Raw genomic sequence first — 72089 nt, forward strand, 5'->3', positions numbered from 1 at the left:
AGGCAATCAAACCAAAAAGGAGTCAAGAACTGTCCCGGTGTCTGTGTGTCTCTGTGTGTTTTTGTGTGAGTGTGTATGTTAATGTGTGTGTGTGTGTGTGTGACGAAAGGACAGTGAGGGCAAGGATAAAAGGAATACAGCCTAAAAGCTAAACAGAGCTGTGGAATAACACTTAACAATATTCAACTTCGCTTAGAACTTCTATTAAGCTTCACAAATTAGCAAAAGAACAACTCTTAGCAGCATTTAACTTTGCTTACAGCTTGTGACTTTGTCGCTATAAGACACGTGAAAGCACGACGCGAGCCACCTGCTATTTGCAAGGTAAAGCTAAAAGTTTATTCTCTGACTCCAACTTTTATACTTTCCCAAAGGTGACATTGGATTGGAGAGTGAATGGACCACCTCTCCAAAGACATTGGACAAACCACTAGTACATCAAGTTTGTCCACCCCCATAAAAGATTGTAAACAATATGTTGTTGACAGAAATTGTGTGGGAAGGTTCTCCAACAGAATGGAAACTCAGAAGGCTTTAGAAAATCTTAAGAATCAGGGTGACATGACTTAACCTTACTTCCAGGCCTGACTGGCTCAGCTATCCAAGGCATCCAAAGCCCTCAGGGAGCAGCATATCTGCCACATTTCCATGAGCACAGGCACTCCTGTGTGCACACAGACACAAAGAGTCACTACAAGGCACCTGTGCGAAATTCCCCTGAGCAAAGGGAAATGTTCCCTGTGGAGGCTTTGGCATCTCCCCAGGGGATGAAGGGTTGAGCCTGGAGCAGACAGTGTCTGTGATGAGCTCCAGAAGAGCTGAGCCCAGGGGCTGCTGGCCAAGGCCCAGGCCCAGTGAGCATTTCTCAGCTGGCAGGGCGGCCTGAGAAGGGGAGAGGGGAATGCACCAGACCAGGAACCATGGAACCAAGGGACCATTGTTACACTGTGGGGCCATGTGAGAAGAAGTGACCATTGGGACACTGTGGGGCCTTGTGAGACCAAGGGGCCATTGGGACACTGTGGGACCATGTGAGATCAAGAGACCATTGGGACACTGTGAGTCCTCATGGATTCATGGACACCACTGTGACATTGCTGGGCCTCATGGAAGCAAGGGGACCCTAGTGACGCCGTGTGCCTCAGTGGAATGTAGGCATCATTGTGACACTGTGAGGCCCCATCCAACCAAGGCTCCATTGGGACACTGTGAGACCCCACGGAAACAAAGCTCCAGGGTAACACAGAGAGGCTGCCTGTAATCAGTGCTCCATTGTGACCCTGTGGAGCCAAAGGAGAGCGTTGTGACACTGCAAAGCCCCATGGTCCATTGGTCCAAAGGTCCATTGTGACATTGCAGGACTCATGGAACAGAGGAGTCACATGACACTGTGGGGCCTGTGGAACCATGGAGAACATTGTGACACTGCAAGGCCTCAAGGAATCATTAGGACTGTTATATGTCTATAGGATAATTCGTGCAAATAAAATTGTCATCTATTTTATGGTTATGTGCTGTTAAATTATACTCTTATAAGAAGTTTTTAAATTGCACAAGCCAGCAACAGTGATTGCAACACCATGTGAAAGCCACCTGGACAAGAGAGGGAGGACTTTATTTACAAGTGAAGGAAAGTGGCCAGCCCAGAGAGGGATCGTGCATCAAGGTTGTCCGAGAAACACCTGGACGATAAATACACGATAAATATCCGAGACCGAGATAGTCAGAGCCATCAGGGAGGTACATCTCAAATCCGAATTCCGGGACTGCAAACACAGGTGTTCATCACTCTCCGGACACGTATTGTTCAACTTGCCACAGAGAAAAGAACTCCACATGAATACATGCACTCCAAAAAGGAAGAAAAGGGACTCTGGCTCAGGCATGGAAAATGGTATAAAAATGGGTCAGACAGGACGGTCGGTGTGAAGCATAGAGGACCCTCTGCTGCAGCTGTCAAACCTGTGTCTCACCTGGTGGCAATCCTGGGCTCCACACTGACTTTTTATTATAGTGGCTTTTTTCCATTTTTCTCAAAACTTATATTTGGTACACTTAATAACTTTTATTAAATTAATAACTAATAACTTGGAGCCTTTCATTTCTAACATGTTTATCACATTCGGTTTCTCATGATAAGCCTATCTACTTCTGCTAATTCTGAGGTGGGGAAAATGAACTGTCATGATTCCCGCTTGCACTAGAGGATTGTGACACGGGCTGACTTTGTGATGCCAGAGTCTTCTGTGCCATCACAGCGCAACTGTATGACATCCCAGAGTGCTAGAGCAGCACTGGCTCTGTGGCATCACAAGGGGGATTTGTGAGATCCCAGGGTGGGCTGTGACATCCCAGGAGGCAGAGTGACATCTCAGGGGCTCTGTGACCTTACTGGGGAGGTCACTTCAAGCCAGCTCCCACTCACAGTTCCTCCCAGAGAAGTCCAAAGCTGCTGGTACACAGTGGCATCCCGTGTCCCTCTGGGTCCCCCTGCCCCTGGCGCTGCAGCCTCCTCCTGAGGATGTTCGAGGAGATCAAGCCCAGAGCCTGACACGGGGACAGGGGCTCAGGGCCCTGAAAGTTGTAACAGGGAGACTGGGACCCCCTAGCAGCATCCCTGTGCCCCCAGGGCCAGAGCTTGGCCAGGGCTCCTTCACCCTCTTATGAAGGAGGGCTTGAGAGCACTTATAAAAATCCCCAGCAGGGGAGTAGCATAAAACAGCTTTAATATTTAGTGACAGCACCACAGAGTTCCTTGGCAAGAGTCACTCTGCTCCTGACTGGAAACTTCAGGCACAGCAAGGAAACAAAGCAACAACAAAACCAAACAAAATCCAGGCAATCAAACCAAAAAGGAGTCAAGAACTGTCCCGGTGTCTGTGTGTCTCTGTGTGTTTGTGTGTGTGTGTGTGTGTGTGGGTGTGTGTGTGTGTGTGTGTGTGTGTGACGAAAGGACAGTGAGGGCAAGGATAAAAGGAATACAGCCTAAAAGCTAAACAGAGCTGTGGAATAACACTTAACAATATTCAACTTCGCTTATAACTTCTATTAAGCTTCACAAATTAGCAAAAGAACAACTCTTAGCAGCATTTAACTTTGCTTACAGCTTGTGACTTTGTCGCTATAAGACACGTGAAAGCACGACGCGAGCCACCTGCTATTTTCAAGGTAAAGAGAAAAGTTTATTCTCTGACTCCAACTTTTATACTTTCCCAAAGGTGACATTGGATTGGAGAGTGAATGGACCACCTGTCCAAAGACATTGGACAAAGCACTAGTACATCAAGTTTGTCCAGCCCCATAAAAGATTGTAAACAATATGTTGTTGACAGAAATTGTGTGGGAAGGTTCTCCAACAGAATGGAAACTCAGAAGGCTTTAGAAAATCTTAAGAATCGGGGTGACATGACTTAACCTTACTTCCAGGCCTGACTGGCTCAGCTATCCAAGGCAATCAAAGCCCTCAGAGAGCAGCATTTCTGCCACATTTCCCTGAGCACAGGCACTCCTGTGTGCACACAGACACAAAGAGTCACTACAAGGCACCTGTGAGAAATTCCCCTGAGCAAAGGGAAATGTTCCCTGTGGAGGCTTTGGCATCTCCCCAGGGGATGAAGGGTTGAGCCTGGAGCAGACAGTGTCTGTGATGAGCTCCAGAGGAGCTGAGCCCAGGGGCTGCTGGCCAAGGCCCTGGCCCAGTGAGCATTTCTCAGCTGGCAGGGTGGCCTGAGAAGGGGAGAGGGGAATGCACCAGACCAGGAACCATGGAACCAAGGGACCATTGTTACACTGTGGGGCCATGTGAGAAGAAGTGACCATTGGGACACTGTGGGGCCTTGTGAGACCAAGGGACCATTGGGACACTGTGGGACCATGTGAGATCAAGAGACCATTGGGATACTGTGAGTCCTCATGGATTCATGGACACCACTGTGACATTGCTGGGCCTCATGGAAGCAAGGGGACCCTAGTGACGCCGTGTGCCTCAGTGGAATGTAGGCATCATTGTGACACTGTGAGGCCCCATCCAACCAAGGCTCCATTGGGACACTGCGAGACCCCACGGAAACAAAGCTCCAGGGTAACACAGAGAGGCTGCCTGTAATCAGTGCTCCATTGTGACCCTGTGGAGCCAAAGGAGAGCGTTGTGACACTGCAAAGCCCCATGGTCCATTGGTCCAAAGGTCCATTGTGACATTGCAGGACTCATGGAACAGAGGAGTCACATGACACTGTGGGGCCTGTGGAACCATGGAGAACATTGTGACACTGCAAGGCCTCAAGGAATCATTAGGACTGTTATATGTCTATAGGATAATTCGTGCAAATAAAATTGTCGTCTCTTTTATAGTTATGTGCTGTTAAATTATACTCTTATAGGAAGTTTTTAAATCGCACAAGCCAGCAACAGCGATTGCAACACCATGTCAAAGCCACCTGGACGAGAGAGGGAGGACTTTATTTACAAGCGAACGAAAGTGGCCAGCCCAGAGAGGGATCATGCATCAAGGTTGTCCGAGAAACACCCGGACGATAAATACACGATAAATATCCGAGACCGAGATAGTCAGAGCCATCAGGGAGGTACATCTCAAATCCGAATTCCGGGACTGCAAACACAGGTGTTCATCACTCTCCGGACACGTATTGTTCAACTTGCCACAGAGAAAAGAACTCCACATGAATACATGCACTTTGAAAAGGAAGAAAGGGGACTCTGGCTCAGGCAAGGAAAATCGTATAAAAATGGGTCAGACAGGACGGTCGGTGTGAAGCATAGAGGACCCTCTGCTGCAGCTGTCAAACCTGTGTCTCACCCGGTGGCAATCCCGGGCTCCACATTGACTTTTTTTTATAGTGTCTTTTTTTCATTTTTCTCAAAGTTTATATTTGGTACACTTAATAACTTTTATTAAATTAAAAATTAATAACTTGGAGCCTTGCATTTCTAACATGTTCATCACATTCGGTTTCTCATGATAAGCCTATCTACTTCTGCTAATTCTGAGATGGGGAAAATGAACTGTCATGATTCCCGCTTGCACTAGAGGATTGTGACACGGGCTGACTTTGTGATGCCAGAGTCTTCTGTGCCATCACAGCGCAACTGTATGACATCCCAGAGTGCTAGAGCAGCACTGGCTCTGTGACATCACAAGGGGGATTTGTGAGATCTCAGGGTGGGCTGTGACATCCCAGGAGGCAGTGTGACATCTCAGGGGCTCTGTGACCTTACTGGGGAGGTCACTTCAAGCCAGCTCCCACTCACAGTTCCTCCCAGAGAAGTCCAAAGCTGCTCGTGCCCGGTGGCATCCCGTGTCCCTCTGGGTCCCCCTGCCCCTGGCGCTGCAGCCCCCTGCTGAGGATGTTCGAGGAGATCAAGCCCAGAGCCTGACACGGGGACAGGGACTCAGGGCCGTCACAGTTGGAACAGGGAGACAGGGACCCCCTAGCAGCATCCCTGTGCCCCCAGGGCCAGAGCTTGGCCAGGGCTCCTTCACCCTCTTATGAAGGAGGGCTTGAGAGCACTTTAAAAATCCCCAGCAGGGGAGTAGCATAAAACAGCTTTAATATTAAGTGACAGCACCACAGAGTTCCTTGGCAAGAGTCACTCTGCTCCTGACTGGACACTTCAGGCACACCAAGGAAACAAAGCAACAACAAAACCAAACAAAATCCAGGCAATCAAACCAAAAAGGAGTCAAGAACTGTCCCGGTGTCTGTGTGTCTCTGTGTGTTTGTGTGTGAGTGTGTATGTTAATGTGTGTGTGTGTGTGTGTGTGTGACGAAAGGACAGTGAGGGCAAGGATAAAAGGAATACAGCCTAAAAGCTAAACAGAGCTGTGGAATAACACTTAACAATATTCAACTTCGCTTAGAACTTCTATTAAGCTTCACAAATTAGCAAAAGAACAACTCTTAGCAGCATTTAACTTTGCTTACAGCTTGTGACTTTGTCGCTATAAGACACGTGAAAGCACGACGCGAGCCACCTGCTATTTTCAAGGTAAAGAGAAAAGTTTATTCTCTGACTCCAACTTTTATACTTTCCCAAAGGTGACATTGGATTGGAGAGTGAATGGACCACCTGTCCAAAGACATTGGACAAAGCACTAGTACATCAAGTTTGTCCAGCCCCATAAAAGATTGTAAACAATATGTTGTTGACAGAAATTGTGTGGGAAGGTTTTCCAACAGAATGGAAACTCAGAAGGCTTTAGAAAATCTTAAGAATCAGGGTGACATGACTTAACCTTACTTCCAGGCCTGACTGGCTCAGCTATCCAAGGCAATCAAAGCCCTCAGAGAGCAGCATTTCTGCCACATTTCCCTGAGCACAGGCACTCCTGTGTGCACACAGACACAAAGAGTCACTACAAGGCACCTGTGAGAAATTCCCCTGAGCAAAGGGAAATGTTCCCTGTGGAGGCTTTGGCATCTCCCCAGGGGATGAAGGGTTGAGCCTGGAGCAGACAGTGTCTGTGATGAGCTCCAGAGGAGCTGAGCCCAGGGGCTGCTGGCCAAGGCCCTGGCCCAGTGAGCATTTCTCAGCTGGCAGGGTGGCCTGAGAAGGGGAGAGGGGAATGCACCAGACCAGGAACCATGGAACCAAGGGACCATTGTTACACTGTGGGGCCATGTGAGAAGAAGTGACCATTGGGACACTGTGGGGCCTTGTGAGACCAAGGGGCCTTTGGGACACTGTGGGACCATGTGAGATCAAGAGACCATTGGGACACTGTGAGTCCTCATGGATTCATGGACACCACTGTGACATTGCTGGGCCTCATGGAAGCAAGGGGACCCTAGTGACGCCGTGTGCCTCAGTGGAATGTAGGCATCATTGTGACACTGTGAGGCCCCATCCAGCCAAGGCTCCATTGGGACACTGCGAGACCCCACGGAAACAAAGCTCCAGGGTAACACAGAGAGGCTGCCTGTAATCAGTGCTCCATTGTGACCCTGTGGAGCCAAAGGAGAGTGTTGTGACACTGCAAAGCCCCATGGTCCATTGGTCCAAAGGTCCATTGTGACATTGCAGGACTCATGGAACAGAGGAGTCACATGACACTGTGGGGCCTGTGGAACCATGGAGAACATTGTGACACTGCAAGGCCTCAAGGAATCATTAGGACTGTTATATGTCTATAGGATAATTCGTGCAAATAAAATTGTCGTCTCTTTTATAGTTATGTGCTGTTAAATTATACTCTTATAGGAAGTTTTTAAATCGCACAAGCCAGCAACAGCGATTGCAACACCATGTCAAAGCCACCTGGACGAGAGAGGGAGGACTTTATTTACAAGCGAACGAAAGTGGCCAGCCCAGAGAGGGATCATGCATCAAGGTTGTCCGAGAAACACCCGGACGATAAATACACGATAAATATCCGAGACCGAGATAGTCAGAGCCATCAGGGAGGTACATCTCAAATCCGAATTCCGGGACTGCAAACACAGGTGTTCATCACTCTCCGGACACGTATTGTTCAACTTGCCACAGAGAAAAGAACTCCACATGAATACATGCACTTTGAAAAGGAAGAAAGGGGACTCTGGCTCAGGCAAGGAAAATCGTATAAAAATGGGTCAGACAGGACGGTCGGTGTGAAGCATAGAGGACCCTCTGCTGCAGCTGTCCAACCTGTGTCTCACCCGGTGGCAATCCCGGGCTCCACATTGACTTTTTTTTATAGTGTCTTTTTTTCATTTTTCTCAAAGTTTATATTTGGTACACTTAATAACTTTTATTAAATTAAAAATTAATAACTTGGAGCCTTGCATTTCTAACATGTTCATCACATTCAGTTTCTCATGATAAGCCTATCTACTTCTGCTAATTCTGAGATGGGGAAAATGAACTGTCATGATTCCCGCTTGCACTAGAGGATTGTGACACGGGCTGACTTTGTGATGCCAGAGTCTTCTGTGCCATCACAGCGCAACTGTATGACATCCCAGAGTGCTAGAGCAGCACTGGCTCTGTGACATCACAAGGGGGATTTGTGAGATCTCAGGGTGGGCTGTGACATCCCAGGAGGCAGTGTGACATCTCAGGGGCTCTGTGACCTTACTGGGGAGGTCACTTCAAGCCAGCTCCCACTCACAGTTCCTCCCAGAGAAGTCCAAAGCTGCTCGTGCCCGGTGGCATCCCGTGTCCCTCTGGGTCCCCCTGCTCCTGGCGCTGCAGCCCCCTGCTGAGGATGTTCGAGGAGATCAAGCCCAGAGCCTGACACGGGGACAGGGGCTCAGGGCCGTCACAGTTGGAACAGGGAGACAGGGACCCCCTAGCAGCATCCCTGTGCCCCCAGGGCCAGAGCTTGGCCAGGGCTCCTTCACCCTCTTATGAAGGAGGGCTTGAGAGCACTTTAAAAATCCCCAGCAGGGGAGTAGCATAAAACAGCTTTAATATTAAGTGACAGCACCACAGAGTTCCTTGGCAAGAGTCACTCTGCTCCTGACTGGACACTTCAGGCACACCAAGGAAACAAAGCAACAACAAAACCAAACAAAATCCAGGCAATCAAACCAAAAAGGAGTCAAGAACTGTCCCGGTGTCTGTGTGTCTCTGTGTGTTTGTGTGTGTGTGTGTGTGTGGGTGTGTGTGTGTGTGTGTGTGTGTGTGTGACGAAAGGACAGTGAGGGCAAGGATAAAAGGAATACAGCCTAAAAGCTAAACAGAGCTGTGGAATAACACTTAACAATATTCAACTTCGCTTATAACTTCTATTAAGCTTCACAAATTAGCAAAAGAACAACTCTTAGCAGCATTTAACTTTGCTTACAGCTTGTGACTTTGTCGCTATAAGACACGTGAAAGCACGACGCGAGCCACCTGCTATTTTCAAGGTAAAGAGAAAAGTTTATTCTCTGACTCCAACTTTTATACTTTCCCAAAGGTGACATTGGATTGGAGAGTGAATGGACCACCTGTCCAAAGACATTGGACAAAGCACTAGTACATCAAGTTTGTCCAGCCCCATAAAAGATTGTAAACAATATGTTGTTGACAGAAATTGTGTGGGAAGGTTCTCCAACAGAATGGAAACTCAGAAGGCTTTAGAAAATCTTAAGAATCAGGGTGACATGACTTAACCTTACTTCCAGGCCTGACTGGCTCAGCTATCCAAGGCAATCAAAGCCCTCAGAGAGCAGCATTTCTGCCACATTTCCCTGAGCACAGGCACTCCTGTGTGCACACAGACACAAAGAGTCACTACAAGGCACCTGTGAGAAATTCCCCTGAGCAAAGGGAAATGTTCCCTGTGGAGGCTTTGGCATCTCCCCAGGGGATGAAGGGTTGAGCCTGGAGCAGACAGTGTCTGTGATGAGCTCCAGAGGAGCTGAGCCCAGGGGCTGCTGGCCAAGGCCCTGGCCCAGTGAGCATTTCTCAGCTGGCAGGGTGGCCTGAGAAGGGGAGAGGGGAATGCACCAGACCAGGAACCATGGAACCAAGGGACCATTGTTACACTGTGGGGCCATGTGAGAAGAAGTGACCATTGGGACACTGTGGGGCCTTGTGAGACCAAGGGACCATTGGGACACTGTGGGACCATGTGAGATCAAGAGACCATTGGGATACTGTGAGTCCTCATGGATTCATGGACACCACTGTGACATTGCTGGGCCTCATGGAAGCAAGGGGACCCTAGTGACGCCGTGTGCCTCAGTGGAATGTAGGCATCATTGTGACACTGTGAGGCCCCATCCAGCCAAGGCTCCATTGGGACACTGCGAGACCCCACGGAAACAAAGCTCCAGGGTAACACAGAGAGGCTGCCTGTAATCAGTGCTCCATTGTGACCCTGTGGAGCCAAAGGAGAGCGTTGTGACACTGCAAAGCCCCATGGTCCATTGGTCCAAAGGTCCATTGTGACATTGCAGGACTCATGGAACAGAGGAGTCACATGACACTGTGGGGCCTGTGGAACCATGGAGAACATTGTGACACTGCAAGGCCTCAAGGAATCATTAGGACTGTTATATGTCTATAGGATAATTCGTGCAAATAAAATTGTCGTCTCTTTTATAGTTATGTGCTGTTAAATTATACTCTTATAGGAAGTTTTTAAATCGCACAAGCCAGCAACAGCGATTGCAACACCATGTCAAAGCCACCTGGACGAGAGAGGGAGGACTTTATTTACAAGCGAACGAAAGTGGCCAGCCCAGAGAGGGATCATGCATCAAGGTTGTCCGAGAAACACCCGGACCATAAATACACGATAAATATCCGAGACCGAGATAGTCAGAGCCATCAGGGAGGTACATCTCAAATCCGAATTCCGGGACTGCAAACACAGGTGTTCATCACTCTCCGGACACGTATTGTTCAACTTGCCACAGAGAAAACAACTCCACATGAATACATGCACTTTGAAAAGGAAGAAAGGGGACTCTGGCTCAGGCAAGGAAAATCGTATAAAAATGGGTCAGACAGGACGGTCGGTGTGAAGCATAGAGGACCCTCTGCTGCAGCTGTCCAACCTGTGTCTCACCCGGTGGCAATCCCGGGCTCCACATTGACTTTTTTTTATAGTGTCTTTTTTTCATTTTTCTCAAAGTTTATATTTGGTACACTTAATAACTTTTATTAAATTAAAAATTAATAACTTGGAGCCTTGCATTTCTAACATGTTTATCACATTCGGTTTCTCATGATAAGCCTATCTACTTCTGCTAATTCTGAGATGGGGAAAATGAACTGTCATGATTCCCGCTTACACTAGAGGATTGTGACACGGGCTGACTTTGTGATGCCAGAGTCTTCTGTGCCATCACAGCGCAACTGTATGACATCCCAGAGTGCTAGAGCAGCACTGGCTCTGTGACATCACAAGGGGGATTTGTGAGATCTCAGGGTGGGCTGTGACATCCCAGGAGGCAGTGTGACATCTCAGGGGCTCTGTGACCTTACTGGGGAGGTCACTTCAAGCCAGCTCCCACTCACAGTTCCTCCCAGAGAAGTCCAAAGCTGCTCGTGCCCGGTGGCATCCCGTGTCCCTCTGGGTCCCCCTGCCCCTGGCGCTGCAGCCCCCTGCTGAGGATGTTCGAGGAGATCAAGCCCAGAGCCTGACACGGGGACAGGGGCTCAGGGCCGTCACAGTTGGAACAGGGAGACAGGGACCCCCTAGCAGCATCCCTGTGCCCCCAGGGCCAGAGCTTGGCCAGGGCTCCTTCACCCTCTTATGAAGGAGGGCTTGAGAGCACTTTAAAAATCCCCAGCAGGGGAGTAGCATAAAACAGCTTTAATATTAAGTGACAGCACCACAGAGTTCCTTGGCAAGAGTCACTCTGCTCCTGACTGGACACTTCAGGCACACCAAGGAAACAAAGCAACAACAAAACCAAACAAAATCCAGGCAATCAAACCAAAAAGGAGTCAAGAACTGTCCCGGTGTCTGTGTGTCTCTGTGTGTTTGTGTGTGAGTGTGTATGTTAATGTGTGTGTGTGTGTGTGTGTGTGACGAAAGGACAGTGAGGGCAAGGATAAAAGGAATACAGCCTAAAAGCTAAACAGAGCTGTGGAATAACACTTAACAATATTCAACTTCGCTTAGAACTTCTATTAAGCTTCACAAATTAGCAAAAGAACAACTCTTAGCAGCATTTAACTTTGCTTACAGCTTGTGACTTTGTCGCTATAAGACACGTGAAAGCACGACGCGAGCCACCTGCTATTTTCAAGGTAAAGAGAAAAGTTTATTCTCTGACTCCAACTTTTATACTTTCCCAAAGGTGACATTGGATTGGAGAGTGAATGGACCACCTGTCCAAAGACATTGGACAAACCACTAGTACATCAAGTTTGTCCACCCCCATAAAAGATTGTAAACAATATGTTGTTGACAGAAATTGTGTGGGAAGGTTTTCCAACAGAATGGAAACTCAGAAGGCTTTAGAAAATCTTAAGAATCAGGGTGACATGACTTAACCTTACTTCCAGGCCTGACTGGCTCAGCTATCCAAGGCAATCAAAGCCCTCAGAGAGCAGCATTTCTGCCACATTTCCCTGAGCACAGGCACTCCTGTGTGCACACAGACACAAAGAGTCACTACAAGGCACCTGTGAGAAATTCCCCTGAGCAAAGGGAAATGTTCCCTGTGGAGGCTTTGGCATCTCCCCAGGGGATGAAGGGTTGAGCCTGGAGCAGACAGTGTCTGTGATGAGCTCCAGAGGAGCTGAGCCCAGGGGCTGCTGGCCAAGGCCCTGGCCCAGTGAGCATTTCTCAGCTGGCAGGGTGGCCTGAGAAGGGGAGAGGGGAATGCACCAGACCAGGAACCATGGAACCAAGGGACCATTGTTACACTGTGGGGCCATGTGAGAAGAAGTGACCATTGGGACACTGTGGGGCCTTGTGAGACCAAGGGGCCTTTGGGACACTGTGGGACCATGTGAGATCAAGAGACCATTGGGACACTGTGAGTCCTCATGGATTCATGGACACCACTGTGACATTGCTGGGCCTCATGGAAGCAAGGGGACCCTAGTGACGCCGTGTGCCTCAGTGGAATGTAGGCATCATTGTGACACTGTGAGGCCCCATCCAGCCAAGGCTCCATTGGGACACTGCGAGACCCCACGGAAACAAAGCTCCAGGGTAACACAGAGAGGCTGCCTGTAATCAGTGCTCCATTGTGACCCTGTGGAGCCAAAGGAGAGTGTTGTGACACTGCAAAGCCCCATGGTCCATTGGTCCAAAGGTCCATTGTGACATTGCAGGACTCATGGAACAGAGGAGTCACATGACACTGTGGGGCCTGTGGAACCATGGAGAACATTGTGACACTGCAAGGCCTCAAGGAATCATTAGGACTGTTATATGTCTATAGGATAATTCGTGCAAATAAAATTGTCGTCTCTTTTATAGTTATGTGCTGTTAAATTATACTCTTATAGGAAGTTTTTAAATCGCACAAGCCAGCAACAGCGATTGCAACACCATGTCAAAGCCACCTGGACGAGAGAGGGAGGACTTTATTTACAAGCGAACGAAAGTGGCCAGCCCAGAGAGGGATCATGCATCAAGGTTGTCCGAGAAACACCCGGACGATAAATACACGATAAATATCCGAGACCGAGATAGTCAGAGCCATCAGGGAGGTACATCTCAAATCCGAATTCCGGGACTGCAAACACAGGTGTTCATCACTCTCCGGACACGTATTGTTCAACTTGCCACAGAGAAAAGAACTCCACATGAATACATGCACTTTGAAAAGGAAGAAAGGGGACTCTGGCTCAGGCAAGGAAAATCGTATAAAAATGGGTCAGACAGGACGGTCGGTGTGAAGCATAGAGGACCCTCTGCTGCAGCTGTCCAACCTGTGTCTCACCCGGTGGCAATCCCGGGCTCCACATTGACTTTTTTTTATAGTGTCTTTTTTTCATTTTTCTCAAAGTTTATATTTGGTACACTTAATAACTTTTATTAAATTAAAAATTAATAACTTGGAGCCTTGCATTTCTAACATGTTCATCACATTCAGTTTCTCATGATAAGCCTATCTACTTCTGCTAATTCTGAGATGGGGAAAATGAACTGTCATGATTCCCGCTTGCACTAGAGGATTGTGACACGGGCTGACTTTGTGATGCCAGAGTCTTCTGTGCCATCACAGCGCAACTGTATGACATCCCAGAGTGCTAGAGCAGCACTGGCTCTGTGACATCACAAGGGGGATTTGTGAGATCTCAGGGTGGGCTGTGACATCCCAGGAGGCAGTGTGACATCTCAGGGGCTCTGTGACCTTACTGGGGAGGTCACTTCAAGCCAGCTCCCACTCACAGTTCCTCCCAGAGAAGTCCAAAGCTGCTCGTGCCCGGTGGCATCCCGTGTCCCTCTGGGTCCCCCTGCTCCTGGCGCTGCAGCCCCCTGCTGAGGATGTTCGAGGAGATCAAGCCCAGAGCCTGACACGGGGACAGGGGCTCAGGGCCGTCACAGTTGGAACAGGGAGACAGGGACCCCCTAGCAGCATCCCTGTGCCCCCAGGGCCAGAGCTTGGCCAGGGCTCCTTCACCCTCTTATGAAGGAGGGCTTGAGAGCACTTTAAAAATCCCCAGCAGGGGAGTAGCATAAAACAGCTTTAATATTAAGTGACAGCACCACAGAGTTCCTTGGCAAGAGTCACTCTGCTCCTGACTGGACACTTCAGGCACACCAAGGAAACAAAGCAACAACAAAACCAAACAAAATCCAGGCAATCAAACCAAAAAGGAGTCAAGAACTGTCCCGGTGTCTGTGTGTCTCTGTGTGTTTGTGTGTGTGTGTGTGTGTGGGTGTGTGTGTGTGTGTGTGTGTGTGTGTGACGAAAGGACAGTGAGGGCAAGGATAAAAGGAATACAGCCTAAAAGCTAAACAGAGCTGTGGAATAACACTTAACAATATTCAACTTCGCTTATAACTTCTATTAAGCTTCACAAATTAGCAAAAGAACAACTCTTAGCAGCATTTAACTTTGCTTACAGCTTGTGACTTTGTCGCTATAAGACACGTGAAAGCACGACGCGAGCCACCTGCTATTTTCAAGGTAAAGAGAAAAGTTTATTCTCTGACTCCAACTTTTATACTTTCCCAAAGGTGACATTGGATTGGAGAGTGAATGGACCACCTGTCCAAAGACATTGGACAAAGCACTAGTACATCAAGTTTGTCCAGCCCCATAAAAGATTGTAAACAATATGTTGTTGACAGAAATTGTGTGGGAAGGTTCTCCAACAGAATGGAAACTCAGAAGGCTTTAGAAAATCTTAAGAATCAGGGTGACATGACTTAACCTTACTTCCAGGCCTGACTGGCTCAGCTATCCAAGGCAATCAAAGCCCTCAGAGAGCAGCATTTCTGCCACATTTCCCTGAGCACAGGCACTCCTGTGTGCACACAGACACAAAGAGTCACTACAAGGCACCTGTGCGAAATTCCCCTGAGCAAAGGGAAATGTTCCCTGTGGAGGCTTTGGCATCTCCCCAGGGGATGAAGGGTTGAGCCTGGAGCAGACAGTGTCTGTGATGAGCTCCAGAGGAGCTGAGCCCAGGGGCTGCTGGCCAAGGCCCTGGCCCAGTGAGCATTTCTCAGCTGGCAGGGTGGCCTGAGAAGGGGAGAGGGGAATGCACCAGACCAGGAACCATGGAACCAAGGGACCATTGTTACACTGTGGGGCCATGTGAGAAGAAGTGACCATTGGGACACTGTGGGGCCTTGTGAGACCAAGGGACCATTGGGACACTGTGGGACCATGTGAGATCAAGAGACCATTGGGATACTGTGAGTCCTCATGGATTCATGGACACCACTGTGACATTGCTGGGCCTCATGGAAGCAAGGGGACCCTAGTGACGCCGTGTGCCTCAGTGGAATGTAGGCATCATTGTGACACTGTGAGGCCCCATCCAGCCAAGGCTCCATTGGGACACTGCGAGACCCCACGGAAACAAAGCTCCAGGGTAACACAGAGAGGCTGCCTGTAATCAGTGCTCCATTGTGACCCTGTGGAGCCAAAGGAGAGCGTTGTGACACTGCAAAGCCCCATGGTCCATTGGTCCAAAGGTCCATTGTGACATTGCAGGACTCATGGAACAGAGGAGTCACATGACACTGTGGGGCCTGTGGAACCATGGAGAACATTGTGACACTGCAAGGCCTCAAGGAATCATTAGGACTGTTATATGTCTATAGGATAATTCGTGCAAATAAAATTGTCGTCTCTTTTATAGTTATGTGCTGTTAAATTATACTCTTATAGGAAGTTTTTAAATCGCACAAGCCAGCAACAGCGATTGCAACACCATGTCAAAGCCACCTGGACGAGAGAGGGAGGACTTTATTTACAAGCGAACGAAAGTGGCCAGCCCAGAGAGGGATCATGCATCAAGGTTGTCCGAGAAACACCCGGACCATAAATACACGATAAATATCCGAGACCGAGATAGTCAGAGCCATCAGGGAGGTACATCTCAAATCCGAATTCCGGGACTGCAAACACAGGTGTTCATCACTCTCCGGACACGTATTGTTCAACTTGCCACAGAGAAAACAACTCCACATGAATACATGCACTTTGAAAAGGAAGAAAGGGGACTCTGGCTCAGGCAAGGAAAATCGTATAAAAATGGGTCAGACAGGACGGTCGGTGTGAAGCATAGAGGACCCTCTGCTGCAGCTGTCCAACCTGTGTCTCACCCGGTGGCAATCCCGGGCTCCACATTGACTTTTTTTTATAGTGTCTTTTTTTCATTTTTCTCAAAGTTTATATTTGGTACACTTAATAACTTTTATTAAATTAAAAATTAATAACTTGGAGCCTTGCATTTCTAACATGTTTATCACATTCGGTTTCTCATGATAAGCCTATCTACTTCTGCTAATTCTGAGATGGGGAAAATGAACTGTCATGATTCCCGCTTGCACTAGAGGATTGTGACACGGGCTGACTTTGTGATGCCAGAGTCTTCTGTGCCATCACAGCGCAACTGTATGACATCCCAGAGTGCTAGAGCAGCACTGGCTCTGTGACATCACAAGGGGGATTTGTGAGATCTCAGGGTGGGCTGTGACATCCCAGGAGGCAGTGTGACATCTCAGGGGCTCTGTGACCTTACTGGGGAGGTCACTTCAAGCCAGCTCCCACTCACAGTTCCTCCCAGAGAAGTCCAAAGCTGCTCGTGCCCGGTGGCATCCCGTGTCCCTCTGGGTCCCCCTGCCCCTGGCGCTGCAGCCCCCTGCTGAGGATGTTCGAGGAGATCAAGCCCAGAGCCTGACACGGGGACAGGGGCTCAGGGCCGTCACAGTTGGAACAGGGAGACAGGGACCCCCTAGCAGCATCCCTGTGCCCCCAGGGCCAGAGCTTGGCCAGGGCTCCTTCACCCTCTTATGAAGGAGGGCTTGAGAGCACTTTAAAAATCCCCAGCAGGGGAGTAGCATAAAACAGCTTTAATATTAAGTGACAGCACCACAGAGTTCCTTGGCAAGAGTCACTCTGCTCCTGACTGGACACTTCAGGCACACCAAGGAAACAAAGCAACAACAAAACCAAACAAAATCCAGGCAATCAAACCAAAAAGGAGTCAAGAACTGTCCCGGTGTCTGTGTGTCTCTGTGTGTTTGTGTGTGTGTGTGTGTGTGTGTGTGTGTGTGTGTGTGTGTGTGTGTGTGTGTGACGAAAGGACAGTGAGGGCAAGGATAAAAGGAATACAGCCTAAAAGCTAAACAGAGCTGTGGAATAACACTTAACAATATTCAACTTCGCTTAGAACTTCTATTAAGCTTCACAAATTAGCAAAAGAACAACTCTTAGCAGCATTTAACTTTGCTTACAGCTTGTGACTTTGTCGCTATAAGACACGTGAAAGCACGACGCGAGCCACCTGCTATTTTCAAGGTAAAGAGAAAAGTTTATTCTCTGACTCCAACTTTTATACTTTCCCAAAGGTGACATTGGATTGGAGAGTGAATGGACCACCTGTCCAAAGACATTGGACAAAGCACTAGTACATCAAGTTTGTCCAGCCCCATAAAAGATTGTAAACAATATGTTGTTGACAGAAATTGTGTGGGAAGGTTCTCCAACAGAATGGAAACTCAGAAGGCTTTAGAAAATCTTAAGAATCAGGGTGACATGACTTAACCTTACTTCCAGGCCTGACTGGCTCAGCTATCCAAGGCAATCAAAGCCCTCAGAGAGCAGCATTTCTGCCACATTTCCCTGAGCACAGGCACTCCTGTGTGCACACAGACACAAAGAGTCACTACAAGGCACCTGTGAGAAATTCCCCTGAGCAAAGGGAAATGTTCCCTGTGGAGGCTTTGGCATCTCCCCAGGAAATGAAGGGTTGAGCCTGGAGCAGACAGTGTCTGTGATGAGCTCCAGAGGAGCTGAGCCCAGGGGCTGCTGGCCAAGGCCCTGGCCCAGTGAGCATTTCTCAGCTGGCAGGGTGGCCTGAGAAGGGGAAAGGGGAATGCACCAGACCAGGAACCATGGAACCAAGGGACCATTGTTACACTGTGGGGCCATGTGAGAAGAAGTGACCATTGGGACACTGTGGGGCCTTGTGAGACCAAGGGACCATTGGGACACTGTGGGACCATGTGAGATCAAGAGACCATTGGGATACTGTGAGTCCTCATGGATTCATGGACACCACTGTGACATTGCTGGGCCTCATGGAAGCAAGGGGACCCTAGTGACGCCGTGTGCCTCAGTGGAATGTAGGCATCATTGTGACACTGTGAGGCCCCATCCAACCAAGGCTCCATTGGGACACTGCGAGACCCCACGGAAACAAAGCTCCAGGGTAACACAGAGAGGCTGCCTGTAATCAGTGCTCCATTGTGACCCTGTGGAGCCAAAGGAGAGCGTTGTGACACTGCAAAGCCCCATGGTCCATTGGTCCAAAGGTCCATTGTGACATTGCAGGACTCATAGAACAGAGGAGTCACATGACACTGTGGGGCCTGTGGAACCATGGAGAACATTGTGACACTGCAAGGCCTCAAGGAATCATTAGGACTGTTATATGTCTATAGGATAATTCGTGCAAATAAAATTGTCGTCTCTTTTATAGTTATGTGCTGTTAAATTATACTCTTATAGGAAGTTTTTAAATCGCACAAGCCAGCAACAGCGATTGCAACACCATGTCAAAGCCACCTGGACGAGAGAGGGAGGACTTTATTTACAAGCGAACGAAAGTGGCCAGCCCAGAGAGGGATCATGCATCAAGGTTGTCCGAGAAACACCCGGACGATAAATACACGATAAATATCCGAGACCGAGATAGTCAGAGCCATCAGGGAGGTACATCTCAAATCCGAATTCCGGGACTGCAAACACAGGTGTTCATCACTCTCCGGACACGTATTGTTCAACTTGCCACAGAGAAAAGAACTCCACATGAATACATGCACTTTGAAAAGGAAGAAAGGGGACTCTGGCTCAGGCAAGGAAAATCGTATAAAAATGGGTCAGACAGGACGGTCGGTGTGAAGCATAGAGGACCCTCTGCTGCAGCTGTCCAACCTGTGTCTCACCCGGTGGCAATCCCGGGCTCCACATTGACTTTTTTTTATAGTGGCTTTTTTTCATTTTTCTCAAAGTTTATATTTGGTACACTTAATAACTTTTATTAAATTAAAAATTAATAACTTGGAGCCTTGCATTTCTAACATGTTCATCACATTCAGTTTCTCATGATAAGCCTATCTACTTCTGCTAATTCTGAGATGGGGAAAATGAACTGTCATGATTCCCGCTTGCACTAGAGGATTGTGACACGGGCTGACTTTGTGATGCCAGAGTCTTCTGTGCCATCACAGCGCAACTGTATGACATCCCAGAGTGCTAGAGCAGCACTGGCTCTGTGACATCACAAGGGGGATTTGTGAGATCTCAGGGTGGGCTGTGACATCCCAGGAGGCAGTGTGACATCTCAGGGGCTCTGTGACCTTACTGGGGAGGTCACTTCAAGCCAGCTCCCACTCACAGTTCCTCCCAGAGAAGTCCAAAGCTGCTCGTGCCCGGTGGCATCCCGTGTCCCTCTGGGTCCCCCTGCTCCTGGCGCTGCAGCCCCCTGCTGAGGATGTTTGAGGAGATCAAGCCCAGAGCCTGACACGGGGACAGGGGCTCAGGGCCGTCACAGTTGGAACAGGGAGACAGGGACCCCCTAGCAGCATCCCTGTGCCCCCAGGGCCAGAGCTTGGCCAGGGCTCCTTCACCCTCTTATGAAGGAGGGCTTGAGAGCACTTTAAAAATCCCCAGCAGGGGAGTAGCATAAAACAGCTTTAATATTAAGTGACAGCACCACAGAGTTCCTTGGCAAGAGTCACTCTGCTCCTGACTGGACACTTCAGGCACACCAAGGAAACAAAGCAACAACAAAACCAAACAAAATCCAGGCAATCAAACCAAAAAGGAGTCAAGAACTGTCCCGGTGTCTGTGTGTCTCTGTGTGTTTGTGTGTGTGTGTGTGTGTGGGTGTGTGTGTGTGTGTGTGTGTGTGTGTGACGAAAGGACAGTGAGGGCAAGGATAAAAGGAATACAGCCTAAAAGCTAAACAGAGCTGTGGAATAACACTTAACAATATTCAACTTCGCTTATAACTTCTATTAAGCTTCACAAATTAGCAAAAGAACAACTCTTAGCAGCATTTAACTTTGCTTACAGCTTGTGACTTTGTCGCTATAAGACACGTGAAAGCACGACGCGAGCCACCTGCTATTTTCAAGGTAAAGAGAAAAGTTTATTCTCTGACTCCAACTTTTATACTTTCCCAAAGGTGACATTGGATTGGAGAGTGAATGGACCACCTGTCCAAAGACATTGGACAAAGCACTAGTACATCAAGTTTGTCCAGCCCCATAAAAGATTGTAAACAATATGTTGTTGACAGAAATTGTGTGGGAAGGTTCTCCAACAGAATGGAAACTCAGAAGGCTTTAGAAAATCTTAAAAATCGGGGTGACATGACTTAACCTTACTTCCAGGCCTGACTGGCTCAGCTATCCAAGGCAATCAAAGCCCTCAGAGAGCAGCATTTCTGCCACATTTCCCTGAGCACAGGCACTCCTGTGTGCACACAGACACAAAGAGTCACTACAAGGCACCTGTGAGAAATTCCCCTGAGCAAAGGGAAATGTTCCCTGTGGAGGCTTTGGCATCTCCCCAGGAAATGAAGGGTTGAGCCTGGAGCAGACAGTGTCTGTGATGAGCTCCAGAGGAGCTGAGCCCAGGGGCTGCTGGCCAAGGCCCTGGCCCAGTGAGCATTTCTCAGCTGGCAGGGTGGCCTGAGAAGGGGAAAGGGGAATGCACCAGACCAGGAACCATGGAACCAAGGGACCATTGTTACACTGTGGGGCCATGTGAGAAGAAGTGACCATTGGGACACTGTGGGGCCTTGTGAGACCAAGGGACCATTGGGACACTGTGGGACCATGTGAGATCAAGAGACCATTGGGATACTGTGAGTCCTCATGGATTCATGGACACCACTGTGACATTGCTGGGCCTCATGGAAGCAAGGGGACCCTAGTGACGCCGTGTGCCTCAGTGGAATGTAGGCATCATTGTGACACTGTGAGGCCCCATCCAACCAAGGCTCCATTGGGACACTGCGAGACCCCACGGAAACAAAGCTCCAGGGTAACACAGAGAGGCTGCCTGTAATCAGTGCTCCATTTGACCCTGTGGAGCCAAAGGAGAGCGTTGTGACACTGCAAAGCCCCATGGTCCATTGGTCCAAAGGTCCATTGTGACATTGCAGGACTCATAGAACAGAGGAGTCACATGACACTGTGGGGCCTGTGGAACCATGGAGAACATTGTGACACTGCAAGGCCTCAAGGAATCATTAGGACTGTTATATGTCTATAGGATAATTCGTGCAAATAAAATTGTCGTCTCTTTTATAGTTATGTGCTGTTAAATTATACTCTTATAGGAAGTTTTTAAATCGCACAAGCCAGCAACAGCGATTGCAACACCATGTCAAAGCCACCTGGACGAGAGAGGGAGGACTTTATTTACAAGCGAACGAAAGTGGCCAGCCCAGAGAGGGATCATGCATCAAGGTTGTCCGAGAAACACCCGGACGATAAATACACGATAAATATCCGAGACCGAGATAGTCAGAGCCATCAGGGAGGTACATCTCAAATCCGAATTCCGGGACTGCAAACACAGGTGTTCATCACTCTCCGGACACGTATTGTTCAACTTGCCACAGAGAAAAGAACTCCACATGAATACATGCACTTTGAAAAGGAAGAAAGGGGACTCTGGCTCAGGCAAGGAAAATCGTATAAAAATGGGTCAGACAGGACGGTCGGTGTGAAGCATAGAGGACCCTCTGCTGCAGCTGTCCAACCTGTGTCTCACCCGGTGGCAATCCCGGGCTCCACATTGACTTTTTTTTATAGTGTCTTTTTTTCATTTTTCTCAAAGTTTATATTTGGTACACTTAATAACTTTTATTAAATTAAAAATTAATAACTTGGAGCCTTGCATTTCTAACATGTTCATCACATTCAGTTTCTCATGATAATCCTATCTACTTCTGCTAATTCTGAGATGGGGAAAATGAACTGTCATGATTCCCGCTTGCACTAGAGGATTGTGACACGGGCTGACTTTGTGATGCCAGAGTCTTCTGTGCCATCACAGCGCAACTGTATGACATCCCAGAGTGCTAGAGCAGCACTGGCTCTGTGACATCACAAGGGGGATTTGTGAGATCTCAGGGTGGGCTGTGACATCCCAGGAGGCAGTGTGACATCTCAGGGGCTCTGTGACCTTACTGGGGAGGTCACTTCAAGCCAGCTCCCACTCACAGTTCCTCCCAGAGAAGTCCAAAGCTGCTGGTGCACAGTGGCATCGCGTGTCCCTCTGGGTCCCCCTGCCCCTGGAGCTGCAGCCTCCTCCTGAGGATGTTCGAGGAGATCAAGCCCAGAGCCTGACACGGGGACAGGGGCTCAGGGCCCTGAAAGTTGTAACAGGGAGACAGGGACCCCCTAGCAGCATCCCTGTGCCCCCAGGGCCAGAGCTTGGCCAGGGCTCCTTCACCCTCTTATGAAGGAGGGCTTGAGAACACTTATAAAAATCCCCAGCAGGGGAGTAGCATAAAACAGCTTTAATATTAAGTGACAGCACCACAGAGTTCCTTGGCAAGAGTCACTCTGCTCCTGACTGGACACTTCAGGCACACCAAGGAAACAAAGCAACAACAAAACCAAACAAAATCCAGGCAATCAAACCAAAAAGGAGTCAAGAACTGTCCCGGTGTCTGTGTGTCTCTGTGTGTTTGTGTGTGTGTGTGTGTGTGGGTGTGTGTGTGTGTGTGTGTGTGTGTGTGACGAAAGGACAGTGAGGGCAAGGATAAAAGGAATACAGCCTAAAAGCTAAACAGAGCTGTGGAATAACACTTAACAATATTCAACTTCGCTTATAACTTCTATTAAGCTTCACAAATTAGCAAAAGAACAACTCTTAGCAGCATTTAACTTTGCTTACAGCTTGTGACTTTGTCGCTATAAGACACGTGAAAGCACGACGCGAGCCACCTGCTATTTTCAAGGTAAAGAGAAAAGTTTATTCTCTGACTCCAACTTTTATACTTTCCCAAAGGTGACATTGGATTGGAGAGTGAATGGACCACCTGTCCAAAGACATTGGACAAAGCACTAGTACATCAAGTTTGTCCAGCCCCATAAAAGATTGTAAACAATATGTTGTTGACAGAAATTGTGTGGGAAGGTTCTCCAACAGAATGGAAACTCAGAAGGCTTTAGAAAATCTTAAAAATCGGGGTGACATGACTTAACCTTACTTCCAGGCCTGACTGGCTCAGCTATCCAAGGCAATCAAAGCCCTCAGAGAGCAGCATTTCTGCCACATTTCCCTGAGCACAGGCACTCCTGTGTGCACACAGACACAAAGAGTCACTACAAGGCACCTGTGAGAAATTCCCCTGAGCAAAGGGAAATGTTCCCTGTGGAGGCTTTGGCATCTCCCCAGGAAATGAAGGGTTGAGCCTGGAGCAGACAGTGTCTGTGATGAGCTCCAGAGGAGCTGAGCCCAGGGGCTGCTGGCCAAGGCCCTGGCCCAGTGAGCATTTCTCAGCTGGCAGGGTGGCCTGAGAAGGGGAAAGGGGAATGCACCAGACCAGGAACCATGGAACCAAGGGACCATTGTTACACTGTGGGGCCATGTGAGAAGAAGTGACCATTGGGACACTGTGGGGCCTTGTGAGACCAAGGGACCATTGGGACACTGTGGGACCATGTGAGATCAAGAGACCATTGGGATACTGTGAGTCCTCATGGATTCATGGACACCACTGTGACATTGCTGGGCCTCATGGAAGCAAGGGGACCCTAGTGACGCCGTGTGCCTCAGTGGAATGTAGGCATCATTGTGACACTGTGAGGCCCCATCCAACCAAGGCTCCATTGGGACACTGCGAGACCCCACGGAAACAAAGCTCCAGGGTAACACAGAGAGGCTGCCTGTAATCAGTGCTCCATTGTGACCCTGTGGAGCCAAAGGAGAGTGTTGTGACACTGCAAAGCCCCATGGTCCATTGGTCCAAAGGTCCATTGTGACATTGCAGGACTCATAGAACAGAGGAGTCACATGACACTGTGGGGCCTGTGGAACCATGGAGAACATTGTGACACTGCAAGGCCTCAAGGAATCATTAGGACTGTTATATGTCTATAGGATAATTCGTGCAAATAAAATTGTCGTCTCTTTTATAGTTATGTGCTGTTAAATTATACTCTTATAGGAAGTTTTTAAATCGCACAAGCCAGCAACAGCGATTGCAACACCATGTCAAAGCCACCTGGACGAGAGAGGGAGGACTTTATTTACAAGCGAACGAAAGTGGCCAGCCCAGAGAGGGATCATGCATCAAGGTTGTCCGAGAAACACCCGGACGATAAATACACGATAAATATCCGAGACCGAGATAGTCAGAGCCATCAGGGAGGTACATCTCAAATCCGAATTCCGGGACTGCAAACACAGGTGTTCATCACTCTCCGGACACGTATTGTTCAACTTGCCACAGAGAAAAGAACTCCACATGAATACATGCACTTTGAAAAGGAAGAAAGGGGACTCTGGCTCAGGCAAGGAAAATCGTATAAAAATGGGTCAGACAGGACGGTCGGTGTGAAGCATAGAGGACCCTCTGCTGCAGCTGTCCAACCTGTGTCTCACCCGGTGGCAATCCCGGGCTCCACATTGACTTTTTTTTATAGTGTCTTTTTTTCATTTTTCTCAAAGTTTATATTTGGTACACTTAATAACTTTTATTAAATTAAAAATTAATAACTTGGAGCCTTGCATTTCTAACATGTTCATCACATTCAGTTTCTCATGATAATCCTATCTACTTCTGCTAATTCTGAGATGGGGAAAATGAACTGTCATGATTCCCGCTTGCACTAGAGGATTGTGACACGGGCTGACTTTGTGATGCCAGAGTCTTCTGTGCCATCACAGCGCAACTGTATGACATCCCAGAGTGCTAGAGCAGCACTGGCTCTGTGACATCACAAGGGGGATTTGTGAGATCTCAGGGTGGGCTGTGACATCCCAGGAGGCAGTGTGACATCTCAGGGGCTCTGTGACCTTACTGGGGAGGTCACTTCAAGCCAGCTCCCACTCACAGTTCCTCCCAGAGAAGTCCAAAGCTGCTGGTGCACAGTGGCATCGCGTGTCCCTCTGGGTCCCCCTGCCCCTGGAGCTGCAGCCTCCTCCTGAGGATGTTCGAGGAGATCAAGCCCAGAGCCTGACACGGGGACAGGGGCTCAGGGCCCTGAAAGTTGTAACAGGGAGACAGGGACCCCCTAGCAGCATCCCTGTGCCCCCAGGGCCAGAGCTTGGCCAGGGCTCCTTCACCCTCTTATGAAGGAGGGCTTGAGAACACTTATAAAAATCCCCAGCAGGGGAGTAGCATAAAACAGCTTTAATATTAAGTGACAGCACCACAGATTTCCTTGGCAAGAGTCACTCTGCTCCTGACTGGACACTTCAGGCACAGCAAGGAAACAAAGCAACAACAAAACCAAACAAAATCCAGGCAATCAAACCAAAAAGGAGTCAAGAACTGTCCCAGTGTCTCTGTGTCTCTGTGTGTTTTTTTGTGAGTGTGTATGTTAATGTGTGTGTGTGTGTGTGTGTGTGACGAAAGGACAGTGAGGGCAAGGATAAAAGGAATACAGCCTAAAAGCTAAACAGAGCTGTGGAATAACACTTAACAATATTCAACTTTGCTTAGAACTTCTATTAAGCTTCACAAATTAGCAAAAGAACAACTCTTAGCAGCATTTAACTTTGCTTACAGCTTGTGACTTTGTCGCTATAAGACACGTGAAAGCACGACGCGAGCCACCTGCTATTTGCAAGGTAAAGATAAAAGTTTATTCTCTGACTCCAACTTTTATACTTTCCCAAAGGTGACATTGGATTGGAGAGTGAATGGGCCACCTCTCCAAAGACATTGGACAAACCACTAGTACATCAAGTTTGTCCACCCCCATAAAAGATTGTAAACAATATGTTGTTGACAGAAATTGTGTGGGAAGGTTCTCCAACAGAATGGAAACTCAGAAGGCTTTAGAAAATCTTAAGAATCAGGGTAACATGACTTAACCTTACTTCCAGGCCTGACTGGCTCAGCTATCCAAGGCATCCAAAGTCCTCAGGGAGCAGCATTTCTGCCACATTTCCCTGAGCACAGGCACTCCTGTGTGCACACAGACACAAAGAGTCACTACAAGGCACCTGTGAGAAATTCCCCTGAGCAAAGGGAAATGTTCCCTGTGGAGGCTTTGGCATCTCCCCAGGGGATGAAGGGTTGAGCCTGGAGCAGACAGTGTCTGTGATGAGCTCCAGAGGAGCTGAGCCCAGGGGCTGCTGGCCAAGGCCCTGGCCCAGTGAGCATTTCTCAGCTGGCAGGGCGGCCTGAGAAGGGGAGAGGGGAATGCACCAGACCAGGAACCATGGAACCAAGGGACCATTGTTACACTGTGGGGCCATGTGAGAAGAAGTGACCATTGGGACACTGTGGGGCCTTGTGAGACCAAGGGGCCATTGGGACACTGTGGGACCATGTGAGATCAAGAGACCATTGGGACACTGTGAGTCCTCATGGATTCATGGACACCACTGTGACATTGCTGGGCCTCATGGAAGCAAGGGGACCCTAGTGACGCCGTGTGCCTCAGTGGAATGTAGGCATCATTGTGACACTGTGAGGCCCCATCCAACCAAGGCTCCATTGGGACACTGTGAGACCCCACGGAAACAAAGCTCCAGGGTAACACAGAGAGGCTGCCTGTAATCAGTGCTCCATTGTGACCCTGTGGAGCCAAAGGAGAGCGTTGTGACACTGCAAAGCCCCATGGTCCATTGGTCCAAAGGTCCATTGTGACATTGCAGGACTCATGGAACAGAGGAGTCACATGACACTGTGGGGCCTGTGGAACCATGGAGAACATTGTGACACTGCAAGGCCTCAAGGAATCATTAGGACTGTTATATGTCTATAGGATAATTCGTGCAAATAAAATTGTCATCTATTTTATGGTTATGTGCTGTTAAATTATACTCTTATAAGAAGTTTTTAAATTGCACAAGCCAGCAACAGTGATTGCAACACCATGTGAAAGCCACCTGGACAAGAGAGGGAGGACTTTATTTACAAGCGAACGAAAGTGGCCAGCCCGGAGAGGGATCATGCATCAAGGTTGTCCGAGAAACACCCGGACGATAAATACACTATAAATATCCGAGACCGAGATAGTCAGAGCCATCAGGGAGGTACATCTCAAATCCGAATTCCGGGACTGCAAACACAGGTGTTCATCACTCTCCGGACATGTATTGTTCAACTTGCCACAGAGAAAAGAACTCCACATGAATACATGCACTCCAAAAAGGAAGAAAAGGGACTCTGGCTCAGGCATGGAAAATGGTATAAAAATGGGTCGGACAGGACGGTCGGTGTGAAGCATAGAGGACCCTCTGCTGCAGCTGTCAAACCTGTGTCTCACCCGGTGGCAATCCCGGGCTCCACACTGACTTTTTTTTATAGTGGCTTTTTTCCATTTTTCTCAAAACTTATATTTGGTACACTTAATAACTTTTATTAAATTAATAACTAATAACTTGGAGCCTTTCATTTCTAACATGTTTATCACATTCGGTTTCTCATGATAAGCCTATCTACTTCTGCTAATTCTGAGATGGGGAAAAAAAACTGTCATGATTCCCGCTTGCACTAGAGGATTGTGACACGGGCTGACTTTGTGATGCCAGAGTCTTCTGTGCCATCACAGCGTAACTGTATGATATCCCAGAGTGATAGAGCAGCACTGGCTCTGTGACATCACAAGGGGGATTTGTGAGATCTCAGGGTGGGCTGTGACATCCCAGGAGGCAGTGTGACATCTCAGGGGCTCTGTGACCTTACTGGGGAGGTCACTTCAAGCCAGCCCCCACTCACAGTTCCTCCCAGAGAAGTCCAAAGCTGCTGGTGCACAGTGGTATCCCGTGTCCCTCTGGGTCCCCCTGCCCCTGGCGCTGCAGCCTCCTCCTGAGGATGTTCAAGGAGATCAAGCCCAGAGCCTGACACGGGGACAGGGGCTCAGGGCCCTGAAAGTTGTAACAGGGAGACAGGGACCCCCTAGCAGCATCCCTGTGCCCCCAGGGCCAGAGCTTGGCCAGGGCTCCTTCACCCTCTTATGAAGGAGGGCTTGAGAACACTTATAAAAATCCCCAGCAGGGGAGTAGCATAAAACAGCTTTAATATTAAGTGACAGCACCACAGATTTCCTTGGCAAGAGTCACTCTGCTCCTGACTGGACACTTCAGGCACAGCAAGGAAACAAAGCAACAACAAAACCAAACAAAATCCAGGCAATCAAACCAAAAAGGAGTCAAGAACTGTCCCGGTGTCTGTGTGTCTCTGTGTGTTTTTGTGTGAGTGTGTATGTTAATGTGTGTGTGTGTGTGTGTGACGAAAGGACAGTGAGGGCAAGGATAAAAGGAATGCAGCCTAAAAGCTAAACAGAGCTGTGGAATAACACTTAACAATATTCAACTTCGCTTATAACTTCTATTAAGCTTCACAAATTAGCAAAAGAACAACTCTTAGCAGCATTTAACTTTGCTTACAGCTTGTGACTTTGTCGCTATAAGACACGTGAAAGCACGACGTGAGCCACCTGCTATTTGCAAGGTAAAGCTAAATGTTTATTCTCTGACTCCAACTTTTATACTTTCCCAAAGGTGACATTGGATTGGAGAGTGAATGGACCACCTCTCCAAAGACATTGGACAAACCACTAGTACATCAAGTTTGTCCAGCCCCATAAAAGATTGTAAACAATATGTTGTTGACAGAAATTGTGTGGGAAGGTTCTCCAACAGAATGTAAACTCAGAAGGCTTTAGAAAATCTTAAGAATCAGGGTAACATGACTTAACCTTACTTCCAGGCCTGACTGGCTCAGCTATCCAAGGCATCCAAAGTCCTCAGGGAGCAGCATATCTGCCACATTTCCCTGAGCACAGGCACTCCTGTGTGCACACAGACACAAAGAGTCACTACAAGGCACCTGTGTGAAATTCCCCTGAGCAAAGGGAAATGTTCCCTGTGGAGGCTTTGGCATCTCCCCAGGAAATGAAGGGTTGAGCCTGGAGCAGACAGTGTCTGTGATGAGCTCCAGAGGAGCTGAGCCCAGGGGCTGCTGGCCAAGGCCCTGGCCCAGTGAGCATTTCTCAGCTGGCAGGGTGGCCTGAGAAGGGGAGAGGGGAATGCACCAGACCAGGAACCATGGAACCAAGGGACCATTGTTACACTGTGGGGCCATGTGAGAAGAAGTGACCATTGGGACACTGTGGGGCCTTGTGAGACCAAGGGACCATTGGGACACTGTGGGACCATGTGAGATCAAGAGACCATTGGGATACTGTGAGTCCTCATGGATTCATGGACACCACTGTGACATTGCTGGGCCTCATGGAAGCAAGGGGACCCTAGTGACGCCGTGTGCCTCAGTGGAATGTAGGCATCATTGTGACACTGTGAGGCCCCATCCAACCAAGGCTCCATTGGGACACTGCGAGACCCCACGGAAACAAAGCTCCAGGGTAACACAGAGAGGCTGCCTGTAATCAGTGCTCCATTGTGACCCTGTGGAGCCAAAGGAGAGCGTTGTGACACTGCAAAGCCCCATGGTCCATTGGTCCAAAGGTCCATTGTGACATTGCAGGACTCATGGAACAGAGGAGTCACATGACACTGTGGGGCCTGTGGAACCATGGAGAACATTGTGACACTGCAAGGCCTCAAGGAATCATTAGGACTGTTATATGTCTATAGGATAATTCGTGCAAATAAAATTGTCATCTATTTTATGGTTATGTGCTGTTAAATTATACTCTTATAAGAAGTTTTTAAATTGCACAAGCCAGCAACAGTGATTGCAACACCATGTGAAAGCCACCTGGACAAGAGAGGGAGGACTTTATTTACAAGCGAACGAAAGTGGCCAGCCCGGAGAGGGATCATGCATCAAGGTTGTCCGAGAAACACCCGGACCATAAATACACGATAAATATCCGAGACCGAGATAGTCAGAGCCATCAGGGAGGTACATCTCAAATCCGAATTCCGGGACTGCAAACACAGGTGTTCATCACTCTCCGGACATGTATTGTTCAACTTGCCACAGAGAAAAGAACTCCACATGAATACATGCACTCCAAAAAGGAAGAAAAGGGACTCTGGCTCAGGCATGGAAAATGGTATAAAAATGGGTCGGACAGGACGGTCGGTGTGAAGCATAGAGGACCCTCTGCTGCAGCTGTCAAACCTGTGTCTCACCCGGTGGCAATCCCGGGCTCCACACTGACTTTTTTTTATAGTGGCTTTTTTCCATTTTTCTCAAAACTTATATTTGGTACACTTAATAACTTTTATTAAATTAATAACTAATAACTTGGAGCCTTTCATTTCTAACATGTTTATCACATTCGGTTTCTCATGATAAGCCTATCTACTTCTGCTAATTCTGAGATGGGGAAAAAAAACTGTCATGATTCCCGCTTGCACTAGAGGATTGTGACACGGGCTGACTTTGTGATGCCAGAGTCTTCTGTGCCATCACAGCGTAACTGTATGACGTCCCAGAGTGCTAGAGCAGCACTGGCTCTGTGACATCACAAGGGGGATTTGTGAGATCTCAGGGTGGGCTGTGACATCCCAGGAGGCAGTGTGACATCTCAGGGGCTCTGTGACCTTACTGGGGAGGTCACTTCAAGCCAGCCCCCACTCACAGTTCCTCCCAGAGAAGTCCAAAGCTGCTGGTGCACAGTGGTATCCCGTGTCCCTCTGGGTCCCCCTGCCCCTGGCGCTGCAGCCTCCTCCTGAGGATGTTCAAGGAGATCAAGCCCAGAGCCTGACACGGGGACAGGGGCTCAGGGCCCTGAAAGTTGTAACAGGGAGACTGGGACCCCCTAGCAGCATCCCTGTGCCCCCAGGGCCAGAGCTTGGCCAGGGCTCCTTCACCCTCTTATGAAGGAGGGCTTGAGAGCACTTTAAAAATCCCCAGCAGTGGAGTAGCATAAAACAGCTTTAATATTAAGTGACAGCACCACAGAGTTCCTTGGCAAGAGTCACTCTGCTCCTGACTGGAAACTTCAGGCACAGCAAGGAAACAAAGCAACAACAAAACCAAACAAAATCCAGGCAATCAAACCAAAAAGGAGTCAAGAACTGTCCCGGTGTCTGTGTGTCTCTGTGTGTTTTTGTGTGAGTGTGTATGTTAATGTGTGTGTGTGTGTGTGTGACGAAAGGACAGTGAGGGCAAGGATAAAAGGAATACAGCCTAAAAGCTAAACAGAGCTGTGGAATAACACTTAACAATATTCAACTTCGCTTATAACTTCTATTAAGCTTCACAAATTAGCAAAAGAACAACTCTTAGCAGCATTTAACTTTGCTTACAGCTTGTGACTTTGTCGCTATAAGACACGTGAAAGCACGACGCGAGCCACCTGCTATTTGCAAGGTAAAGATAAAAGTTTATTCTCTGACTCCAACTTTTATACTTTCCCAAAGGTGACATTGGATTGGAGAGTGAATGGGCCACCTCTCCAAAGACATTGGACAAACCACTAGTACATCAAGTTTGTCCACCCCCATAAAAGATTGTAAACAATATGTTGTTGACAGAAATTGTGTGGGAAGGTTCTCCAACAGAATGGAAACTCAGAAGGCTTTAGAAAATCTTAAGAATCAGGGTAACATGACTTAACCTTACTTCCAGGCCTGACTGGCTCAGCTATCCAAGGCATCCAAAGTCCTCAGGGAGCAGCATTTCTGCCACATTTCCCTGAGCACAGGCACTCCTGTGTGCACACAGACACAAAGAGTCACTACAAGGCACCTGTGTGAAATTCCCCTGAGCAAAGGGAAATGTTCCCTGCGGAGGCTTTGGCATCTCCCCAGGAAATGAAGGGTTGAGCCTGGAGCAGACAGTGTCTGTGATGAGCTCCAGAGGAGCTGAGCCCAGGGGCTGCTGGCCAAGGCCCTGGCCCAGTGAGCATTTCTCAGCTGGCAGGGCGGCCTGAGAAGGGGAGAGGGGAATGCACCAGACCAGGAACCATGGAACCAAGGGACCATTGTTACACTGTGGGGCCATGTGAGAAGAAGTGACCATTGGGACACTGTGGGGCCTTGTGAGACCAAGGGGCCATTGGGACACTGTGGGACCATGTGAGATCAAGAGACCATTGGGACACTGTGAGTCCTCATGGATTCATGGACACCACTGTGACATTGCTGGGCCTCATGGAAGCAAGGGGACCCTAGTGACGCCGTGTGCCTCAGTGGAATGTAGGCATCATTGTGACACTGTGAGGCCCCATCCAACCAAGGCTCCATTGGGACACTGTGAGACCCCACGGAAACAAAGCTCCAGGGTAACACAGAGAGGCTGCCTGTAATCAGTGCTCCATTGTGACCCTGTGGAGCCAAAGGAGAGCGTTGTGACACTGCAAAGCCCCATGGTCCATTGGTCCAAAGGTCCATTGTGACATTGCAGGACTCATGGAACAGAGGAGTCACATGACACTGTGGGGCCTGTGGAACCATGGAGAACATTGTGACACTGCAAGGCCTCAAGGAATCATTAGGACTGTTATATGTCTATAGGATAATTCGTGCAAATAAAATTGTCATCTATTTTATGGTTATGTGCTGTTAAATTATACTCTTATAAGAAGTTTTTAAATTGCACAAGCCAGCAACAGTGATTGCAAGACCATGTGAAAGCCACCTGGACAAGAGAGGGAGGACTTTATTTACAAGCGAACGAAAGTGGCCAGCCCGGAGAGGGATCATGCATCAAGGTTGTCCGAGAAACACCCGGACCATAAATACACGATAAATATCCGAGACCGAGATAGTCAGAGCCATCAGGGAGGTACATCTCAAATCCGAATTCCGGGACTGCAAACACAGGTGTTCATCACTCTCCGGACATGTATTGTTCAACTTGCCACAGAGAAAAGAACTCCACATGAATACATGCACTCCAAAAAGGAAGAAAAGGGACTCTGGCTCAGGCATGGAAAATGGTATAAAAATGGGTCGGACAGGACGGTCGGTGTGAAGCATAGAGGACCCTCTGCTGCAGCTGTCAAACCTGTGTCTCACCCGGTGGCAATCCCGGGCTCCACACTGACTTTTTTTTATAGTGGCTTTTTTCCATTTTTCTCAAAACTTATATTTGGTACACTTAATAACTTTTATTAAATTAATAACTAATAACTTGGAGCCTTTCATTTCTAACATGTTTATCACATTCGGTTTCTCATGATAAGCCTATCTACTTCTGCTAATTCTGAGATGGGGAAAATGAACTGTCATGATTCCCGCTTGCACTAGAGGATTGTGACACGGGCTGACTTTGTGATGCCAGAGTCTTCTGTGCCATCACAGCGTAACTGTATGATATCCCAGAGTGCTAGAGCAGCACTGGCTCTGTGACATCACAAGGGGGATTTGTGAGATCTCAGGGTGGGCTGTGACATCCCAGGAGGCAGTGTGACATCTCAGGGGCTCTGTGACCTTACTGGGGAGGTCACTTCAAGCCAGCCCCCACTCACAGTTCCTCCCAGAGAAGTCCAAAGCTGCTGGTGCACAGTGGTATCCCGTGTCCCTCTGGGTCCCCCTGCCCCTGGCGCTGCAGCCTCCTCCTGAGGATGTTCAAGGAGATCAAGCCCAGAGCCTGACACGGGGACAGGGGCTCAGGGCCCTGAAAGTTGTAACAGGGAGACTGGGACCCCCTAGCAGCATCCCTGTGCCCCCAGGGCCAGAGCTTGGCCAGGGCTCCTTCACCCTCTTATGAAGGAGGGCTTGAGAGCACTTATAAAAGTCCCCAGCAGGGGAGTAGCATAAAACAGCTTTAATATTAAGTGACAGCACCACAGAGTTCCTTGGCAAGAGTCACTCTGCTCCTGACTGGAAACTTCAGGCACAGCAAGGAAACAAAGCAACAACAAAACCAAACAAAATCCAGGCAATCAAACCAAAAAGGAGTCAAGAACTGTCCCGGTGTCTGTGTGTCTCTGTGTGTTTTTGTGTGAGTGTGTATGTTAATGTGTGTGTGTGTGTGTGTGACGAAAGGACAGTGAGGGCAAGGATAAAAGGAATACAGCCTAAAAGCTAAACAGAGCTGTGGAATAACACTTAACAATATTCAACTTCGCTTAGAACTTCTATTAAGCTTCACAAATTAGCAAAAGAACAACTCTTAGCAGCATTTAACTTTGCTTACAGCTTGTGACTTTGTCGCTATAAGACACGTGAAAGCACGACGCGAGCCACCTGCTATTTGCAAGGTAAAGATAAAAGTTTATTCTCTGACTCCAACTTTTATACTTTCCCAAAGGTGACATTGGATTGGAGAGTGAATGGGCCACCTCTCCAAAGACATTGGACAAACCACTAGTACATCAAGTTTGTCCACCCCCATAAAAGATTGTAAACAATATGTTGTTGACAGAAATTGTGTGGGAAGGTTCTCCAACAGAATGTAAACTCAGAAGGCTTTAGAAAATCTTAAGAATCAGGGTAACATGACTTAACCTTACTTCCAGGCCTGACTGGCTCAGCTATCCAAGGCATCCAAAGTCCTCAGGGAGCAGCATTTCTGCCACATTTCCCTGAGCACAGGCACTCCTGTGTGCACACAGACACAAAGAGTCACTACAAGGCACCTGTGAGAAATTCCCCTGAGCAAAGGGAAATGTTCCCTGTGGAGGCTTTGGCATCTCCCCAGGGGATGAAGGGTTGAGCCTGGAGCAGACAGTGTCTGTGATGAGCTCCAGAGGAGCTGAGCCCAGGGGCTGCTGGCCAAGGCCCTGGCCCAGTGAGCATTTCTCAGCTGGCAGGGCGGCCTGAGAAGGGGAGAGGGGAATGCACCAGACCAGGAACCATGGAACCAAGGGACCATTGTTACACTGTGGGGCCATGTGAGAAGAAGTGACCATTGGGACACTGTGGGGCCTTGTGAGACCAAGGGGCCATTGGGACACTGTGGGACCATGTGAGATCAAGAGACCATTGGGACACTGTGAGTCCTCATGGATTCATGGACACCACTGTGACATTGCTGGGCCTCATGGAAGCAAGGGGACCCTAGTGACGCCGTGTGCCTCAGTGGAATGTAGGCATCATTGTGACACTGTGAGGCCCCATCCAACCAAGGCTCCATTGGGACACTGTGAGACCCCACGGAAACAAAGCTCCAGGGTAACACAGAGAGGCTGCCTGTAATCAGTGCTCCATTGTGACCCTGTGGAGCCAAAGGAGAGCGTTGTGACACTGCAAAGCCCCATGGTCCATTGGTCCAAAGGTCCATTGTGACATTGCAGGACTCATGGAACAGAGGAGTCACATGACACTGTGGGGCCTGTGGAACCATGGAGAACATTGTGACACTGCAAGGCCTCAAGGAATCATTAGGACTGTTATATGTCTATAGGATAATTCGTGCAAATAAAATTGTCATCTATTTTATGGTTATGTGCTGTTAAATTATACTCTTATAAGAAGTTTTTAAATTGCACAAGCCAGCAACAGTGATTGCAACACCATGTGAAAGCCACCTGGACAAGAGAGGGAGGACTTTATTTACAAGCGAACGAAAGTGGCCAGCCCGGAGAGGGATCATGCATCAAGGTTGTCCGAGAAACACCCGGACGATAAATACACTATAAATATCCGAGACCGAGATAGTCAGAGCCATCAGGGAGGTACATCTCAAATCCGAATTCCGGGACTGCAAACACAGGTGTTCATCACTCTCCGGACATGTATTGTTCAACTTGCCACAGAGAAAAGAACTCCACATGAATACATGCACTCCAAAAAGGAAGAAAAGGGACTCTGGCTCAGGCATGGAAAATGGTATAAAAATGGGTCGGACAGGACGGTCGGTGTGAAGCATAGAGGACCCTCTGCTGCAGCTGTCAAACCTGTGTCTCACCCGGTGGCAATCCCGGGCTCCACACTGACTTTTTTTTATAGTGGCTTTTTTCCATTTTTCTCAAAACTTATATTTGGTACACTTAATAACTTTTATTAAATTAATAACTAATAACTTGGAGCCTTTCATTTCTAACATGTTTATCACATTCGGTTTCTCATGATAAGCCTATCTACTTCTGCTAATTCTGAGATGGGGAAAAAAAACTGTCATGATTCCCGCTTGCACTAGAGGATTGTGACACGGGCTGACTTTGTGATGCCAGAGTCTTCTGTGCCATCACAGCGTAACTGTATGATATCCCAGAGTGATAGAGCAGCACTGGCTCTGTGACATCACAAGGGGGATTTGTGAGATCTCAGGGTGGGCTGTGACATCCCAGGAGGCAGTGTGACATCTCAGGGGCTCTGTGACCTTACTGGGGAGGTCACTTCAAGCCAGCCCCCACTCACAGTTCCTCCCAGAGAAGTCCAAAGCTGCTGGTGCACAGTGGTATCCCGTGTCCCTCTGGGTCCCCCTGCCCCTGGCGCTGCAGCCTCCTCCTGAGGATGTTCAAGGAGATCAAGCCCAGAGCCTGACACGGGGACAGGGGCTCAGGGCCCTGAAAGTTGTAACAGGGAGACTGGGACCCCCTAGCAGCATCCCTGTGCCCCCAGGGCCAGAGCTTGGCCAGGGCTCCTTCACCCTCTTATGAAGGAGGGCTTGAGAGCACTTATAAAAATCCCCAGCAGGGGAGTAGCATAAAACAGCTTTAATATTAAGTGACAGCACCACAGAGTTCCTTGGCAAGAGTCACTCTGCTCCTGACTGGAAACTTCAGGCACAGCAAGGAAACAAAGCAACAACAAAACCAAACAAAATCCAGGCAATCAAACCAAAAAGGAGTCAAGAACTGTCCCGGTGTCTGTGTGTCTCTGTGTGTTTTTGTGTGAGTGTGTATGTTAATGTGTGTGTGTGTGTGTGTGACGAAAGGACAGTGAGGGCAAGGATAAAAGGAATACAGCCTAAAAGCTAAACAGAGCTGTGGAATAACACTTAACAATATTCAACTTCGCTTAGAACTTCTATTAAGCTTCACAAATTAGCAAAAGAACAACTCTTAGCAGCATTTAACTTTGCTTACAGCTTGTGACTTTGTCGCTATAAGACACGTGAAAGCACGACGCGAGCCACCTGCTATTTGCAAGGTAAAGAGAAAAGTTTATTCTCTGACTCCAACTTTTATACTTTCCCAAAGGTGACATTGGATTGGAGAGTGAATGGGCCACCTCTCCAAAGACATTGGACAAACCACTAGTACATCAAGTTTGTCCACCCCCATAAAAGATTGTAAACAATATGTTGTTGACAGAAATTGTGTGGGAAGGTTCTCCAACAGAATGGAAACTCAGAAGGCTTTAGAAAATCTTAAGAATCAGGGTAACATGACTTAACCTTACTTCCAGGCCTGACTGGCTCAGCTATCCAAGGCATCCAAAGTCCTCAGGGAGCAGCATATCTGCCACATTTCCCTGAGCACAGGCACTCCTGTGTGCACACAGACACAAAGAGTCACTACAAGGCACCTGTGTGAAATTCCCCTGAGCAAAGGGAAATGTTCCCTGCGGAGGCTTTGGCATCTCCCCAGGAAATGAAGGGTTGAGCCTGGAGCAGACAGTGTCTGTGATGAGCTCCAGAGGAGCTGAGCTCAGGGGCTGCTGGCCAAGGCCCTGGCCCAGTGAGCATTTCTCAGCTGGCAGGGCGGCCTGAGAAGGGGAGAGGGGAATGCACCAGACCAGGAACCATGGAACCAAGGGACCATTGTTACACTGTGGGGCCATGTGAGAAGAAGTGACCATTGGGACACTGTGGGGCCTTGTGAGACCAAGGGGCCATTGGGACACTGTGGGACCATGTGAGATCAAGAGACCATTGGGACACTGTGAGTCCTCATGGATTCATGGACACCACTGTGACATTGCTGGGCCTCATGGAAGCAAGGGGACCCTAGTGACGCCGTGTGCCTCAGTGGAATGTAGGCATCATTGTGACACTGTGAGGCCCCATCCAACCAAGGCTCCATTGGGACACTGCGAGACCCCACGGAAACAAAGCTCCAGGGTAACACAGAGAGGCTGCCTGTAATCAGTGCTCCATTGTGACCCTGTGGAGCCAAAGGAGAGCGTTGTGACACTGCAAAGCCCCATGGTCCATTGGTCCAAAGGTCCATTGTGACATTGCAGGACTCATGGAACAGAGGAGTCACATGACACTGTGGGGCCTGTGGAACCATGGAGAACATTGTGACACTGCAAGGCCTCAAGGAATCATTAGGACTGTTATATGTCTATAGGATAATTCGTGCAAATAAAATTGTCATCTATTTTATGGTTATGTGCTGTTAAATTATACTCTTATAAGAAGTTTTTAAATTGCACAAGCCAGCAACAGTGATTGCAACACCATGTGAAAGCCACCTGGACAAGAGAGGGAGGACTTTATTTCCAAGCGAACGAAAGTGGCCAGCCCGGAGAGGGATCATGCATCAAGGTTGTCCGAGAAACACCCGGACCATAAATACACGATAAATATCCGAGACCGAGATAGTCAGAGCCATCAGGGAGGTACATCTCAAATCCGAATTCCGGGACTGCAAACACAGGTGTTCATCACTCTCCGGACATGTATTGTTCAACTTGCCACAGAGAAAAGAACTCCACATGAATACATGCACTCCAAAAAGGAAGAAAAGGGACTCTGGCTCAGGCATGGAAAATGGTATAAAAATGGGTCGGACAGGACGGTCGGTGTGAAGCATAGAGGACCCTCTGCTGCAGCTGTCAAACCTGTGTCTCACCCGGTGGCAATCCCGGGCTCCACACTGACTTTTTTTTATAGTGGCTTTTTTCCATTTTTCTCAAAACTTATATTTGGTACACTTAATAACTTTTATTAAATTAATAACTAATAACTTGGAGCCTTTCATTTCTAACATGTTTATCACATTCGGTTTCTCATGATAAGCCTATCTACTTCTGCTAATTCTGAGATGGGGAAAAAAAACTGTCATGATTCCCGCTTGCACTAGAGGATTGTGACACGGGCTGACTTTGTGATGCCAGAGTCTTCTGTGCCATCACAGCATAACTGTATGATATCCCAGAGTGCTAGAGCAGCACTGGCTCTGTGACATCACAAGGGGGATTTGTGAGATCCCAGGGTGGGCTGTGACATCCCAGGAGGCAGAGTGACATCTCAGGGGCTCTGTGACCTTACTGGGGAGGTCACTTCAAGCCAGCTCCCACTCACAGTTCCTCCCAGAGAAGTCCAAAGCTGCTGGTGCACAGTGGCATCCCGTGTCCCTCTGGGTCCCCCTGCCCCTGGCGCTGCAGCCTCCTCCTGAGGATGTTCGAGGAGATCAAGCCCAGAGCCTGACACGGGGACAGGGGCTCAGGGCCCTGAAATTTGTAACAGGGAGACAGGGACCCCCTAGCAGCATCCCTGTGCCCCCAGGGCCAGAGCTTGGCCAGGGCTCCTTCACCCTCTTATGAAGGAGGGCTTGAGAGCACTTATAAAAATCCCCAGCAGGGGAGTAGCATAAAACAGCTTTAATATTAAGTGACAGCACCACAGAGTTCCTTGGCAAGAGTCACTCTGCTCCTGACTGGAAACTTCAGGCACAGCAAGGAAACAAAGCAACAACAAAACCAAACAAAATCCAGGCAATCAAACCAGAAAGGAGTCAAGAACTGTCCCGGTGTCTGTGTGTCTCTGTGTGTTTTTGTGTGAGTGTGTATGTTAATGTGTGTGTGTGTGTGTGACGAAAGGACAGTGAGGGCAAGGATAAAAGGAATACAGCCTAAAAGCTAAACAGAGCTGTGGAATAACACTTAACAATATTCAACTTCGCTTAGAACTTCTATTAAGCTTCACAAATTAGCAAAAGAACAACTCTTAGCAGCATTTAACTTTGCTTACAGCTTGTGACTTTGTCGCTATAAGACACGTGAAAGCACGACGCGAGCCACCTGCTATTTGCAAGGTAAAGATAAAAGTTTATTCTCTGACTCCAACTTTTATACTTTCCCAAAGGTGACATTGGATTGGAGAGTGAATGGGCCACCTCTCCAAAGACATTGGACAAACCACTAGTACATCAAGTTTGTCCACCCCCATAAAAGATTGTAAACAATATGTTGTTGACAGAAATTGTGTGGGAAGGTTCTCCAACAGAATGGAAACTCAGAAGGCTTTAGAAAATCTTAAGAATCAGGGTGACATGACTTAACCTTACTTCCAGGCCTGACTGGCTCAGCTATCCAAGGCATCCAAAGTCCTCAGGGAGCAGCATATCTGCCACATTTCCCTGAGCACAGGCACTCCTGTGTGCACACAGACACAAAGAGTCACTACAAGGCACCTGTGTGAAATTCCCCTGAGCAAAGGGAAATGTTCCCTGCGGAGGCTTTGGCATCTCCCCAGGGGATGAAGGGTTGAGCCTGGAGCAGACAGCGTCTGTGATGAGCTCCATAAGAGCTGAGCCCAGGGGCTGCTGGCCAAGGCCCTGGCCCAGTGAGCATTTCTCAGCTGGCAGGGCGGCCTGAGAAGGGGAGAGGGGAATGCACCAGACCAGGAACCATGGAACCAAGGGACCATTGTTACACTGTGGGGCCATGTGAGAAGAAGTGACCATTGGGACACTGTGGGGCCTTTTGAGACCAAGGGACCATTGGGACACTGTGGGACCATGTGAGATCAAGAGACCATTGGGATACTGTGAGTCCTCATGGATTCATGGACACCACTGTGACATTGCTGGGCCTCATGGAAGCAAGGGGACCCTAGTGACGCCGTGTGCCTCAGTGGAATGTAGGCATCATTGTGACACTGTGAGGCCCCATCCAAGCTCCAGGGTAACACAGAGAGGCTGCCTGTAATCAGTGCTCCATTGTGACCCTGTGGAGCCAAAGGAGAGCGTTGTGACACTGCAAAGCCCCATGGTCCATTGGTCCAAAGGTCCATTGTGACATTGCAGGACTCATGGAACAGAGGAGTCACATGACACTGTGGGGCCTGTGGAACCATGGAGAACATTGTGACACTGCAAGGCCTCAAGGAATCATTAGGACTGTTATATGTCTATAGGATAATTCGTGCAAATAAAATTGTCATCTATTTTATGGTTATGTGCTGTTAAATTATACTCTTATAAGAAGTTTTTAAATTGCACAAGCCAGCAACAGTGATTGCAACACCATGTGAAAGCCACCTGGACAAGAGAGGGAGGACTTTATTTCCAAGCGAACGAAAGTGGCCAGCCCGGAGAGGGATCATGCATCAAGGTTGTCCGAGAAACACCCGGACCATAAATACACGATAAATATCCGAGACCGAGATAGTCAGAGCCATCAGGGAGGTACATCTCAAATCCGAATTCCGGGACTGCAAACACAGGTGTTCATCACTCTCCGGACATGTATTGTTCAACTTGCCACAGAGAAAAGAACTCCACATGAATACATGCACTCCAAAAAGGAAGAAAAGGGACTCTGGCTCAGGCATGGAAAATGGTATAAAAATGGGTCGGACAGGACGGTCGGTGTGAAGCATAGAGGACCCTCTGCTGCAGCTGTCAAACCTGTGTCTCACCCGGTGGCAATCCCGGGCTCCACACTGACTTTTTTTTATAGTGGCTTTTTTCCATTTTTCTCAAAACTTATATTTGGTACACTTAATAACTTTTATTAAATTAATAACTAATAACTTGGAGCCTTTCATTTCTAACATGTTTATCACATTCGGTTTCTCATGATAAGCCTATCTACTTCTGCTAATTCTGAGATGGGGAAAAAAAACTGTCATGATTCCCGCTTGCACTAGAGGATTGTGACACGGGCTGACTTTGTGATGCCAGAGTCTTCTGTGCCATCACAGCGTAACTGTATGACGTCCCAGAGTGATAGAGCAGCACTGGCTCTGTGACATCACAAGGGGGATTTGTGAGATCTCAGGGTGGGCTGTGACATCCCAGGAGGCAGTGTGACATCTCAGGGGCTCTGTGACCTTACTGGGGAGGTCACTTCAAGCCAGCCCCCACTCACAGTTCCTCCCAGAGAAGTCCAAAGCTGCTGGTGCACAGTGGTATCCCGTGTCCCTCTGGGTCCCCCTGCCCCTGGCGCTGCAGCCTCCTCCTGAGGATGTTCAAGGAGATCAAGCCCAGAGCCTGACACGGGGACAGGGGCTCAGGGCCCTGAAAGTTGTAACAGGGAGACTGGGACCCCCTAGCAGCATCCCTGTGCCCCCAGGGCCAGAGCTTGGCCAGGGCTCCTTCACCCTCTTATGAAGGAGGGCTTGAGAGCACTTATAAAAGTCCCCAGCAGGGGAGTAGCATAAAACAGCTTTAATATTAAGTGACAGCACCACAGAGTTCCTTGGCAAGAGTCACTCTGCTCCTGACTGGAAACTTCAGGCACAGCAAGGAAACAAAGCAACAACAAAACCAAACAAAATCCAGGCAATCAAACCAAAAAGGAGTCAAGAACTGTCCCGGTGTCTGTGTGTCTCTGTGTGTTTTTGTGTGAGTGTGTATGTTAATGTGTGTGTGTGTGTGTGTGACGAAAGGACAGTGAGGGCAAGGATAAAAGGAATACAGCCTAAAAGCTAAACAGAGCTGTGGAATAACACTTAACAATATTCAACTTCGCTTAGAACTTCTATTAAGCTTCACAAATTAGCAAAAGAACAACTCTTAGCAGCATTTAACTTTGCTTACAGCTTGTGACTTTGTCGCTATAAGACACGTGAAAGCACGACGCGAGCCACCTGCTATTTGCAAGGTAAAGATAAAAGTTTATTCTCTGACTCCAACTTTTATACTTTCCCAAAGGTGACATTGGATTGGAGAGTGAATGGGCCACCTCTCCAAAGACATTGGACAAACCACTAGTACATCAAGTTTGTCCACCCCCATAAAAGATTGTAAACAATATGTTGTTGACAGAAATTGTGTGGGAAGGTTCTCCAACAGAATGGAAACTCAGAAGGCTTTAGAAAATCTTAAGAATCAGGGTAACATGACTTAACCTTACTTCCAGGCCTGACTGGCTCAGCTATCCAAGGCATCCAAAGTCCTCAGGGAGCAGCATTTCTGCCACATTTCCCTGAGCACAGGCACTCCTGTGTGCACACAGACACAAAGAGTCACTACAAGGCACCTGTGTGAAATTCCCCTGAGCAAAGGGAAATGTTCCCTGCGGAGGCTTTGGCATCTCCCCAGGAAATGAAGGGTTGAGCCTGGAGCAGACAGTGTCTTTGATGAGCTCCAGAGGAGCTGAGCCCAGGGGCTGCTGGCCAAGGCCCTGGCCCAGTGAGCATTTCTCAGCTGGCAGGGCGGCCTGAGAAGGGGAGAGGGGAATGCACCAGACCAGGAACCATGGAACCAAGGGACCATTGTTACACTGTGGGGCCATGTGAGAAGAAGTGACCATTGGGACACTGTGGGGCCTTGTGAGACCAAGGGGCCATTGGGACACTGTGGGACCATGTGAGATCAAGAGACCATTGGGACACTGTGAGTCCTCATGGATTCATGGACACCACTGTGACATTGCTGGGCCTCATGGAAGCAAGGGGACCCTAGTGACGCCGTGTGCCTCAGTGGAATGTAGGCATCATTGTGACACTGTGAGGCCCTATCCAACCAAGGCTCCATTGGGACACTGTGAGACCCCACGGAAACAAAGCTCCAGGGTAACACAGAGAGGCTGCATGTAATCAGTGCTCCATTGTGACCCTGTGGAGCCAAAGGAGAGCGTTGTGACACTGCAAAGCCCCATGGTCCATTGGTCCAAAGGTCCATTGTGACATTGCAGGACTCATGGAACAGAGGAGTCACATGACACTGTGGGGCCTGTGGAACCATGGAGAACATTGTGACACTGCAAGGCCTCAAGGAATCATTAGGACTGTTATATGTCTATAGGATAATTCGTGCAAATAAAATTGTCATCTATTTTATGGTTATGTGCTGTTAAATTATACTCTTATAAGAAGTTTTTAAATTGCACAAGCCAGCAACAGTGATTGCAACACCATGTGAAAGCCACCTGGACAAGAGAGGGAGGACTTTATTTACAAGCGAACGAAAGTGGCCAGCCCGGAGAGGGATCATGCATCAAGGTTGTCCGAGAAACACCCGGACGATAAATACACTATAAATATCCGAGACCGAGATAGTCAGAGCCATCAGGGAGGTACATCTCAAATCCGAATTCCGGGACTGCAAACACAGGTGTTCATCACTCTCCGGACATGTATTGTTCAACTTGCCACAGAGAAAAGAACTCCACATGAATACATGCACTCCAAAAAGGAAGAAAAGGGACTCTGGCTCAGGCATGGAAAATGGTATAAAAATGGGTCGGACAGGACGGTCGGTGTGAAGCATAGAGGACCCTCTGCTGCAGCTGTCAAACCTGTGTCTCACCCGGTGGCAATCCCGGGCTCCACACTGACTTTTTTTTATAGTGGCTTTTTTCCATTTTTCTCAAAACTTATATTTGGTACACTTAATAACTTTTATTAAATTAATAACTAATAACTTGGAGCCTTTCATTTCTAACATGTTTATCACATTCGGTTTCTCATGATAAGCCTATCTACTTCTGCTAATTCTGAGATGGGGAAAAAAAACTGTCATGATTCCCGCTTGCACTAGAGGATTGTGACACGGGCTGACTTTGTGATGCCAGAGTCTTCTGTGCCATCACAGCGTAACTGTATGATATCCCAGAGTGCTAGAGCAGCACTGGCTCTGTGACATCACAAGGGGGATTTGTGAGATCTCAGGGTGGGCTGTGACATCCCAGGAGGCAGTGTGACATCTCAGGGGCTCTGTGACCTTACTGGGGAGGTCACTTCAAGCCAGCCCCCACTCACAGTTCCTCCCAGAGAAGTCCAAAGCTGCTGGTGCACAGTGGTATCCCGTGTCCCTCTGGGTCCCCCTGCCCCTGGCGCTGCAGCCTCCTCCTGAGGATGTTCAAGGAGATCAAGCCCAGAGCCTGACACGGGGACAGGGGCTCAGGGCCCTGAAAGTTGTAACAGGGAGACTGGGACCCCCTAGCAGCATCCCTGTGCCCCCAGGGCCAGAGCTTGGCCAGGGCTCCTTCACCCTCTTATGAAGGAGGGCTTGAGAGCACTTATAAAAATCCCCAGCAGGGGAGTAGCATAAAACAGCTTTAATATTAAGGTACAGCACCACAGAGTTCCTTGGCAAGAGTCACTCTGCTCCTGACTGGAAACTTCAGGCACAGCAAGGAAACAAAGCAACAACAAAACCAAACAAAATCCAGGCAATCAAACCAAAAAGGAGTCAAGAACTGTCCCGGTGTCTGTGTGTCTCTGTGTGTTTTTGTGTGAGTGTGTATGTTAATGTGTGTGTGTGTGTGTGTGACGAAAGGACAGTGAGGGCAAGGATAAAAGGAATACAGCCTAAAAGCTAAACAGAGCTGTGGAATAACACTTAACAATATTCAACTTCGCTTAGAACTTCTATTAAGCTTCACAAATTAGCAAAAGAACAACTCTTAGCAGCATTTAACTTTGCTTACAGCTTGTGACTTTGTCGCTATAAGACACGTGAAAGCACGACGCGAGCCACCTGCTATTTGCAAGGTAAAGATAAAAGTTTATTCTCTGACTCCAACTTTTATACTTTCCCAAAGGTGACATTGGATTGGAGAGTGAATGGGCCACCTCTCCAAAGACATTGGACAAACCACTAGTACATCAAGTTTGTCCACCCCCATAAAAGATTGTAAACAATATGTTGTTGACAGAAATTGTGTGGGAAGGTTCTCCAACAGAATGGAAACTCAGAAGGCTTTAGAAAATCTTAAGAATCAGGGTAACATGACTTAACCTTACTTCCAGGCCTGACTGGCTCAGCTATCCAAGGCATCCAAAGTCCTCAGGGAGCAGCATTTCTGCCACATTTCCCTGAGCACAGGCACTCCTGTGTGCACACAGACACAAAGAGTCACTACAAGGCACCTGTGAGAAATTCCCCTGAGCAAAGGGAAATGTTCCCTGTGGAGGCTTTGGCATCTCCCCAGGGGATGAAGGGTTGAGCCTGGAGCAGACAGTGTCTGTGATGAGCTCCAGAGGAGCTGAGCCCAGGGGCTGCTGGCCAAGGCCCTGGCCCAGTGAGCATTTCTCAGCTGGCAGGGCGGCCTGAGAAGGGGAGAGGGGAATGCACCAGACCAGGAACCATGGAACCAAGGGACCATTGTTACACTGTGGGGCCATGTGAGAAGAAGTGACCATTGGGACACTGTGGGGCCTTGTGAGACCAAGGGGCCATTGGGACACTGTGGGACCATGTGAGATCAAGAGACCATTGGGACACTGTGAGTCCTCATGGATTCATGGACACCACTGTGACATTGCTGGGCCTCATGGAAGCAAGGGGACCCTAGTGACGCCGTGTGCCTCAGTGGAATGTAGGCATCATTGTGACACTGTGAGGCCCCATCCAACCAAGGCTCCATTGGGACACTGTGAGACCCCACGGAAACAAAGCTCCAGGGTAACACAGAGAGGCTGCCTGTAATCAGTGCTCCATTGTGACCCTGTGGAGCCAAAGGAGAGCGTTGTGACACTGCAAAGCCCCATGGTCCATTGGTCCAAAGGTCCATTGTGACATTGCAGGACTCATGGAACAGAGGAGTCACATGACACTGTGGGGCCTGTGGAACCATGGAGAACATTGTGACACTGCAAGGCCTCAAGGAATCATTAGGACTGTTATATGTCTATAGGATAATTCGTGCAAATAAAATTGTCATCTATTTTATGGTTATGTGCTGTTAAATTATACTCTTATAAGAAGTTTTTAAATTGCACAAGCCAGCAACAGTGATTGCAACACCATGTGAAAGCCACCTGGACAAGAGAGGGAGGACTTTATTTACAAGCGAACGAAAGTGGCCAGCCCGGAGAGGGATCATGCATCAAGGTTGTCCGAGAAACACCCGGACCATAAATACACGATAAATATCCGAGACCGAGATAGTCAGAGCCATCAGGGAGGTACATCTCAAATCCGAATTCCGGGACTGCAAACACAGGTGTTCATCACTCTCCGGACATGTATTGTTCAACTTGCCACAGAGAAAAGAACTCCACATGAATACATGCACTCCAAAAAGGAAGAAAAGGGACTCTGGCTCAGGCATGGAAAATGGTATAAAAATGGGTCGGACAGGACGGTCGGTGTGAAGCATAGAGGACCCTCTGCTGCAGCTGTCAAACCTGTGTCTCACCCGGTGGCAATCCCGGGCTCCACACTGACTTTTTTTTATAGTGGCTTTTTTCCATTTTTCTCAAAACTTATATTTGGTACACTTAATAACTTTTATTAAATTAATAACTAATAACTTGGAGCCTTTCATTTCTAACATGTTTATCACATTCGGTTTCTCATGATAAGCCTATCTACTTCTGCTAATTCTGAGATGGGGAAAAAAAACTGTCATGATTCCCGCTTGCACTAGAGGATTGTGACACGGGCTGACTTTGTGATGCCAGAGTCTTCTGTGCCATCACAGCGTAACTGTATGATATCCCAGAGTGATAGAGCAGCACTGGCTCTGTGACATCACAAGGGGGATTTGTGAGATCTCAGGGTGGGCTGTGACATCCCAGGAGGCAGTGTGACATCTCAGGGGCTCTGTGACCTTACTGGGGAGGTCACTTCAAGCCAGCCCCCACTCACAGTTCCTCCCAGAGAAGTCCAAAGCTGCTGGTGCACAGTGGTATCCCGTGTCCCTCTGGGTCCCCCTGCCCCTGGCGCTGCAGCCTCCTCCTGAGGATGTTCAAGGAGATCAAGCCCAGAGCCTGACACGGGGACAGGGGCTCAGGGCCCTGAAAGTTGTAACAGGGAGACTGGGACCCCCTAGCAGCATCCCTGTGCCCCCAGGGCCAGAGCTTGGCCAGGGCTCCTTCACCCTCTTATGAAGGAGGGCTTGAGAGCACTTATAAAAATCCCCAGCAGGGGAGTAGCATAAAACAGCTTTAATATTAAGTGACAGCACCACAGAGTTCCTTGGCAAGAGTCACTCTGCTCCTGACTGGAAACTTCAGGCACAGCAAGGAAACAAAGCAACAACAAAACCAAACAAAATCCAGGCAATCAAACCAAAAAGGAGTCAAGAACTGTCCCGGTGTCTGTGTGTCTCTGTGTGTTTTTGTGTGAGTGTGTATGTTAATGTGTGTGTGTGTGTGTGTGACGAAAGGACAGTGAGGGCAAGGATAAAAGGAATACAGCCTAAAAGCTAAACAGAGCTGTGGAATAACACTTAACAATATTCAACTTCGCTTAGAACTTCTATTAAGCTTCACAAATTAGCAAAAGAACAACTCTTAGCAGCATTTAACTTTGCTTACAGCTTGTGACTTTGTCGCTATAAGACACGTGAAAGCACGACGCGAGCCACCTGCTATTTGCAAGGTAAAGATAAAAGTTTATTCTCTGACTCCAACTTTTATACTTTCCCAAAGGTGACATTGGATTGGAGAGTGAATGGGCCACCTCTCCAAAGACATTGGACAAACCACTAGTACATCAAGTTTGTCCACCCCCATAAAAGATTGTAAACAATATGTTGTTGACAGAAATTGTGTGGGAAGGTTCTCCAACAGAATGGAAACTCAGAAGGCTTTAGAAAATCTTAAGAATCAGGGTAACATGACTTAACCTTACTTCCAGGCCTGACTGGCTCAGCTATCCAAGGCATCCAAAGTCCTCAGGGAGCAGCATTTCTGCCACATTTCCCTGAGCACAGGCACTCCTGTGTGCACACAGACACAAAGAGTCACTACAAGGCACCTGTGTGAAATTCCCCTGAGCAAAGGGAAATGTTCCCTGCGGAGGCTTTGGCATCTCCCCAGGAAATGAAGGGTTGAGCCTGGAGCAGACAGTGTCTGTGATGAGCTCCAGAGGAGCTGAGCTCAGGGGCTGCTGGCCAAGGCCCTGGCCCAGTGAGCATTTCTCAGCTGGCAGGGCGGCCTGAGAAGGGGAGAGGGGAATGCACCAGACCAGGAACCATGGAACCAAGGGACCATTGTTACACTGTGGGGCCATGTGAGAAGAAGTGACCATTGGGACACTGTGGGGCCTTGTGAGACCAAGGGGCCATTGGGACACTGTGGGACCATGTGAGATCAAGAGACCATTGGGACACTGTGAGTCCTCATGGATTCATGGACACCACTGTGACATTGCTGGGCCTCATGGAAGCAAGGGGACCCTAGTGACGCCGTGTGCCTCAGTGGAATGTAGGCATCATTGTGACACTGTGAGGCCCCATCCAACCAAGGCTCCATTGGGACACTGCGAGACCCCACGGAAACAAAGCTCCAGGGTAACACAGAGAGGCTGCCTGTAATCAGTGCTCCATTGTGACCCTGTGGAGCCAAAGGAGAGCGTTGTGACACTGCAAAGCCCCATGGTCCATTGGTCCAAAGGTCCATTGTGACATTGCAGGACTCATGGAACAGAGGAGTCACATGACACTGTGGGGCCTGTGGAACCATGGAGAACATTGTGACACTGCAAGGCCTCAAGGAATCATTAGGACTGTTATATGTCTATAGGATAATTCGTGCAAATAAAATTGTCATCTATTTTATGGTTATGTGCTGTTAAATTATACTCTTATAAGAAGTTTTTAAATTGCACAAGCCAGCAACAGTGATTGCAACACCATGTGAAAGCCACCTGGACAAGAGAGGGAGGACTTTATTTACAAGCGAACGAAAGTGGCCAGCCCGGAGAGGGATCATGCATCAAGGTTGTCCGAGAAACACCCGGACCATAAATACACGATAAATATCCGAGACCGAGATAGTCAGAGCCATCAGGGAGGTACATCTCAAATCCGAATTCCGGGACTGCAAACACAGGTGTTCATCACTCTCCGGACATGTATTGTTCAACTTGCCACAGAGAAAAGAACTCCACATGAATACATGCACTCCAAAAAGGAAGAAAAGGGACTCTGGCTCAGGCATGGAAAATGGTATAAAAATGGGTCGGACAGGACGGTCGGTGTGAAGCATAGAGGACCCTCTGCTGCAGCTGTCAAACCTGTGTCTCACCCGGTGGCAATCCCGGGCTCCACACTGACTTTTTTTTATAGTGGCTTTTTTCCATTTTTCTCAAAACTTATATTTGGTACACTTAATAACTTTTATTAAATTAATAACTAATAACTTGGAGCCTTTCATTTCTAACATGTTTATCACATTCGGTTTCTCATGATAAGCCTATCTACTTCTGCTAATTCTGAGATGGGGAAAAAAAACTGTCATGATTCCCGCTTGCACTAGAGGATTGTGACACGGGCTGACTTTGTGATGCCAGAGTCTTCTGTGCCATCACAGCATAACTGTATGATATCCCAGAGTGCTAGAGCAGCACTGGCTCTGTGACATCACAAGGGGGATTTGTGAGATCCCAGGGTGGGCTGTGACATCCCAGGAGGCAGAGTGACATCTCAGGGGCTCTGTGACCTTACTGGGGAGGTCACTTCAAGCCAGCTCCCACTCACAGTTCCTCCCAGAGAAGTCCAAAGCTGCTGGTGCACAGTGGCATCCCGTGTCCCTCTGGGTCCCCCTGCCCCTGGCGCTGCAGCCTCCTCCTGAGGATGTTCGAGGAGATCAAGCCCAGAGCCTGACACGGGGACAGGGGCTCAGGGCCCTGAAAGTTGTAACAGGGAGACAGGGACCCCCTAGCAGCATCCCTGTGCCCCCAGGGCCAGAGCTTGGCCAGGGCTCCTTCACCCTCTTATGAAGGAGGGCTTGAGAGCACTTATAAAAATCCCCAGCAGGGGAGTAGCATAAAACAGCTTTAATATTAAGTGACAGCACCACAGAGTTCCTTGGCAAGAGTCACTCTGCTCCTGACTGGAAACTTCAGGCACAGCAAGGAAACAAAGCAACAACAAAACCAAACAAAATCCAGGCAATCAAACCAGAAAGGAGTCAAGAACTGTCCCGGTGTCTGTGTGTCTCTGTGTGTTTTTGTGTGAGTGTGTATGTTAATGTGTGTGTGTGTGTGTGACGAAAGGACAGTGAGGGCAAGGATAAAAGGAATACAGCCTAAAAGCTAAACAGAGCTGTGGAATAACACTTAACAATATTCAACTTCGCTTAGAACTTCTATTAAGCTTCACAAATTAGCAAAAGAACAACTCTTAGCAGCATTTAACTTTGCTTACAGCTTGTGACTTTGTCGCTATAAGACACGTGAAAGCACGACGCGAGCCACCTGCTATTTGCAAGGTAAAGATAAAAGTTTATTCTCTGACTCCAACTTTTATACTTTCCCAAAGGTGACATTGGATTGGAGAGTGAATGGGCCACCTCTCCAAAGACATTGGACAAACCACTAGTACATCAAGTTTGTCCACCCCCATAAAAGATTGTAAACAATATGTTGTTGACAGAAATTGTGTGGGAAGGTTCTCCAACAGAATGGAAACTCAGAAGGCTTTAGAAAATCTTAAGAATCAGGGTGACATGACTTAACCTTACTTCCAGGCCTGACTGGCTCAGCTATCCAAGGCATCCAAAGTCCTCAGGGAGCAGCATATCTGCCACATTTCCCTGAGCACAGGCACTCCTGTGTGCACACAGACACAAAGAGTCACTACAAGGCACCTGTGTGAAATTCCCCTGAGCAAAGGGAAATGTTCCCTGCGGAGGCTTTGGCATCTCCCCAGGGGATGAAGGGTTGAGCCTGGAGCAGACAGCGTCTGTGATGAGCTCCATAAGAGCTGAGCCCAGGGGCTGCTGGCCAAGGCCCTGGCCCAGTGAGCATTTCTCAGCTGGCAGGGCGGCCTGAGAAGGGGAGAGGGGAATGCACCAGACCAGGAACCATGGAACCAAGGGACCATTGTTACACTGTGGGGCCATGTGAGAAGAAGTGACCATTGGGACACTGTGGGGCCTTTTGAGACCAAGGGACCATTGGGACACTGTGGGACCATGTGAGATCAAGAGACCATTGGGATACTGTGAGTCCTCATGGATTCATGGACACCACTGTGACATTGCTGGGCCTCATGGAAGCAAGGGGACCCTAGTGACGCCGTGTGCCTCAGTGGAATGTAGGCATCATTGTGACACTGTGAGGCCCCATCCAAGCTCCAGGGTAACACAGAGAGGCTGCCTGTAATCAGTGCTCCATTGTGACCCTGTGGAGCCAAAGGAGAGCGTTGTGACACTGCAAAGCCCCATGGTCCATTGGTCCAAAGGTCCATTGTGACATTGCAGGACTCATGGAACAGAGGAGTCACATGACACTGTGGGGCCTGTGGAACCATGGAGAACATTGTGACACTGCAAGGCCTCAAGGAATCATTAGGACTGTTATATGTCTATAGGATAATTCGTGCAAATAAAATTGTCATCTATTTTATGGTTATGTGCTGTTAAATTATACTCTTATAAGAAGTTTTTAAATTGCACAAGCCAGCAACAGTGATTGCAACACCATGTGAAAGCCACCTGGACAAGAGAGGGAGGACTTTATTTCCAAGCGAACGAAAGTGGCCAGCCCGGAGAGGGATCATGCATCAAGGTTGTCCGAGAAACACCCGGACCATAAATACACGATAAATATCCGAGACCGAGATAGTCAGAGCCATCAGGGAGGTACATCTCAAATCCGAATTCCGGGACTGCAAACACAGGTGTTCATCACTCTCCGGACATGTATTGTTCAACTTGCCACAGAGAAAAGAACTCCACATGAATACATGCACTCCAAAAAGGAAGAAAAGGGACTCTGGCTCAGGCATGGAAAATGGTATAAAAATGGGTCGGACAGGACGGTCGGTGTGAAGCATAGAGGACCCTCTGCTGCAGCTGTCAAACCTGTGTCTCACCCGGTGGCAATCCCGGGCTCCACACTGACTTTTTTTTATAGTGGCTTTTTTCCATTTTTCTCAAAACTTATATTTGGTACACTTAATAACTTTTATTAAATTAATAACTAATAACTTGGAGCCTTTCATTTCTAACATGTTTATCACATTCGGTTTCTCATGATAAGCCTATCTACTTCTGCTAATTCTGAGATGGGGAAAAAAAACTGTCATGATTCCCGCTTGCACTAGAGGATTGTGACACGGGCTGACTTTGTGATGCCAGAGTCTTCTGTGCCATCACAGCGTAACTGTATGACGTCCCAGAGTGATAGAGCAGCACTGGCTCTGTGACATCACAAGGGGGATTTGTGAGATCTCAGGGTGGGCTGTGACATCCCAGGAGGCAGTGTGACATCTCAGGGGCTCTGTGACCTTACTGGGGAGGTCACTTCAAGCCAGCCCCCACTCACAGTTCCTCCCAGAGAAGTCCAAAGCTGCTGGTGCACAGTGGTATCCCGTGTCCCTCTGGGTCCCCCTGCCCCTGGCGCTGCAGCCTCCTCCTGAGGATGTTCAAGGAGATCAAGCCCAGAGCCTGACACGGGGACAGGGGCTCAGGGCCCTGAAAGTTGTAACAGGGAGACTGGGACCCCCTAGCAGCATCCCTGTGCCCCCAGGGCCAGAGCTTGGCCAGGGCTCCTTCACCCTCTTATGAAGGAGGGCTTGAGAGCACTTATAAAAGTCCCCAGCAGGGGAGTAGCATAAAACAGCTTTAATATTAAGTGACAGCACCACAGAGTTCCTTGGCAAGAGTCACTCTGCTCCTGACTGGAAACTTCAGGCACAGCAAGGAAACAAAGCAACAACAAAACCAAACAAAATCCAGGCAATCAAACCAAAAAGGAGTCAAGAACTGTCCCGGTGTCTGTGTGTCTCTGTGTGTTTTTGTGTGAGTGTGTATGTTAATGTGTGTGTGTGTGTGTGTGACGAAAGGACAGTGAGGGCAAGGATAAAAGGAATACAGCCTAAAAGCTAAACAGAGCTGTGGAATAACACTTAACAATATTCAACTTCGCTTAGAACTTCTATTAAGCTTCACAAATTAGCAAAAGAACAACTCTTAGCAGCATTTAACTTTGCTTACAGCTTGTGACTTTGTCGCTATAAGACACGTGAAAGCACGACGCGAGCCACCTGCTATTTGCAAGGTAAAGATAAAAGTTTATTCTCTGACTCCAACTTTTATACTTTCCCAAAGGTGACATTGGATTGGAGAGTGAATGGGCCACCTCTCCAAAGACATTGGACAAACCACTAGTACATCAAGTTTGTCCACCCCCATAAAAGATTGTAAACAATATGTTGTTGACAGAAATTGTGTGGGAAGGTTCTCCAACAGAATGGAAACTCAGAAGGCTTTAGAAAATCTTAAGAATCAGGGTAACATGACTTAACCTTACTTCCAGGCCTGACTGGCTCAGCTATCCAAGGCATCCAAAGTCCTCAGGGAGCAGCATTTCTGCCACATTTCCCTGAGCACAGGCACTCCTGTGTGCACACAGACACAAAGAGTCACTACAAGGCACCTGTGAGAAATTCCCCTGAGCAAAGGGAAATGTTCCCTGTGGAGGCTTTGGCATCTCCCCAGGGGATGAAGGGTTGAGCCTGGAGCAGACAGTGTCTGTGATGAGCTCCAGAGGAGCTGAGCCCAGGGGCTGCTGGCCAAGGCCCTGGCCCAGTGAGCATTTCTCAGCTGGCAGGGCGGCCTGAGAAGGGGAGAGGGGAATGCACCAGACCAGGAACCATGGAACCAAGGGACCATTGTTACACTGTGGGGCCATGTGAGAAGAAGTGACCATTGGGACACTGTGGGGCCTTGTGAGACCAAGGGGCCATTGGGACACTGTGGGACCATGTGAGATCAAGAGACCATTGGGACACTGTGAGTCCTCATGGATTCATGGACACCACTGTGACATTGCTGGGCCTCATGGAAGCAAGGGGACCCTAGTGACGCCGTGTGCCTCAGTGGAATGTAGGCATCATTGTGACACTGTGAGGCCCCATCCAACCAAGGCTCCATTGGGACACTGTGAGACCCCACGGAAACAAAGCTCCAGGGTAACACAGAGAGGCTGCCTGTAATCAGTGCTCCATTGTGACCCTGTGGAGCCAAAGGAGAGCGTTGTGACACTGCAAAGCCCCATGGTCCATTGGTCCAAAGGTCCATTGTGACATTGCAGGACTCATGGAACAGAGGAGTCACATGACACTGTGGGGCCTGTGGAACCATGGAGAACATTGTGACACTGCAAGGCCTCAAGGAATCATTAGGACTGTTATATGTCTATAGGATAATTCGTGCAAATAAAATTGTCATCTATTTTATGGTTATGTGCTGTTAAATTATACTCTTATAAGAAGTTTTTAAATTGCACAAGCCAGCAACAGTGATTGCAACACCATGTGAAAGCCACCTGGACAAGAGAGGGAGGACTTTATTTACAAGCGAACGAAAGTGGCCAGCCCGGAGAGGGATCATGCATCAAGGTTGTCCGAGAAACACCCGGACCATAAATACACGATAAATATCCGAGACCGAGATAGTCAGAGCCATCAGGGAGGTACATCTCAAATCCGAATTCCGGGACTGCAAACACAGGTGTTCATCACTCTCCGGACATGTATTGTTCAACTTGCCACAGAGAAAAGAACTCCACATGAATACATGCACTCCAAAAAGGAAGAAAAGGGACTCTGGCTCAGGCATGGAAAATGGTATAAAAATGGGTCGGACAGGACGGTCGGTGTGAAGCATAGAGGACCCTCTGCTGCAGCTGTCAAACCTGTGTCTCACCCGGTGGCAATCCCGGGCTCCACACTGACTTTTTTTTATAGTGGCTTTTTTCCATTTTTCTCAAAACTTATATTTGGTACACTTAATAACTTTTATTAAATTAATAACTAATAACTTGGAGCCTTTCATTTCTAACATGTTTATCACATTCGGTTTCTCATGATAAGCCTATCTACTTCTGCTAATTCTGAGATGGGGAAAAAAAACTGTCATGATTCCCGCTTGCACTAGAGGATTGTGACACGGGCTGACTTTGTGATGCCAGAGTCTTCTGTGCCATCACAGCGTAACTGTATGATATCCCAGAGTGATAGAGCAGCACTGGCTCTGTGACATCACAAGGGGGATTTGTGAGATCTCAGGGTGGGCTGTGACATCCCAGGAGGCAGTGTGACATCTCAGGGGCTCTGTGACCTTACTGGGGAGGTCACTTCAAGCCAGCCCCCACTCACAGTTCCTCCCAGAGAAGTCCAAAGCTGCTGGTGCACAGTGGTATCCCGTGTCCCTCTGGGTCCCCCTGCCCCTGGCGCTGCAGCCTCCTCCTGAGGATGTTCAAGGAGATCAAGCCCAGAGCCTGACACGGGGACAGGGGCTCAGGGCCCTGAAAGTTGTAACAGGGAGACTGGGACCCCCTAGCAGCATCCCTGTGCCCCCAGGGCCAGAGCTTGGCCAGGGCTCCTTCACCCTCTTATGAAGGAGGGCTTGAGAGCACTTATAAAAATCCCCAGCAGGGGAGTAGCATAAAACAGCTTTAATATTAAGTGACAGCACCACAGAGTTCCTTGGCAAGAGTCACTCTGCTCCTGACTGGAAACTTCAGGCACAGCAAGGAAACAAAGCAACAACAAAACCAAACAAAATCCAGGCAATCAAACCAAAAAGGAGTCAAGAACTGTCCCGGTGTCTGTGTGTCTCTGTGTGTTTTTGTGTGAGTGTGTATGTTAATGTGTGTGTGTGTGTGTGTGACGAAAGGACAGTGAGGGCAAGGATAAAAGGAATACAGCCTAAAAGCTAAACAGAGCTGTGGAATAACACTTAACAATATTCAACTTCGCTTAGAACTTCTATTAAGCTTCACAAATTAGCAAAAGAACAACTCTTAGCAGCATTTAACTTTGCTTACAGCTTGTGACTTTGTCGCTATAAGACACGTGAAAGCACGACGCGAGCCACCTGCTATTTGCAAGGTAAAGATAAAAGTTTATTCTCTGACTCCAACTTTTATACTTTCCCAAAGGTGACATTGGATTGGAGAGTGAATGGGCCACCTCTCCAAAGACATTGGACAAACCACTAGTACATCAAGTTTGTCCACCCCCATAAAAGATTGTAAACAATATGTTGTTGACAGAAATTGTGTGGGAAGGTTCTCCAACAGAATGGAAACTCAGAAGGCTTTAGAAAATCTTAAGAATCAGGGTAACATGACTTAACCTTACTTCCAGGCCTGACTGGCTCAGCTATCCAAGGCATCCAAAGTCCTCAGGGAGCAGCATTTCTGCCACATTTCCCTGAGCACAGGCACTCCTGTGTGCACACAGACACAAAGAGTCACTACAAGGCACCTGTGTGAAATTCCCCTGAGCAAAGGGAAATGTTCCCTGCGGAGGCTTTGGCATCTCCCCAGGAAATGAAGGGTTGAGCCTGGAGCAGACAGTGTCTGTGATGAGCTCCAGAGGAGCTGAGCTCAGGGGCTGCTGGCCAAGGCCCTGGCCCAGTGAGCATTTCTCAGCTGGCAGGGCGGCCTGAGAAGGGGAGAGGGGAATGCACCAGACCAGGAACCATGGAACCAAGGGACCATTGTTACACTGTGGGGCCATGTGAGAAGAAGTGACCATTGGGACACTGTGGGGCCTTGTGAGACCAAGGGGCCATTGGGACACTGTGGGACCATGTGAGATCAAGAGACCATTGGGACACTGTGAGTCCTCATGGATTCATGGACACCACTGTGACATTGCTGGGCCTCATGGAAGCAAGGGGACCCTAGTGACGCCGTGTGCCTCAGTGGAATGTAGGCATCATTGTGACACTGTGAGGCCCCATCCAACCAAGGCTCCATTGGGACACTGCGAGACCCCACGGAAACAAAGCTCCAGGGTAACACAGAGAGGCTGCCTGTAATCAGTGCTCCATTGTGACCCTGTGGAGCCAAAGGAGAGCGTTGTGACACTGCAAAGCCCCATGGTCCATTGGTCCAAAGGTCCATTGTGACATTGCAGGACTCATGGAACAGAGGAGTCACATGACACTGTGGGGCCTGTGGAACCATGGAGAACATTGTGACACTGCAAGGCCTCAAGGAATCATTAGGACTGTTATATGTCTATAGGATAATTCGTGCAAATAAAATTGTCATCTATTTTATGGTTATGTGCTGTTAAATTATACTCTTATAAGAAGTTTTTAAATTGCACAAGCCAGCAACAGTGATTGCAACACCATGTGAAAGCCACCTGGACAAGAGAGGGAGGACTTTATTTCCAAGCGAACGAAAGTGGCCAGCCCGGAGAGGGATCATGCATCAAGGTTGTCCGAGAAACACCCGGACCATAAATACACGATAAATATCCGAGACCGAGATAGTCAGAGCCATCAGGGAGGTACATCTCAAATCCGAATTCCGGGACTGCAAACACAGGTGTTCATCACTCTCCGGACATGTATTGTTCAACTTGCCACAGAGAAAAGAACTCCACATGAATACATGCACTCCAAAAAGGAAGAAAAGGGACTCTGGCTCAGGCATGGAAAATGGTATAAAAATGGGTCGGACAGGACGGTCGGTGTGAAGCATAGAGGACCCTCTGCTGCAGCTGTCAAACCTGTGTCTCACCCGGTGGCAATCCCGGGCTCCACACTGACTTTTTTTTATAGTGGCTTTTTTCCATTTTTCTCAAAACTTATATTTGGTACACTTAATAACTTTTATTAAATTAATAACTAATAACTTGGAGCCTTTCATTTCTAACATGTTTATCACATTCGGTTTCTCATGATAAGCCTATCTACTTCTGCTAATTCTGAGATGGGGAAAAAAAACTGTCATGATTCCCGCTTGCACTAGAGGATTGTGACACGGGCTGACTTTGTGATGCCAGAGTCTTCTGTGCCATCACAGCGTAACTGTATGATATCCCAGAGTGCTAGAGCAGCACTGGCTCTGTGACATCACAAGGGGGATTTGTGAGATCTCAGGGTGGGCTGTGACATCCCAGGAGGCAGTGTGACATCTCAGGGGCTCTGTGACCTTACTGGGGAGGTCACTTCAAGCCAGCCCCCACTCACAGTTCCTCCCAGAGAAGTCCAAAGCTGCTGGTGCACAGTGGTATCCCGTGTCCCTCTGGGTCCCCCTGCCCCTGGCGCTGCAGCCTCCTCCTGAGGATGTTCAAGGAGATCAAGCCCAGAGCCTGACACGGGGACAGGGGCTCAGGGCCCTGAAAGTTGTAACAGGGAGACTGGGACCCCCTAGCAGCATCCCTGTGCCCCCAGGGCCAGAGCTTGGCCAGGGCTCCTTCACCCTCTTATGAAGGAGGGCTTGAGAGCACTTATAAAAATCCCCAGCAGGGGAGTAGCATAAAACAGCTTTAATATTAAGTGACAGCACCACAGAGTTCCTTGGCAAGAGTCACTCTGCTCCTGACTGGAAACTTCAGGCACAGCAAGGAAACAAAGCAACAACAAAACCAAACAAAATCCAGGCAATCAAACCAAAAAGGAGTCAAGAACTGTCCCGGTGTCTGTGTGTCTCTGTGTGTTTTTGTGTGAGTGTGTATGTTAATATGTGTGTGTGTGTGTGTGACGAAAGGACAGTGAGGGCAAGGATAAAAGGAATACAGCCTAAAAGCTAAACAGAGCTGTGGAATAACACTTAACAATATTCAACTTCGCTTAGAACTTCTATTAAGCTTCACAAATTAGCAAAAGAACAACTCTTAGCAGCATTTAACTTTGCTTACAGCTTGTGACTTTGTCGCTATAAGACACGTGAAAGCACGACGCGAGCCACCTGCTATTTGCAAGGTAAAGATAAAAGTTTATTCTCTGACTCCAACTTTTATACTTTCCCAAAGGTGACATTGGATTGGAGAGTGAATGGGCCACCTCTCCAAAGACATTGGACAAACCACTAGTACATCAAGTTTGTCCACCCCCATAAAAGATTGTAAACAATATGTTGTTGACAGAAATTGTGTGGGAAGGTTCTCCAACAGAATGGAAACTCAGAAGGCTTTAGAAAATCTTAAGAATCAGGGTAACATGACTTAACCTTACTTCCAGGCCTGACTGGCTCAGCTATCCAAGGCATCCAAAGTCCTCAGGGAGCAGCATTTCTGCCACATTTCCCTGAGCACAGGCACTCCTGTGTGCACACAGACACAAAGAGTCACTACAAGGCACCTGTGTGAAATTCCCCTGAGCAAAGGGAAATGTTCCCTGCGGAGGCTTTGGCATCTCCCCAGGAAATGAAGGGTTGAGCCTGGAGCAGACAGTGTCTGTGATGAGCTCCAGAGGAGCTGAGCTCAGGGGCTGCTGGCCAAGGCCCTGGCCCAGTGAGCATTTCTCAGCTGGCAGGGCGGCCTGAGAAGGGGAGAGGGGAATGCACCAGACCAGGAACCATGGAACCAAGGGACCATTGTTACACTGTGGGGCCATGTGAGAAGAAGTGACCATTGGGACACTGTGGGGCCTTGTGAGACCAAGGGGCCATTGGGACACTGTGGGACCATGTGAGATCAAGAGACCATTGGGACACTGTGAGTCCTCATGGATTCATGGACACCACTGTGACATTGCTGGGCCTCATGGAAGCAAGGGGACCCTAGTGACGCCGTGTGCCTCAGTGGAATGTAGGCATCATTGTGACACTGTGAGGCCCCATCCAACCAAGGCTCCATTGGGACACTGTGAGACCCCACGGAAACAAAGCTCCAGGGTAACACAGAGAGGCTGCCTGTAATCAGTGCTCCATTGTGACCCTGTGGAGCCAAAGGAGAGCGTTGTGACACTGCAAAGCCCCATGGTCCATTGGTCCAAAGGTCCATTGTGACATTGCAGGACTCATGGAACAGAGGAGTCACATGACACTGTGGGGCCTGTGGAACCATGGAGAACATTGTGACACTGCAAGGCCTCAAGGAATCATTAGGACTGTTATATGTCTATAGGATAATTCGTGCAAATAAAATTGTCATCTATTTTATGGTTATGTGCTGTTAAATTATACTCTTATAAGAAGTTTTTAAATTGCACAAGCCAGCAACAGTGATTGCAACACCATGTGAAAGCCACCTGGACAAGAGAGGGAGGACTTTATTTCCAAGCGAACGAAAGTGGCCAGCCCGGAGAGGGATCATGCATCAAGGTTGTCCGAGAAACACCCGGACCATAAATACACGATAAATATCCGAGACCGAGATAGTCAGAGCCATCAGGGAGGTACATCTCAAATCCGAATTCCGGGACTGCAAACACAGGTGTTCATCACTCTCCGGACATGTATTGTTCAACTTGCCACAGAGAAAAGAACTCCACATGAATACATGCACTCCAAAAAGGAAGAAAAGGGACTCTGGCTCAGGCATGGAAAATGGTATAAAAATGGGTCGGACAGGACGGTCGGTGTGAAGCATAGAGGACCCTCTGCTGCAGCTGTCAAACCTGTGTCTCACCCGGTGGCAATCCCGGGCTCCACACTGACTTTTTTTTATAGTGGCTTTTTTCCATTTTTCTCAAAACTTATATTTGGTACACTTAATAACTTTTATTAAATTAATAACTAATAACTTGGAGCCTTTCATTTCTAACATGTTTATCACATTCGGTTTCTCATGATAAGCCTATCTACTTCTGCTAATTCTGAGATGGGGAAAAAAAACTGTCATGATTCCCGCTTGCACTAGAGGATTGTGACACGGGCTGACTTTGTGATGCCAGAGTCTTCTGTGCCATCACAGCGTAACTGTATGATATCCCAGAGTGCTAGAGCAGCACTGGCTCTGTGACATCACAAGGGGGATTTGTGAGATCTCAGGGTGGGCTGTGACATCCCAGGAGGCAGTGTGACATCTCAGGGGCTCTGTGACCTTACTGGGGAGGTCACTTCAAGCCAGCCCCCACTCACAGTTCCTCCCAGAGAAGTCCAAAGCTGCTGGTGCACAGTGGTATCCCGTGTCCCTCTGGGTCCCCCTGCCCCTGGCGCTGCAGCCTCCTCCTGAGGATGTTCAAGGAGATCAAGCCCAGAGCCTGACACGGGGACAGGGGCTCAGGGCCCTGAAAGTTGTAACAGGGAGACTGGGACCCCCTAGCAGCATCCCTGTGCCCCCAGGGCCAGAGCTTGGCCAGGGCTCCTTCACCCTCTTATGAAGGAGGGCTTGAGAGCACTTATAAAAATCCCCAGCAGGGGAGTAGCATAAAACAGCTTTAATATTAAGTGACAGCACCACAGAGTTCCTTGGCAAGAGTCACTCTGCTCCTGACTGGAAACTTCAGGCACAGCAAGGAAACAAAGCAACAACAAAACCAAACAAAATCCAGGCAATCAAACCAAAAAGGAGTCAAGAACTGTCCCGGTGTCTGTGTGTCTCTGTGTGTTTTTGTGTGAGTGTGTATGTTAATATGTGTGTGTGTGTGTGTGACGAAAGGACAGTGAGGGCAAGGATAAAAGGAATACAGCCTAAAAGCTAAACAGAGCTGTGGAATAACACTTAACAATATTCAACTTCGCTTAGAACTTCTATTAAGCTTCACAAATTAGCAAAAGAACAACTCTTAGCAGCATTTAACTTTGCTTACAGCTTGTGACTTTGTCGCTATAAGACACGTGAAAGCACGACGCGAGCCACCTGCTATTTGCAAGGTAAAGATAAAAGTTTATTCTCTGACTCCAACTTTTATACTTTCCCAAAGGTGACATTGGATTGGAGAGTGAATGGGCCACCTCTCCAAAGACATTGGACAAACCACTAGTACATCAAGTTTGTCCACCCCCATAAAAGATTGTAAACAATATGTTGTTGACAGAAATTGTGTGGGAAGGTTCTCCAACAGAATGGAAACTCAGAAGGCTTTAGAAAATCTTAAGAATCAGGGTAACATGACTTAACCTTACTTCCAGGCCTGACTGGCTCAGCTATCCAAGGCAATCAAAGCCCTCAGAGAGCAGCATTTCTGCCACATTTCCCTGAGCACAGGCACTCCTGTGTGCACACAGACACAAAGAGTCACTACAAGGCACCTGTGTGAAATTCCCCTGAGCAAAGGGAAATGTTCCCTGCGGAGGCTTTGGCATCTCCCCAGGAAATGAAGGGTTGAGCCTGGAGCAGACAGTGTCTGTGATGAGCTCCAGAGGAGCTGAGCCCAGGGGCTGCTGGCCAAGGCCCTGGCCCGGTGAGCATTTCTCAGCTGGCAGGGCGGCCTGAGAAGGGGAAAGGGGAATGCACCAGACCAGGAACCATGGAACCAAGGGACCATTGTTACACTGTGGGGCCATGTGAGAAGAAGTGACCATTGGGACACTGTGGGGCCTTGTGAGACCAAGGGGCCATTGGGACACTGTGGGACCATGTGAGATCAAGAGACCATTGGGACACTGTGAGTCCTCATGGATTCATGGACACCACTGTGACATTGCTGGGCCTCATGGAAGCAAGGGGACCCTAGTGACGCCATGTGCCTCAGTGGAATGTAGGCATCATTGTGACACTGTGAGGCCCCATCCAACCAAGGCTCCATTGGGACACTGCGAGACCCCACGGAAACAAAGCTCCAGGGTAACACAGAGAGGCTGCCTGTAATCAGTGCTCCATTGTGACCCTGTGGAGCCAAAGGAGAGCGTTGTGACACTGCAAAGCCCCATGGTCCATTGGTCCAAAGGTCCATTGTGACATTGCAGGACTCATGGAACAGAGGAGTCACATGACACTGTGGGGCCTGTGGAACCATGGAGAACATTGTGACACTGCAAGGCCTCAAGGAATCATTAGGACTGTTATATGTCTATAGGATAATTCGTGCAAATAAAATTGTCATCTATTTTATGGTTATGTGCTGTTAAATTATACTCTTATAAGAAGTTTTTAAATTGCACAAGCCAGCAACAGTGATTGCAACACCATGTGAAAGCCACCTGGACAAGAGAGGGAGGACTTTATTTACAAGCGAACGAAAGTGGCCAGCCCGGAGAGGGATCATGCATCAAGGTTGTCCGAGAAACACCCGGACCATAAATACACGATAAATATCCGAGACCGAGATAGTCAGAGCCATCAGGGAGGTACATCTCAAATCCGAATTCCGGGACTGCAAACACAGGTGTTCATCACTCTCCGGACATGTATTGTTCAACTTGCCACAGAGAAAAGAACTCCACATGAATACATGCACTCCAAAAAGGAAGAAAAGGGACTCTGGCTCAGGCATGGAAAATGGTATAAAAATGGGTCGGACAGGACGGTCGGTGTGAAGCATAGAGGACCCTCTGCTGCAGCTGTCAAACCTGTGTCTCACCCGGTGGCAATCCCGGGCTCCACACTGACTTTTTTTTATAGTGGCTTTTTTCCATTTTTCTCAAAACTTATATTTGGTACACTTAATAACTTTTATTAAATTAATAACTAATAACTTGGAGCCTTTCATTTCTAACATGTTTATCACATTCGGTTTCTCATGATAAGCCTATCTACTTCTGCTAATTCTGAGATGGGGAAAAAAAACTGTCATGATTCCCGCTTGCACTAGAGGATTGTGACACGGGCTGACTTTGTGATGCCAGAGTCTTCTGTGCCATCACAGCGTAACTGTATGACGTCCCAGAGTGATAGAGCAGCACTGGCTCTGTGACATCACAAGGGGGATTTGTGAGATCTCAGGGTGGGCTGTGACATCCCAGGAGGCAGTGTGACATCTCAGGGGCTCTGTGACCTTACTGGGGAGGTCACTTCAAGCCAGCTCCCACTCACAGTTCCTCCCAGAGAAGTCCAAAGCTGCTGGTGCACAGTGGCATCCCGTGTCCCTCTGGGTCCCCCTGCCCCTGGCGCTGCAGCCTCCTCCTGAGGATGTTCAAGGAGATCAAGCCCAGAGCCTGACACGGGGACAGGGGCTCAGGGCCCTGAAAGTTGTAACAGGGAGACAGGGACCCCCTAGCAGCATCCCTGTGCCCCCAGGGCCAGAGCTTGGCCAGGGCTCCTTCACCCTCTTATGAAGGAGGGCTTGAGAGCACTTATAAAAATCCCCAGCAGGGGAGTAGCATAAAACAGCTTTAATATTAAGTGACAGCACCACAGAGTTCCTTGGCAAGAGTCACTCTGCTCCTGACTGGAAACTTCAGGCACAGCAAGGAAACAAAGCAACAACAAAACCAAACAAAATCCAGGCAATCAAACCAAAAAGGAGTCAAGAACTGTCCCGGTGTCTGTGTGTCTCTGTGTGTTTTTGTGTGAGTGTGTATGTTAATGTGTGTGTGTGTGTGTGTGACGAAAGGACAGTGAGGGCAAGGATAAAAGGAATACAGCCTAAAAGCTAAACAGAGCTGTGGAATAACACTTAACAATATTCAACTTCGCTTAGAACTTCTATTAAGCTTCACAAATTAGCAAAAGAACAACTCTTAGCAGCATTTAACTTTGCTTACAGCTTGTGACTTTGTCGCTATAAGACACGTGAAAGCACGACGCGAGCCACCTGCTATTTGCAAGGTAAAGATAAAAGTTTATTCTCTGACTCCAACTTTTATACTTTCCCAAAGGTGACATTGGATTGGAGAGTGAATGGGCCACCTCTCCAAAGACATTGGACAAACCACTAGTACATCAAGTTTGTCCACCCCCATAAAAGATTGTAAACAATATGTTGTTGACAGAAATTGTGTGGGAAGGTTCTCCAACAGAATGGAAACTCAGAAGGCTTTAGAAAATCTTAAGAATCAGGGTAACATGACTTAACCTTACTTCCAGGCCTGACTGGCTCAGCTATCCAAGGCATCCAAAGTCCTCAGGGAGCAGCATTTCTGCCACATTTCCCTGAGCACAGGCACTCCTGTGTGCACACAGACACAAAGAGTCACTACAAGGCACCTGTGTGAAATTCCCCTGAGCAAAGGGAAATGTTCCCTGCGGAGGCTTTGGCATCTCCCCAGGGGATGAAGGGTTGAGCCTGGAGCAGACAGTGTCTGTGATGAGCTCCAGAGGAGCTGAGCTCAGGGGCTGCTGGCCAAGGCCCTGGCCCAGTGAGCATTTCTCAGCTGGCAGGGCGGCCTGAGAAGGGGAGAGGGGAATGCACCAGACCAGGAACCATGGAACCAAGGGACCATTGTTACACTGTGGGGCCATGTGAGAAGAAGTGACCATTGGGACACTGTGGGGCCTTGTGAGACCAAGGGGCCATTGGGACACTGTGGGACCATGTGAGATCAAGAGACCATTGGGACACTGTGAGTCCTCATGGATTCATGGACACCACTGTGACATTGCTGGGCCTCATGGAAGCAAGGGGACCCTAGTGACGCCGTGTGCCTCAGTGGAATGTAGGCATCATTGTGACACTGTGAGGCCCCATCCAACCAAGGCTCCATTGGGACACTGTGAGACCCCACGGAAACAAAGCTCCAGGGTAACACAGAGAGGCTGCCTGTAATCAGTGCTCCATTGTGACCCTGTGGAGCCAAAGGAGAGCGTTGTGACACTGCAAAGCCCCATGGTCCATTGGTCCAAAGGTCCATTGTGACATTGCAGGACTCATGGAACAGAGGAGTCACATGACACTGTGGGGCCTGTGGAACCATGGAGAACATTGTGACACTGCAAGGCCTCAAGGAATCATTAGGACTGTTATATGTCTATAGGATAATTCGTGCAAATAAAATTGTCATCTATTTTATGGTTATGTGCTGTTAAATTATACTCTTATAAGAAGTTTTTAAATTGCACAAGCCAGCAACAGTGATTGCAACACCATGTGAAAGCCACCTGGACAAGAGAGGGAGGACTTTATTTCCAAGCGAACGAAAGTGGCCAGCCCGGAGAGGGATCATGCATCAAGGTTGTCCGAGAAACACCCGGACCATAAATACACGATAAATATCCGAGACCGAGATAGTCAGAGCCATCAGGGAGGTACATCTCAAATCCGAATTCCGGGACTGCAAACACAGGTGTTCATCACTCTCCGGACATGTATTGTTCAACTTGCCACAGAGAAAAGAACTCCACATGAATACATGCACTCCAAAAAGGAAGAAAAGGGACTCTGGCTCAGGCATGGAAAATGGTATAAAAATGGGTCGGACAGGACGGTCGGTGTGAAGCATAGAGGACCCTCTGCTGCAGCTGTCAAACCTGTGTCTCACCCGGTGGCAATCCCGGGCTCCACACTGACTTTTTTTTATAGTGGCTTTTTTCCATTTTTCTCAAAACTTATATTTGGTACACTTAATAACTTTTATTAAATTAATAACTAATAACTTGGAGCCTTTCATTTCTAACATGTTTATCACATTCGGTTTCTCATGATAAGCCTATCTACTTCTGCTAATTCTGAGATGGGGAAAAAAAACTGTCATGATTCCCGCTTGCACTAGAGGATTGTGACACGGGCTGACTTTGTGATGCCAGAGTCTTCTGTGCCATCACAGCGTAACTGTATGACGTCCCAGAGTGATAGAGCAGCACTGGCTCTGTGACATCACAAGGGGGATTTGTGAGATCTCAGGGTGGGCTGTGACATCCCAGGAGGCAGTGTGACATCTCAGGGGCTCTGTGACCTTACTGGGGAGGTCACTTCAAGCCAGCCCCCACTCACAGTTCCTCCCAGAGAAGTCCAAAGCTGCTGGTGCACAGTGGTATCCCGTGTCCCTCTGGGTCCCCCTGCCCCTGGCGCTGCAGCCTCCTCCTGAGGATGTTCGAGGAGATCAAGTCCAGAGCCTGACACGGGGACAGGGGCTCAGGGCCCTGAAAGTTGTAACAGGGAGACTGGGACCCCCTAGCAGCATCCCTGTGCCCCCAGGGCCAGAGCTTGGCCAGGGCTCCTTCACCCTCTTATGAAGGAGGGCTTGAGAGCACTTATAAAAATCCCCAGCAGGGGAGTAGCATAAAACAGCTTTAATATTAAGTGACAGCACCACAGAGTTCCTTGGCAAGAGTCACTCTGCTCCTGACTGGAAACTTCAGGCACAGCAAGGAAACAAAGCAACAACAAAACCAAACAAAATCCAGGCAATCAAACCAAAAAGGAGTCAAGAACTGTCCCGGTGTCTGTGTGTCTCTGTGTGTTTTTGTGTGAGTGTGTATGTTAATGTGTGTGTGTGTGTGTGTGACGAAAGGACAGTGAGGGCAAGGATAAAAGGAATACAGCCTAAAAGCTAAACAGAGCTGTGGAATAACACTTAACAATATTCAACTTCGCTTAGAACTTCTATTAAGCTTCACAAATTAGCAAAAGAACAACTCTTAGCAGCATTTAACTTTGCTTACAGCTTGTGACTTTGTCGCTATAAGACACGTGAAAGCACGACGCGAGCCACCTGCTATTTGCAAGGTAAAGATAAAAGTTTATTCTCTGACTCCAACTTTTATACTTTCCCAAAGGTGACATTGGATTGGAGAGTGAATGGGCCACCTCTCCAAAGACATTGGACAAACCACTAGTACATCAAGTTTGTCCACCCCCATAAAAGATTGTAAACAATATGTTGTTGACAGAAATTGTGTGGGAAGGTTCTCCAACAGAATGGAAACTCAGAAGGCTTTAGAAAATCTTAAGAATCAGGGTAACATGACTTAACCTTACTTCCAGGCCTGACTGGCTCAGCTATCCAAGGCATCCAAAGTCCTCAGGGAGCAGCATTTCTGCCACATTTCCCTGAGCACAGGCACTCCTGTGTGCACACAGACACAAAGAGTCACTACAAGGCACCTGTGTGAAATTCCCCTGAGCAAAGGGAAATGTTCCCTGCGGAGGCTTTGGCATCTCCCCAGGAAATGAAGGGTTGAGCCTGGAGCAGACAGTGTCTGTGATGAGCTCCAGAGGAGCTGAGCTCAGGGGCTGCTGGCCAAGGCCCTGGCCCAGTGAGCATTTCTCAGCTGGCAGGGCGGCCTGAGAAGGGGAGAGGGGAATGCACCAGACCAGGAACCATGGAACCAAGGGACCATTGTTACACTGTGGGGCCATGTGAGAAGAAGTGACCATTGGGACACTGTGGGGCCTTGTGAGACCAAGGGGCCATTGGGACACTGTGGGACCATGTGAGATCAAGAGACCATTGGGACACTGTGAGTCCTCATGGATTCATGGACACCACTGTGACATTGCTGGGCCTCATGGAAGCAAGGGGACCCTAGTGACGCCGTGTGCCTCAGTGGAATGTAGGCATCATTGTGACACTGTGAGGCCCCATCCAACCAAGGCTCCATTGGGACACTGTGAGACCCCACGGAAACAAAGCTCCAGGGTAACACAGAGAGGCTGCCTGTAATCAGTGCTCCATTGTGACCCTGTGGAGCCAAAGGAGAGCGTTGTGACACTGCAAAGCCCCATGGTCCATTGGTCCAAAGGTCCATTGTGACATTGCAGGACTCATGGAACAGAGGAGTCACATGACACTGTGGGGCCTGTGGAACCATGGAGAACATTGTGACACTGCAAGGCCTCAAGGAATCATTAGGACTGTTATATGTCTATAGGATAATTCGTGCAAATAAAATTGTCATCTATTTTATGGTTATGTGCTGTTAAATTATACTCTTATAAGAAGTTTTTAAATTGCACAAGCCAGCAACAGTGATTGCAACACCATGTGAAAGCCACCTGGACAAGAGAGGGAGGACTTTATTTACAAGCGAACGAAAGTGGCCAGCCCGGAGAGGGATCATGCATCAAGGTTGTCCGAGAAACACCCGGACCATAAATACACGATAAATATCCGAGACCGAGATAGTCAGAGCCATCAGGGAGGTACATCTCAAATCCGAATTCCGGGACTGCAAACACAGGTGTTCATCACTCTCCGGACATGTATTGTTCAACTTGCCACAGAGAAAAGAACTCCACATGAATACATGCACTCCAAAAAGGAAGAAAAGGGACTCTGGCTCAGGCATGGAAAATGGTATAAAAATGGGTCGGACAGGACGGTCGGTGTGAAGCATAGAGGACCCTCTGCTGCAGCTGTCAAACCTGTGTCTCACCCGGTGGCAATCCCGGGCTCCACACTGACTTTTTTTTATAGTGGCTTTTTTCCATTTTTCTCAAAACTTATATTTGGTACACTTAATAACTTTTATTAAATTAATAACTAATAACTTGGAGCCTTTCATTTCTAACATGTTTATCACATTCGGTTTCTCATGATAAGCCTATCTACTTCTGCTAATTCTGAGATGGGGAAAAAAAACTGTCATGATTCCCGCTTGCACTAGAGGATTGTGACACGGGCTGACTTTGTGATGCCAGAGTCTTCTGTGCCATCACAGCGTAACTGTATGATATCCCAGAGTGCTAGAGCAGCACTGGCTCTGTGACATCACAAGGGGGATTTGTGAGATCTCAGGGTGGGCTGTGACATCCCAGGAGGCAGTGTGACATCTCAGGGGCTCTGTGACCTTACTGGGGAGGTCACTTCAAGCCAGCCCCCACTCACAGTTCCTCCCAGAGAAGTCCAAAGCTGCTGGTGCACAGTGGTATCCCGTGTCCCTCTGGGTCCCCCTGCCCCTGGCGCTGCAGCCTCCTCCTGAGGATGTTCAAGGAGATCAAGCCCAGAGCCTGACACGGGGACAGGGGCTCAGGGCCCTGAAAGTTGTAACAGGGAGACTGGGACCCCCTAGCAGCATCCCTGTGCCCCCAGGGCCAGAGCTTGGCCAGGGCTCCTTCACCCTCTTATGAAGGAGGGCTTGAGAGCACTTATAAAAATCCCCAGCAGGGGAGTAGCATAAAACAGCTTTAATATTAAGTGACAGCACCACAGAGTTCCTTGGCAAGAGTCACTCTGCTCCTGACTGGAAACTTCAGGCACAGCAAGGAAACAAAGCAACAACAAAACCAAACAAAATCCAGGCAATCAAACCAAAAAGGAGTCAAGAACTGTCCCGGTGTCTGTGTGTCTCTGTGTGTTTTTGTGTGAGTGTGTATGTTAATATGTGTGTGTGTGTGTGTGACGAAAGGACAGTGAGGGCAAGGATAAAAGGAATACAGCCTAAAAGCTAAACAGAGCTGTGGAATAACACTTAACAATATTCAACTTCGCTTAGAACTTCTATTAAGCTTCACAAATTAGCAAAAGAACAACTCTTAGCAGCATTTAACTTTGCTTACAGCTTGTGACTTTGTCGCTATAAGACACGTGAAAGCACGACGCGAGCCACCTGCTATTTGCAAGGTAAAGATAAAAGTTTATTCTCTGACTCCAACTTTTATACTTTCCCAAAGGTGACATTGGATTGGAGAGTGAATGGGCCACCTCTCCAAAGACATTGGACAAACCACTAGTACATCAAGTTTGTCCACCCCCATAAAAGATTGTAAACAATATGTTGTTGACAGAAATTGTGTGGGAAGGTTCTCCAACAGAATGGAAACTCAGAAGGCTTTAGAAAATCTTAAGAATCAGGGTAACATGACTTAACCTTACTTCCAGGCCTGACTGGCTCAGCTATCCAAGGCAATCAAAGCCCTCAGAGAGCAGCATTTCTGCCACATTTCCCTGAGCACAGGCACTCCTGTGTGCACACAGACACAAAGAGTCACTACAAGGCACCTGTGTGAAATTCCCCTGAGCAAAGGGAAATGTTCCCTGCGGAGGCTTTGGCATCTCCCCAGGAAATGAAGGGTTGAGCCTGGAGCAGACAGTGTCTGTGATGAGCTCCAGAGGAGCTGAGCCCAGGGGCTGCTGGCCAAGGCCCTGGCCCGGTGAGCATTTCTCAGCTGGCAGGGCGGCCTGAGAAGGGGAAAGGGGAATGCACCAGACCAGGAACCATGGAACCAAGGGACCATTGTTACACTGTGGGGCCATGTGAGAAGAAGTGACCATTGGGACACTGTGGGGCCTTGTGAGACCAAGGGGCCATTGGGACACTGTGGGACCATGTGAGATCAAGAGACCATTGGGACACTGTGAGTCCTCATGGATTCATGGACACCACTGTGACATTGCTGGGCCTCATGGAAGCAAGGGGACCCTAGTGACGCCATGTGCCTCAGTGGAATGTAGGCATCATTGTGACACTGTGAGGCCCCATCCAACCAAGGCTCCATTGGGACACTGCGAGACCCCACG

Source organism: Lonchura striata, chromosome 29 (genome assembly GCF_050655825.1).
Source record: "Lonchura striata isolate lonStrDom1 chromosome 29, ASM5065582v1, whole genome shotgun sequence".
In the NCBI taxonomy this organism is placed as follows: Eukaryota; Metazoa; Chordata; class Aves; order Passeriformes; family Estrildidae; genus Lonchura; species Lonchura striata.